General features: G+C 44.3%; 3 protein-coding genes and 1 non-coding gene across 5 annotated transcripts; 2 read left to right on the top strand and 2 right to left on the bottom strand.

Annotated features, from left to right (window-relative positions):
- The first annotated feature begins 28,184 nt into the window (after positions 1–28,184).
- LOC122040830 (NDR1/HIN1-like protein 6) lies at positions 28,185–45,078 on the top strand. 2 transcript variants are annotated; one of them, XM_042600278.1, is made up of 3 exons: positions 28,185–29,252; positions 31,018–31,092; positions 44,899–45,078. In XM_042600278.1, the coding sequence occupies exons 1-2, from the start codon at positions 28,492–28,494 to the stop codon at positions 31,043–31,045; spliced, it is 789 nt and encodes a 262-aa protein (XP_042456212.1). In that variant the 5' UTR covers positions 28,185–28,491; the 3' UTR covers positions 31,046–31,092; positions 44,899–45,078. The 2 variants fall into 2 exon arrangements, with proteins under 2 accessions (XP_042456212.1, XP_042456211.1); XM_042600277.1 differs by lacking the exon at positions 44,899–45,078 and having other exon boundaries at positions 31,018–31,252.
- A 511-nt stretch (positions 45,079–45,589) lies between these two features.
- On the bottom strand, positions 45,590–46,837 carry LOC122044424 (ethylene-responsive transcription factor CRF1-like). The gene has a single exon (XM_042604905.1). It carries the CDS (start codon positions 46,619–46,621, stop codon positions 45,650–45,652), a length of 972 nt encoding a protein of 323 aa, XP_042460839.1. The 5' UTR covers positions 46,622–46,837; the 3' UTR covers positions 45,590–45,649.
- Positions 46,838–48,810: 1,973 nt separating this feature from the next.
- LOC122044423 (hydroquinone glucosyltransferase-like) lies at positions 48,811–50,273 on the bottom strand. The gene has a single exon (XM_042604903.1). The coding sequence runs from the start codon at positions 50,239–50,241 to the stop codon at positions 48,811–48,813; it is 1,431 nt and encodes a 476-aa protein (XP_042460837.1). The 5' UTR covers positions 50,242–50,273.
- Positions 50,274–67,813: 17,540 nt separating this feature from the next.
- LOC122044703 lies at positions 67,814–67,921 on the top strand. The gene has a single exon (XR_006129723.1). It is a non-coding gene; the product is annotated as a small nucleolar RNA R71 (small nucleolar RNA).
- Positions 67,922–72,089: the final 4,168 nt, after the last annotated feature.

The following is a 72,089-nucleotide window of genomic DNA, read 5'->3' as shown; positions in this document are numbered from 1 at the left end:
CTTGTTAAGTCATTATACGGACTTAAGCAAGCGCCTAAACAATGGCACGAAAAATTTGACAAAGTAATGCTGTCAAACGAATTCAGAATAAATGAATGTGACAAATGCATTTATGTCAAAGACACACCCAAAGGCTATATAATCGTCTGTCTGTACGTAGACGACATGCTAATAATGGGCAAGAATCATGATGTAATCATGACTACAAAGAAAATGTTGACCAAAATTTCGATATGAAAGATATGGGTCAAGCAGATGTTATATTGGAATTAAAATTCTCAGGACATCGAAGGGATAGTTCTAACACAATCCCATTATGTAGAATCAAGATTGAAAAGATTCAATGCGCATAATCTTTCTACAGTAAAACACCTATGGATCTAAGTCAACACTTAGCGAAAAACCATGGTGAGACCATATCGCAGCTTGGAATACTCTCGATAATAGGCGCTTTGATGTATCTTACAAACCGCACACGTCCGGATATTGCCCACGGTCAACAAGTCGAGTCGCTTCACCAAGAATCCAAACGACGCCCATTGAAGGCATTGATGCGAGTTCTTAGATATTTGAAATAAACTATGAACTATGGATTACATTATGGAAAATATCCTACTGTGTTGAAGGGATATTGTGATGCTAATTGAATATCGATACAAAGACTCCAATCCACTAGTGGATATGTATTCACGATCGGTGGGGAGCAGTATCTTGGAAATCCACTAAGCAGACTTGCTCGGTCAACTATGGAATCCGAGTTTATAGCACTAGACAAAGCAACTGAGGAAGTTGAATGGTCGCGGAACTTCTTGGAAGATATTCCGAGCTGGGAAAAACCTGTACCTGCCAGACGATCCACTGTGATAGTCAATCGGCGATTGAAAGGGCACAGAGTAGTATGTATAATGGGAAGTCAAGACATATACGTCGTAGACATAATACCATTAGGCAGTTGATCTCGAATGGAGTGATTGCAATCGACTATGTTAAGTCCAAAGATAATTTGGCGATCCTCTTACGAAAGGGTTGAGTCGAGATCAAGTATACCGCTCATCAAGAGGAATGGGATTAAAAATCTACAACTGAAAACGATCAAGTGGAAAACCCAACCTTGTTGACTGGAGATCCCAAGACCTTGGTTCAATGGGACAACAAAGTTTCAGAAGTTGTGGTTCAGCACAGGAGATAGTTTATCTCTATCCCAATCCTAGGATGAATTTATGCTGTCCTACTTCATGTAGTGAGGTTAAGCTTATGCTTTTAGTGACTTCTATACCTTATAAGGTGGAGTATGGTAGGATACTCTTGATAGAAGTGTCACCTATGTGAGTGTGAAGACAGACCGCTTCAATGAAACACTCATGAATCCAAGATGGTGTCCATGGCCAAAACGGAACCAACCATGAGAACCTAAAGTAGGTGAGATAGGTCTTTGTGTGGGTGTTATTGTCTTAGTATACACAAACAGCTGAGCAGTTCAAGACATCACGTTCATTGCGCAGCCTAGTATACTCGATAGCATTCCACTACGGAAGGTTCAAAGCCACAAGCTACCTCTCCCGATGCAGTGACTTATCGATTGGACTCTTGTAAAGTGTCAGCATGCATACACGCATTACATTAATTTCCATTCATGTGGGGGATTGTTGGATATTGGGGCCTAAATGGACCAATATGATTTTGAGGAGGAAAAATCGGAAGCCATCAATTGTTGAAAGTCGTAATTGACTTCAAAATTGAAATCTACGTTTCGCGTAGATAGATTTAGACTATTAATTTGCTCAAAACAGATTAAGGGTGAATGAGAAATTAATGTTCAAAGTCGGCCCAAAATAACGTTGGTTATTCATTAAGGAAATGCAAGGGAGAATAGTCCCACATCGGAAATTTCCGATGTGCATTCCTTACTTATTAATGATGTTGAGTTATTGGAGTTAACTCAGAAAAGTACCAGGTACTCTCTGCTCAGGGGCGAGCAGGTGCTCGCACCTGTGAGCCCGCCACCCGCCACGTGCGCACGTGCGCAATGGGCGCTTTGTAGGCGCACTTTGCACTTCGCACTTCGCATCGTCGCGAGAAGCATTGAGGAGCTTAAATTTATGCTCCAGGTGACATGGCAGTGCCTATGTGGCATCCTCGTGGGCAAAGGGAGATGACTGGACAGTTGGTTGGGCGAACGGATGGAAGCCGTTGATCAACGTTGATCAAAGAAGTATGGTGGATCGCTTGTGATGCGATCTAGAGCGTTGGATCACAATGAGTCACGATCTGACGGCTTGGGATGAGACATGATCTGAAGCATCGGATCAATGGATCCAGATCCGATGGCTGATAGATCTGAGGGTCACAACTCTTAGATCTGATGGATGAGATTAAAGGGGCTATGTGAAGGGTTATAACTCTTCAGTCCGGACGGCCCAGATTAATCCACCCAAAGGTCACACCCCTCCCTAAAGCCTCTTCCTTCTGTATAAATAGAACCCTCCAGATTGGAATCAAATCACTCAACTTAATCTTCTCTTCCTCAAGTATTCACTCACTCATCTGTGCATTCAAGAGTCCAAGAAGCCTACGAGAAGGTTCGCTGGTCTCGGAAGTCGGAGTGCTACGATTCCGAGACGATTGTCGTCGTTGTATCTTGGGAACGAATTGCAACAATCCGTTAAGCACCGTAGCGGAGCAATATCGTTTACGGAGATAGTGTCGAACACTAGCCTCGACGATCAGTTTGCATACTCCGGAATTTACCGGGAACAACAAAGAACTGAGTCATGTTTAGCATGGTCAATTAGAAGAACATCTTCTACTATTAGTGCTTGAAGTTCAACCTAATGAACTTTTCTAGCTTTTCCTAATGATTGATTGAAATATTTTCAATCGAGACAGAAGGGGCCTTTATATGATGATTTTATTACACCTCAACAATCTATGTGGTTATCTTAACAGAACAATTATGTTTTAAGATTGTTGAAGAATCTTTGTTGGAGATATAGAAGCATTTGTTGAATTAAAATTACAACTTCAAACTTATCTGTTAAATGACCTAAACTGATAATTTTAGACTACAAGCTTTGCACTGCTTGGTTATCCGAGGTGAGCTACCAAGGGCCCACATCGTCAATTGCTCAATTTGTCGAGTGCTTGAGTTGGTTGAAGTGTCATAGCGCTCAATAGGATTGCCAAGTCGAGACGTCGAGTCGGGACGCCGAGTCAATGCGTTGCTTGACTACCAAGTTGGCCGAATGGAAATGCCAAGTCAGGAGAGAAATCGCCCAACTGTCAAGTGGATCGTCGAACATCGAGTCTGGAGAGAAATCGCCTAACTACCAATGTCAATCGAGCCTGAGTAGGTATCTACATCTAGCAAGGAAAGGAAAAGAAGATGTTGAGGCCTGCATTTGACGTAGTTTCCTTAAATAGATTTATCCCCTTCAGTGGTACTTAGAGGTCATCGCAAAAGTCTGTTTCCAAGATACAACAACAGACTACGATCACCACCAAGCACAAGTCGGTTATGGCTAACTAAGATTGTACCCGAACACTATCACAAATAGATCGTCAAGTGAAAAAACATGACAAAGAGAACTAAAGGAACGAAGGTGGAATAATTTCAATTCCATCTCTTTTACTCAAAGTCATGACCTCCTTATATATAAATTTGATGCCTGTTATACTGTAAATGACTAAATAAATGGCATTTATCGTCATTACACATTTAACTCGAAATGGCAGTCGTTGACCACCAATAGTCGACTTTTTCACTCAACCGGTTACAAATTCTTTATCAATCATCGATTAATACATTAACAAGCAAAAGAATAATTTGGTTGACAAAATATTGGTTGTTCCATTTTGTTGTATCACAACATCAATATTTGTGATACATTATAAATCAATCATAATATCTTGAAACTCCTAATGTAGATTAAAGTCTCATTCACAATAAAGTCTTCTTCTTCCTTTTTCATCTATTTTTCATATACATTTCCAACCGTTATAACCAATGAAGAGGTAGCGACCAGTAACCTCCGTCTTTGGCAAAAAGAAAAGTAAAAAAAACTTAAATCTTATTCACTGGTCACTAGACTTATGCTCTGTTTACTCTAAAGCGCGAATGAGGAAGAAAAAGAAATCTATAGTGAAGAATTATCCTCAGAGGAAGAGAAGATAAAGGGTAAAGAAATCTCTTCCTTTGCATACTTGTTTATCTGAATAAAAGAAGGTGGTTATATACAACGTAATTTTGTAAATAAAAAGGGTACATACGTCATTTTTTAAATACATGTGTAATTTTGTGAGTTAAAAAGGGTACGTGCGTCATTTTTTTGGTATACAGTGTAATTTTGTGAATGAAAATAATTACATGTGTTATTTTTTTTTCCATCCGTTGCTTTCCGTCTGATTTTGAGAGTATCAATTTTGGCTCCAAAATCATTCATTGATGGATTATGTTTTTCTTCTATCTAAAAATTTTAATGAAGTAAACGATGAAAATTTTTCACTATGAAAAGTTTTCTTTAATTTTGATTTCAACTCTCCCAAGTAAACTGACTATTAGGACCGGCTTAAGCACATACTATTAAGACCTATGCATAGGCCCAATAAAATTAAGGTCCATTAATTTTAACATTTAACCATTAATTTTAATTTCGCCATCCAATATAAATTAATGATGTTATATTTTTATGTGTGCCCACATCAATAAATGTCATGCAAGTTCGTATTTTGGTCGGTGCCAATTCTCAATTAAACACCTTCCACTTATCCCGTAATAAATGTCATGCTCCACTTCATTTCGTAATTGGTTTATTTATTTATTATTATTGCTATTTTTCTTTCCACTTATTTTGAAATTAGGCAACAATAACCCATTTAATTATATACTTATTTTATAAGACTTATAAACCCTAAACCTATTCAACTATTTCCTTTTCAATATCTCTCAAAACCCAAGTTGTAACCTTTCCCTATCTCATTAGTATTTCGTGCTCTTTTCCTTCCTCATCAATGATTCTCCCTCCTCATCAGTTAAAAAGTCTTTTTACTTAAAGAAAAAGAATTCATATCTAGTTGTGATTTCAACTAACAGAGAATGCAAATAAAATAAATATATAATTAAAATTTTATGAAAATGTGTAATTAGAAGAAACAAATAATTTAATAAGAATAAAATAAATGAGGTGAAAGTTTCACATAAAAATCTTTTAAAATTAATTACTTTAATTATACTATTTATTAGATTAGTTCTTCACTTTAAAAAAGGTTTGAACAATTTAAAATATAATAATTTTAATATTTTATATGACATAGAAAAGTTTAAATTGCCTGATAATGATTTTTTAAAAATAAAATATCTAAATTTTAAAAACTTTCTAATTAGGGTTATAAATGAATCAAACGTGATCCTGTCCGAATGCTGAATCAACGAACGCTGGGCACGTGGCGCTCTCCGATTACTGACGTGGGTCTTCGACTAGTTGCACGAACCTCCGGCGAGCCTGCACAGAAGTCAGGCCGGGAAGGGGTTCCCGGTGGCGACCCTCCGACGCTCAAGTCAGGCAAGCAAGCAGTGAAAAAAGTGGCTCCAAAGGTGTTGAACGCGTACCTCCGGCGAAGGATGAGGGTCTTTATATAGGGCAGCGGAGAAGCGAGTGTACACATACCGAGGTGTACACGTGTCCGTGGCCCATACCCCAGTAAGGGCTTGTCAGTGAGCTTACCTGACCCATACTGCTACAGTCCAAGCGTGTCCTCGATGGGACAGCGGAACCCCCTGTCATAAGATTTGGAGTATGGCCTACATGTGGAACATACCCGCTATCAGAAAAAGATGTCACTTGTCCTTTTGTCCTTACTACCTGGAGGGCGTCCGACCGGCCAGCTTCCACGACATCCGGTCGGACGTATACGGTGGTTTACTTGGGGAGATTCTCAATCACATGCTTTGTGGAGACTATTAGCAGTATGCTACCTTATGGCTTTGGCCGAGCGTGCAGTCCGCTCGGCCCTACGATCTTATCCTCTGAGCGTCGGAACCCTAACTTTCGACAGGGTGCCTTTAACCATCAACTAGACACTGGCCGGCCGCCCGGCCGGTCGAACGCATCCCTCTCCGGCCGGCCACCTGCCACTTTGACTTCCACGTGGCGCTGACTCCACCGGACGGGGGGCCTCTGTTCTTACAACCGGATCACTTGCCTCCCCTTCAAGTCTAGTCGAAGGAGGCGATTAGTCCGACTGACTGGACTGTTAGCCTAGCCGGGCGGCGCCTTCAGGCACACCTAATCCGCTCGGCTTTTCACAGGGATGGCCTTAAGGTTAGTCAACAACAACCTTCCTCGGATCTCCTCGTAACCTGTGCCAATCTTCGACATTAAGGCTGAGCATGCGCTCATTAAATGCATCGAATGACCGAACGCCACGTGGCGCACTGTCGTCATCGTACGGCGGCGGCGGCGTGGTGCTTTGATGGGATCGAGGCGGTTCGAAATGGACGGCGCGATGTGCACTTTGATTCCCGTGACCTGGATCCAACGGCGGAGGCCGCCCGGCCTCCGCTATATAAAATCTTCGCTTTCTCCTATTCCCCTCACTTGCCTTCGCGATTTCTACCTTTGTCTCCGGTGTTTCGGTGCTCCGGCGATTTCATTCCTGCTTTCCGACGCTCCCCGGCACCTCTTCCTTGATCCTTTTTCCTCGCAGTAAGGCTCTATACCTCTCCTTTCTTGTTTCCAGTGTTTACTCCGTATTTCTCTCCCCAGTTTCAATCCTTGAAAACCTCCTTTCGCTTGCTGTTGTTTTTCTCCTGCCTTTTCACCTTTTTGATTCCTTCCGATCGGCCCATGGCTAGCTCTTCCCATCCCGAAGACCAGTCCCTCGGCCCTTGGTACACTACCATGCAGTCACGATTTGATCAGCGTGACTTTGACATTCTAACCGATAATTTCAAAATCCCCGAAGATTTTGAACTTCTTTTAGCCGGTCCTTCCGCTCGGCCGCACAGGCCGCCGCGCGGAGCTTTCTGTGTCTTCCACGACCAGTTTACTGCCGGTCTGCGTTTCCCTGTACATCCTTTCATCATAGACATTTGTAATTTTTTTGGTGTTCCGCTCGGCAGTCTGGTACCCAACACCTTTCGTCTCCTCTGTGGTGTTGTTATTTTATTCAAGATTCACAACATCCCCCTCCGACCGGAGGTCTTTTTTTATTTTTATTACCCCAAGCAAGCCGAGCCGGGCACCTTCATGTTCCAAGCTCGGCCCGGCTTAGTCTTCTTCAACAAGCTACCTACTTCCAATAAACATTGGAAGGATTATTTTTTCTACATCCATATGCCCGATCAGGCCAACTTCCCAACCAAGTGGCAGGTCAACTTGCCCCCTACTCCCGAGCTGAAGAAATTCAAGACCCGACCGGACTACTTTATGCTGCAAATATGCTAGCCGGTCTGTGACTCGACATCAATAAGCTTCTTCACGAAGGAGTGATGTACATCTTCGGCCTAAGTCCCATACGGACTCCTCTTCCGACCGGCTTCGGTAAGAAATTTACTTGGACATTTGCTTTGATTGCTAACTGATTTCTTTTCTTTCCTTTGCAGCGAACATCGTCATGAATTCGGTAATGGCCGGCGTTTTGAAGAGAAAGGCGGCAGCGCTAGAAGCCGCGGCGGCCAAAGAAATGGAAGCGCTGGGTATCCAGCCGGTCGGATCCCATGAAGGAGAAAACGGGACTCAGGCTGAGTCAACCGCTCCGGCTTCTCAACAGAACGTGGCCAACGGAGCCACCCCCACTGGAGAACCAACTGCCCCCGAGGAAGGTTCCGCTCGGGAAGAGGAGCAACCACTACAAAAGAGGCGCCGAGTGGAGACTCCCCTGCGGTCGGCTACCTCCGCGGTCCAACCATCCGAGCGGGTCACTGCGACTGCTCGGGGCAAGGCGCCAGAGGCCTAAACCATTTCGTCCGACCGGACGCCTTCTGAATGGGACGAGCCGGCTGCTCCAATTGAGGCTACTCCGGTCAGCACCCTTCCGCCCGCTCGTCACTCAGTTCAACGCTCAACCATTCATTCCCACGACCCCCGGTCATGGCCGCACGATTCGGGTTACTCTTCATCTCCCAACTGAAGAGCTGTTGCCAGAGGCCGCCCGACCAACCGCGCCCGAGCACACCATTACCTTGAAAGGGCCCCTAGCTGAGATGTGGGACGATGCTCGGGCGCGCATCGCTCTGATCCCCCTCCGAAACTTGGCCAATAGCCACATGCAGGAGGCCACGGGGGTAAGTTCGCTTTCTCCGAAGTTTTATATGCATTCTTTCCTATCGGCCACTAATAACTCTAATTTTCTTTTGCCAGAGATGGGTGGAGGAGATTGCAGTCTCCAACCGCCTAGCCATGGTGGATGAGGAGTTAAGGCAACTGAAGGCGGCGTGCGGTCCGTCCGGCTCTCAAGGCCCGTCATACTCCGAGCTACAGAAGGAGCTTAAGAAGGCTCAAGATATGCTGGCGGCCGAACAGAAGAAAACAGCTGACCAGGCTCATCATCTGGCCGAGCTCGAGCGGCAAGTCAAGTCGCTCGACCAAAAAGTTACCCTGGCCACCACTCGGAAGAATACGGTCATTTCTGACTTGGAGAAAAAGAACGTGGAGGCCCGGGGTCTGGAGCTGAAGGTCAAGGAGTTGAGGGAGCAACTTGACCAAGAGAGAGCGAGCCGCTCGGCTGACGCAACCAAGCATAAGGACGAGCTGACCACTTTGCAGGAATCCCTCGCTGCAGCTCAATTGGCCTTCAAAGAGTACCAAGAGGCCGAGCCGAGTCGGGTTGCAGCTCTAAGACAGGGCTATATCCGCTCGCCCGAATTCTCGGAGAAAATCTGCGAGCGGATGTACACAGCCTTTGATTTGGCTATGACCGCCACCATGACATATCTGAAGTCTAAGGGCCTTCTTCCGGAGTCCACTAATATTCCGGCCGGCGATCAGGTGGCGCTTCTGGATAACATCCCCAAGACCCTTTATGATTACATTGAGTAGACGTCGGTAAATGTAGTCGGGCCGCTAGGCCGAAAAATGATCTTTTCTGTACTTAGGTCGCTCGGCCGAAAGTTTCAATTTTAATGCAATGTTTTTCTTTCCTGTACTCTGTCCTTTCGCTGGTGAATATGTGTGTTGCCCGCTCGCCTATTATCACCCCTCTGGTATTCGAAAGGGATTTTTCCGCCTGGCTTAATATGTAATATTTCGACTACTTAATATTTCGCTTTGATAGCAGAGATCGCTCGCTAGATATCGATGAAGTACCTTTGGGTGCTGGGCCGAGCGGAACGCAGAGAAGGTCTAACAATATTGAAGGCGAGTTTTTGGGGCCATGGCATCCTTTTTATAGGCATCCTCCGCTCGGAAGATTTATAGACGCCGGTTCGTCTCTCGATTTTTAACGTCGGAGATCGACGGTCTTCTGCTCGGAGGGTTTATAGACGTCAGCTCGTCTCTCGATTTTTAACGTCGGAGCTCGACGGTCTTCCGCTCTGAGGGTTTATAGACGTCGGCTCGCCTCTCGATTTTTAACGTCGAAGCTCGACGGTCTTCCGCTCGGAGGGTTTATAGACGCCGGCTCGTCTCTCGATTTTTAACGTTGGAGCTCGACGGTCTTCCGCTCGGAAGATTTATAGACGCCGGCTCGTCTCTCGATTTTTAACGTCGGAGCTCGACGGCCTTCCGCTCGGAGGGTTTATAGACGCCGGCTCATCCCTCGATTTTTAACGTCGGAGCTCGACGGTCTTCCGCTCTGAAGATTTATAGACATCGGCTCATCTCTCGATTTTTAACGTCGGAGCTCGACGGCCTTCCGCTCGGAGGGTTTATAGACACCGGCTCGTCTCTCGATTTTTAACGTCGGAGCTCGACGGTCTTCCGCTCGGAAGATTTATAGACGCCGGCTCGTCTCTCGATTTTTAACGTCAGAGATCGACGGTCTTCCGCTCGGAGGGTTTATAGACGTCGGTTCGTCTCTCGATTTTTAACGTCGGAGCTCGACGGTCTTCCACTCGGAGGGTTTATAGACGCCGGCTCGTCTCTCAATTTTTAACGTCGGAGCTCGACGGCCTTCCGCTCGGAAGATTTATAGACGCCGGCTCGTCTCTCGATTTTTAATGTCAGAGCTCAACGGCCTTCCGCTCGGAGGGTTTATAGGCGTCGGCTCGTCTCTCGATTTTTAACGTCGGAGCTCGACGGTCTTCCGCTCGGAGGGTTTATAGACGTCGGCTCGTCTCTCGATTTTTAACGTCGGAGCTCGACGGCCTTCCGCTCGGAGGGTTTATAGACACCCGCTCGTCTCTCGATTTTTAACGTCGGAGCTCGACGGTCTTCCGCTCGGAGGGTTTATAGACGCCGGCTCGTCTCTCGATTTTTAACGTCAGAGCTCGACGGTCTTCCGCTCGGAGGGTTTATAGACGTCGGCTCGTCTCTCGATTTTTAACGTCGGAGCTCGACAGTCTTCCACTCGGAAGATTTATAGACGCCGGCTCATCTCTCGATTTTTAACGTCGGAGCTCGACGGCCATAAAGGCTAATCTTTAACACAGCCGCTCGGCGGACACACTAGCCATCCTTTAATTCATTTCTACTTCCTGCATTACAAGGACATGGGCGACTAGAATATACACAAAAATGAGTTACATCAGTGCACCTTTCACCCAGCTCGATAAGGCTGGAGATGATTCGCGTTCCAAGGTCGGTCCAACTGTCGTCCGTCTTCATCCTCCAAATAGTAAGCGCCCGAGCGGAGCTTTTCGATGATTTTGAACGGGCCCGCCCACGGAGCTTCTAGCTTACCGACGTCGCCGACCGGCTTCACTTTCTTCCAGACAAGATTGCCGACCTAGAATGATCTTGGGATTACGCGCCGGTTGTAATTCTGCTTCATTCTCTGACGGTACGCCATCAGCCGAACGAATGCCTTGGCTCTCTCTTCTTCGACCAAATCTAGCTCCATGTTCCTCCGCTCGGCGTTGTTGTCATCATAATTTTGGATCCGAGCGGACTCGACGCCAACTTCGACAGGAATAACTACTTCGCCGCCATACACCAGATGGAAGGGCGTGACTCCAGTTCCTTCCTTCGGGGTCGTTCGGATGTCCCATAAGACGCCAGGCACCTCATCCACCCAGCTTCCTCCCATATGGTCGAGCCGAGCGCGCAAAATGCGAAGAATTTCCCGGTTGGCTACTTCGGCTTGACCATTGCTTTGGGGATATGCCACGGACGTGAAATGTTGCTCGATGCCATAGCTTTTGCACCAATCTTCGAGCAACTTTCCTGTGAATTGCCGCCCATTATCGGAGATAAGTCGACGGGGGATGCCGAACCGACAGATGATGTTCTGCCAAATAAATTTCTTGACCATCTGCTCTGTGATCTTGGCTAGCGGCTCGGCTTCCACCCACTTGGAAAAATAATCAACCGCTACCAATAAAAATTTTCGCTGTCCGGTCGCCATAGGAAACGGACCCACAATATCCATTCCCCATTGGTCGAACGGACAAGACACAGTAGCGGCCTTCATTTCTTCTACCGATCGGTGGGAGAAATTATGATACCTTTGACAAGAAAGGCATGTCGCGACGGTCCGAGCGGCGTCTACTTGTAAAGTTGGCTAGAAGTATCCGGCCAGCAGTATCTTTTTAGCTAGTGATCGCCCGCCCGGATGTCCTCCGCACGACCCTTGATGCACTTCTTGGAGGATGTATGCTGCATCTTCTGAACTCACGCATTTCAGAAGTGGGCGGGAGAAAGCCTTCTTGTATAGTTGATCTCCAATGAGCGTGAACCGACCGGCTCTCCTCCTTAGCAACTGAGATTCATCCCGATCGGACGGTGTAGCACCCGAGCGGAGAAACTCCATGATGGGTGTCCGCAAGTCGCTTGGAAACGAGAGGCCCTCCATACGGTCGACGTGCGCCACCAACAATACTTGTTCAATCGGCTGCTGAATGGCGACCGGCGTTATTGAGCTCGCGAGTTTGGCTAATTCATCAGCCGCTTGATTTTCCGCTCTGGGTATCTTCTGGATAATGACCTCTCTAAAATTGTCTTTAAGCTTCTCAAAGGCTTCAACGTAGAGCTTGAGCCAAGCGTTGTTAATTTCAAAGATGCCAGAGAGCTGCTGCGAGGCCAACTGCGAATCCGAATGCAGCGTTACCCGACCGGCGCCAACATGCCGAGCTGCCTGCAAGCCGGCTATGAGGGCTTCATACTCTGCTTCATTGTTTGTGGCTTTATAATCCAGCCGGACGGATAAGTGCATCTTTTCTTCTTGAGGGGAGAGCAACAGTATTCCAATCCCGCTTCCGAGCCGAGTGGATGATCCGTCCACAAATATTTTCCATATAGCTTTCGGTTCTGAATTCTGCACCTCAGTCACAAAATCTGCTAATGACTGTGCTTTGATTGCCGAGCGGGGCTGGTACTGGATGTCAAATTCACTTAACTCCGTCGTCCATTTGATGAGCCGCCCGGACGCTTCTGGATTTAGTAATACACGCCCGAGCGGGCTATTGGTTTTGACAATGATGGTATGCGCCAGGAAGTATGGACGAAGGCGCCGAGCGGCGAGGACCAGGGCAAAAGTCAGCTTCTCGAGCCCAGTGTAGCGAGATTCGGCATCTTTTAAAATATGACTAAGAAAATACACCGGCTCTTCTCCGCTCGCCCTCACTAGTGCCGAGCCGATTGCTTGCTCGGTTGAAGACAAGTAAATACAAAGTGGCTCACCCGCAGTCGGCTTGGCTAATACTGTTGGAGTGTATACTGAAAGCCTAAGCTTTGTAAACATTCATTATGAATAAAGAATCACATTTGGTCAAATTGTCTATATTTAGTTGTAGTTGTTCAATTAATTTATACTGTAGATAACATAGTATGTGGTGCCACATGCAGAAGATGATGTTATCAGTACCTTATAAATTATAAACAGTAGCTCACGACCAAAATGGAAAGGAACAAACCATTAGAAGGTCGTAGTGTAATTAGGTATCAGTTTATCTTGACTGTATAATTACACTAGTACACTTAGAGTGTATTGAGTAGGACCATTTGAGGTCGTTTCTTTTATACTGACTTTATAAAGAAACAAAGACCTCGGTTATTATGGAAGTGTGTGCTCTTAATCCTAATATAATAACAAGCACATATATTTGATATTTATTTCTTTAATTTATCAATTGGTGAGATTTAGTTCGATGAATCAATAAGCCCGATAAGTTGGGAAATGGTATCACTTATAGTGTGTGTTGTTGATTATAGAAGGAAACTGTGTCCTACAGATACTAGGTTGATAATGTCCCCAAGAGGAGCTCATAAGGATTGTCATGTTAAACCCTGCAGGTGGACTTAGTCCGACATGACGATAACGTTGAGTGGTACTACTCTTGGACTAAGATATTAATTAAATGAGTTGTCAGTAACTCACTTAATTAGTGGACATTCGATATCTTAAACACAGGGAGACTAACACACTCATAATAAGAAGGAGCCCAAAAATATAATTTGGGATTGGTGTGGTAGTTCAATAATAGTTCTCTAGTGGAATGAATTATTATTGATAAAATTAAGTTGTGTGTTCGGGGCAAACACGGGATGCTTAATTTTATCAGGAGACCAAAACCAATTCCTCCTCTCGGTCCCTATCGTAGCCTCTTATTATAGAGTACTATACCCACCTATACCCACCTTCTATACCCACCAATAGGGGGTCGGCCAAGCTAGCTTGGGAACCAAGCTAGGGTCAGCCTAGGTTTAAAATTGGGTGGCCGGCCCTAGCTTGAACCCAAGCTAGTGGGGGCCGGCCAAATTAAATTAAAAGGGATTTTAATTTTAATTTTTATTATGTGGAAGAAATAATTTATTAAAGAGAATTAAAATTAAAATATCTCTCTTGTAAAAGATCTACAAAAGATTAAAGAAAGAAATTAGATCTCTTTCCTTATTTGTAGATTGGTGAGATATTTTATTTTCTCTTTAAAATTATCCACATATTGATAGAATTAAAATTATAGAAATTTCTTTTTATCAACCATGAAGAGATTTTTAAAGAGAAATTTTATTTTTAAAATTTTCGGAAACAAATTAGGAAGTTTTAATTGTTGATTAAAACTTGTCTAATTTTTTCCTTCATTGATGTGGCCGACCATTAGAGTTTAATTGGGAAATTTTATTTTATTTTTCTCAATTAAATCATGTCAAGGAAATTGAGGAAATTTTATTGTAATTAAATTTCCTAATTTGCCTAGGCCAAGGAATATAAAAGAAGGGGTGAGGGTGCCTTCATGAGACAACCTTTATTATTTTCTCTCCCTCTTTTGTTCCTTGGTGTGGCCGGCCATCATCATCATCTCCCTCTCTTCCTCTTGTGGTGGCTGAACCTCTCTCAAAGGCTTGGAGCTCTTGTGGTGGCCGGATACTACTTGGAGAAGAAGAAGAAGAAGGAGAGGAAGCTAGCATCTCTTGGAGCTTGGTTGGTGTTTTTCTTCTTCCTTGGTGAAGCTTTATTTTTTGTGGCAAAACCTAGCTAGGAGGAGAACAAGGTGGTTGGTGGTTTCTCATCTCGGAAGATCGTTGCCCACGCAACGTCCGAGGTTAGAAGAGGAATACGGTAGAAGATCAAGAGGTTTTTCTACAAGGTATAACTAGTAATTTTTCTTTCCGCATCATACTAGTTATTTATGGAAATAATACCAAATACAAGAGGCTTACGATTCTAGAATTTCGAATATGTTTTTCGATGTTGTGTTCTTTTGTTTTTCTTTTCCTTGTGATTTGATTGTTCTTTTCGGTTAACCTAAAGTTATTTTAGGAAATTAAATATTAGATTTCTATAAAAGGTTTTGTCTAGTCGGTGGTGGTTGCTCCCATATCCAAGAAGGCCGTGTGCTTGGCCACGTCAGTACTGGGAACCAATTATGGAAATTAATATTTAATGGAATTAATAACTTAAGGTGATTTGGGTCGAACGTGTTAAGTTCCGCAGGAGATCCAAGTCAAAACCTAAAAGAACAAATAGATTAAGTTTTGGATCAAACGTGTTAAGTTCCGCAGGCGATCCAAAATTTAATTTAAAAGAACACATGGTAGCTAGGAAAAGGTTCAGACCTTTGTACAAATTTTTATACAGTGGAACCTCTAGGTTTTCCGAGTAGCAACCAACAATTGGTATCAGAGTTAGGGTTTTGCCTCTGTGTATTTGGTATTAGTTTAATTATGCACATATCATACATAATTTAGGCAGGTTAATAGTAGGATGTGCTAACTTTATGGATGCAGGATCCAACTATTATGGCTTTTAGTTATTATGTGTGTGATTGGACCCTTGGACATGTCAAGGGCATTTATATGTGTGTGCATGATTGTATTAAAATACAGCAGGAGCTGTATTTAGTTTTATTAGGATTTTATTTTTAATCTAGATACATGTACATTCCTTTTATGGAATATAGGATCAAAATTGTAAAATTCTATTTATGTCGCGGATCGAATCTTGCAAAGCGTGGAACCTTCTAAGGACCAGAGGCGCAGCGGAACTAGGAGCAAGATGGATGCGACAGCTAGACCCGGTGGCGGTGGCCAAATATGGCAGACTTGGGATGACAACACACGGAGGACAACTAGAGATAAAAGCCATAATAGTTGAAAATTAGATTTTCTATTTATTGCTTTTATATTGTGCTGTGTGTACATGTTAGTTTACAAGTTTAGTAGGCTAGCATAGTTAAAATTCCTCATTTATAAATAACTAAGTGGGAGAGGGATTTTTAAATAAATCCCATGGTCTCCATTACTGGTTTGTAAGTGATGCAAACAAGCTTGCGCGTTGGCTCTGAGTGCCTTCCTCCATAACGGATGAGCTTGTTTGTGGATCACTAGAACAGACTTCCATTTTTGGATGACTATAGGAAGTTAATTAAGAGCGTGTGATCTTCCCCAACGGAAGGGGCATAATCTTATTAATGAACTTAGTGTCAAGTAATGGTATACACTTAGACACATCTAATAGTATCCTCCCCATCGGAGTCACTGCTATTATTTGTGTGACCAAAAGACACCAACTATTAATTTTATTTGTCAAAAAGTTAGGTTGACAAGATAATAAAATTAATGGGATAAAACCCTCCTTTTACAAATGTTGAATTTGTATACGTCCACACTAACGTGGCATACAAAATTCACGGTGTTTTGAGGTGTTGGTTAATTTAAAATAGTATTGTTTGAGGAATCAATATTATTCTAAATTTAGAGTTCTGACCAAAAGTTATTTGTGATTCTTAGGATGACTTTCAACCCACTGTCCATCATACTTCAACAGAATAGACTTACTGGACCAAACTACATAGATTGGAAAAGAAACCTAGACATTGTTCTTACTGCTGAAAGCTATAAATTTGTACTGACTGAGCAATGCCCTGAAGCATCTACTGGTGAATCTACTCAAGAGGAGATTGAATATCATAGGAAATGGGTAAAAGTTGATGAGATAGCGCGGTGTTACATTTTGGCTTCAATGTCAAATGTATTACAACATCAGCATCAGGATTTACCAACAGCTTATGATATTATGAACAATCTCAAGGAACTCTTTGGTCATCAGGATAGGGCTTCTAGGCAAGAAGCCATGAGAAAGATAATGATAGCCACCATGCAAGAGGGTACTCCTGTGAGGGATCATATCCTAAAAATAATGGCTTATCTAAACGAGATACAGATCCTTGGAGGAGAAATTGATGGGGAAACCCAGATCGATATGATCCTCCAAACGCTACCCAGAAGTTTTGAGCAGTTTCGCCTGAACTATAATATGAATAAGAGGGTTTATTCATTAGCAGAACTACTGACAGAACTTCAAGCAGCAGAAGGATTATTTCATCACAATGCTCAAATTCACTATGCTGAAAATGGTTCTACTTCTAAAGGAAAGAAGAAGAAGAAGAAGAAACAAGATGGTTCAACAAAGAAAGTGAATAAATCTCTAGGTACTGGATTAAAAGCAGGAGTGCATCTGCAAGCAGGCAGGACATTGGAAGGCGGGCTGTCCTCGTAGGAACCAAAACAAAGGTATATCTCATACTCTAGTTGTTGAAACATGTTTAGCGGTGTTATCTACTAGCACTGGTGTGTAGATCTGGAGCCAGATCAGTCTGCAATTCCTTGCGGGGTTCGAGAAACCCGACTATCGAAGGAGAGATTCACATCTACATGGGCAATGCTACTAAGGTGGCGGCTATTGCATTGGGAGACGTCTACTTATCTTTTAGTAGAAATAGAAATTTGATTTTAAGAAATTGTCTTTATATACCCAGTTTAGAAAGAATTTAATTTCAGTTTCTAAACTTTTTTAGATGGATATTCAGCTTCTTTCAGTACGATGTAGTTATTAAAAGAAATAAAGTGATTATCTGTTATGGTGCATTAGTTGACAATTTGTATACTTTAAATCCAATTTCTTCCACAAAGCAAAATATGAAAATTTATAACTCATCTTCTAACTATAATAAGAGAAAAGAACCTTGAGAATCCAGCATATCTTTGGCATCTAAGGCTTGGTCATATTAACTTAAGTAGGATTCGGAGGCTTATAGCCAATGGACTTTGAGTTCATTTGAGTTGGAAAATTTTCCAACTTGTGAATCTTGCTTGGAAGGTAAAATGACCAAGAGGTCGTTCAAGGCCAAGGGGTATAGAGCCAAAGAAGTGTTAGAGTTGGTTCACTCGGATTTGTGTGGCTATGTCTGTCCGGGCAAGAGGAGGTTTTGAATATTTTGTCTCTTTCATAGGCGATTATTCAAGATATGGATACATTTACCTAATGCACCAAGTCCGAGTGCTTTGATAAGTTCAAAGAATACAAGGCGATGTGGAGAAATGACTAGGTAAAGTATCAAGACACTACTGATCGGATCGTGGTGGCGAATACCTCTTAGGAGAGTTTAGGAATTACTTATCGAAGGTCGGGATTCAATCCCAATTATCTGCACTGGAACACCCCAGCAGAATGGTGTAGCGAGCGAAGGAATAGGACTCTTATGGAGATGGTTAGATCGATGATGAGTTATTGAATTACCAAATTCGTTTTGGGATATGCTCTGGAAACAGTATGTTCCGAACTTAGTACCTTCTAAATCAGGTTTCTTCTACTCCCATAGAATTGTGGAATGGGCGAAAGCCGATCTAAGACATATTCGGTTGGGGTAGTCCAACACATGTGCTGAAACCGATCTTGATAAGTTAGAATCTCGCAGAAGTTCACGTGTTTGTAGGATATCCCAAAGGAGCGAAAGGTGGTTTATTTTATAGTCCTAAAGACCGGAAGGTCATTGTTAGCACCAATGCCCGATTTTTGAAGAAGACTATATAATGGATCACAAGCCCGATGTAAAGTTGTTTTAGAAGAACTTAGAGGACATGTCTACTTGATTACCAACGATACAAGATGAAGTACCACAAGAGACAACACGTGTCACACATGATACACAACCACAGACGGTGCCTCGTCGTAGTGGGAGGTTGTAAGCGACTGAAAGATTCATGTTTTGGGAGAGTCTTGGACTTGATCCGGGTAAACATGAACCTGATCCTGAACATCTGACGAAGCACTCCAAGATATAGATCGACATCTTGGCAAAAGGCAATGAATTCGAAATAGAGTCTATGTACTCTAATAAGGTATGGGAGCTTGTAGAACCACCGATGATGTAAAAGCCGTTGGATGCAAGTGGATCTACAAAGGAAAAGAGGGACAGACGGGAAGTAGAGACCTTCAAAGCTAGGCTTGTTGCGAAAGGGTACACTCGGAAAGAGAGAATCGATTATGAGGAGACCTTTTCACCGTAGTCATGCTTAAGTCTATCCGGATACTCTTATCCATTCTGCTCATATGGATTATGAGATTTGGCAAATGGATGTCAAGACTTCCTTAATGGAAGTCTTGAAGAGAACATCCATATGAAGCAACGGAAGGGTTCATTGAAAAGGCAAAGAGCATCTAGTGTGCAAGCTCAATCGGTCCATCTATGGATGAAGCAAGCTTCAGTCTTGGAACATCCGGTTTAATGAAGTAATCCGATCGTATGGATTTATTCAGGGTCCGGATGAGTCTTGTGTATACAAAAGTGTAGCGGAAACGTGGTGGTATTTCTTGTACTATCGTAGATGATATTTTGTTAATTGGCAACAATGTCAAGGTATTATCGGACGTAAGGGTATGGTTGTCAAACAATTTGATATGAAGGACTTAGGAGAGTGCACACATTCTTGGGATCAAAGTGATAAGGGATCGCAAGAAAAGAATGTTGTGTCTGAGCTTCATATATAGATACAATCCTTGCTCATTTTAGTATGCGGGTTTCGAAAGGTTTCTTACCTTTTAGGCATGGAATAGCTCTATCTAAAGAGATGTCTCGAAGACATCAAAGGAGATAGAAGACATGAAAGCGGTTCCTTATGCTTCGGTGTAGGAAGCCTTATGTATGCAATGTACGAGACACGATATTTGTTTTGCTGTAGGCATGGTCGTGAATATCGAGTAACCCTGGACAAGGACATTGGACTGCGGAAAAGCATATATTAAAGTACCTCAGAAGGACTAGAGATTATATGCTAATTTACCAAGTAGACGATTTGCTCCCTGTGGGTTATACGGATTCAGATTTCCAATCAGATAGGGACAATAGTAAGTCTACATCAGGCTATGTGTTTACTTTAGGAGGTGGAGCCATTTCATGGAGGAGTGTTAAGCAGAAATGCGTATCGGACTCAACCATAGAAGCTGAGTATGTAGCAGCCTCTGAGGCAGCTAAAGAAGCAATATGGCTCAGGAACTTTCTAATGGACTTAGATGTGATTCCTGGTTTGCCCAAAATTATCACAATTTATTGTGATAATAGCGGTTCAGTTGCAAACTCGAAGGAACCATGAGCTCATAAGGCAAGTAAACATATAGAGCGCTAGTACCACCTGATACGAGATATCGTGAAGCGAGGAGAAGTTGTCATCGCCAAGATTGCATCAGCGGATAACCTGGCAGATCTTTTCACTAAGGCCCTTCCTGCGAAAGCTTTTGATCGGCATGTGGAGGGAATGGGAATCAGATGTATGGTAGAAGATATGGCAGCTTAGTCATTAGTATAAATGGGAGATTGTTGGAGTGTATACTGAAAGCCTAAGCTTTGTAAACATTTATTATGAATAAAGAATCACATTTGGTCAAATTGTCTACATTTAGTTGTAGTTGTTCAATTAATTTATACTGTAGATAACATAGTATGTGGTGCCACATGCAGAAGATGATGTTATCAGTACCTTATAAATTATAAACAGTAGTTCACGACCAAAATGGAAAGGAACAAACCATTAGAAGGTCGTAGTGTAATTAGGTATCAGTTTATCTTGACTGTATAATTACACTAGTACACTTAGAGTCTATTGAGTAGGACCATTTGAGGTCGTTTCTTTTATACTGACTTTATAAAGAAACAAAGACCTCGGTTATTATGGAAGTGTGTGCTCTTAATCCTAATATAATAACAAGCATATATATTTGATATTTATTTCTTTAATTTATCAATGGGTGAGATTTAGTTCGATGAATCAATAAGCCCGATAAGTTGGGAAATGGTATCACTTATAGTGTGTGTTGTTGATTATAGAAGGAAACTGTGTCCTACAGATACTAGGTTGATAATGTCCCCAAGAGGAGCTCATAAGGATTGTCATGTTAAACCTTGCAGGTGGACTTAGTCCGACATGACGATAAGGTTGAGTGGTACTACTCTTGGACTAAGATATTAATTAAATGAGTTGTCAGTAACTCACTTAATTAGTGGACATTCGATATCTTAAACACAGGGAGACTAACACACTCATAATAAGAAGGAGCCCAAAAATGTAATTTGGGATTGGTGCGGTAGTTCAATAATAGTTCTCTAATGGAATGAATTATTATTGATAAAATTAAGTTGTGTGTTCGGGGCGAACACGGGTTAATTTTATCGGGAGACAAACCAATTCCTCCTCTCGGTCCCTATCGTAGTCTCTTATTTATAGAGTACTATACCCACCTTCTATACCCACCAATAGGGGCGAGCTAGCTTGGGAACCAAGCTAGGGCCGCCTAGGTATAAAAGGTGGTCGGCCTAGCTTGAACCCAAGCTAGTGGGGGCCGACCAAATTAAATAAAAGGGATTTTAATTTTAATTTTTATTATGTGAAAGAAATAATTTATTAAAGAGAATTAAAATTAAAATATCTCTCTTGTAAAAGATCTACAAAAGATTAAAGAAAGAGATTAGATCTCTTTCCTTATTTGTAGATTGGTGAGATATTTTATTTTCTCTTTAAAATTATCCACATGTTGATAAAATTAAAATTATAGAAATTTCCTTTTATCAACCATGAAGAGATTTTTAAAGAGAAATTTTATTTTTAAAATTTCCGGAAACAAATTAGGAAGTTTTAATTGTTGATTAAAACTTGTCTAATTGTTTCCTTCATTGATGTGGCCGACCATTAGAGTTTAATTGGGAAATTTTATTTTATTTTTCTCAATTAAATCATGTCAAGGAAATTGAGGAAATTTTATTGTAATTAAATTTCCTAATTTGCTTAGGCCAAGGAATATAAAAGAAGGGGTGAGGGTGTCTTCATGAGACAACCTTTATTATTTTCTCTCCCTCTTTTGTTCCTTGGTGTGGTCGGCCATCATCATCATCTCCCTCTCTTCCTCTTGTGGTGGCCGAACCTCTCTCAAAGGCTTGGAGCTCTTGTGGTGGCCGAATACTACTTGGAGAAGAAGAAGAAGAAGGAGAGGAAGCTAGCATCTCTTGGAGCTTGGTTGGTATTTTTCTTCTTCCTTGGTGAAGCTTTATTTTTTGTGGCCGAACCTAGCTAGGAGGAGAAGAAGGTGGTTGGTGGTTTCTCATCTCGGAAGATCGTTGCCCACACAATGTCCGAGGTTAGAAGAGGAATACGGTAGAAGATCAAGAGGTTTTTCTACAAGGTATAACTAGTAATTTTTCTTTCCGCATCATACTAGTTATTTATGAAAATAATACCAAATACAAGAGGCTTACGATTCTAGAATTTCAAATATGTTTTTCGATGTTGTGTTCTTTTGTTTTTTCTTTTCCTTGTGATTTGATTGTTCTTTTCGGTTAACCTAAAGTTATTTTAGGAAATTAAATATTAGATTTCTATAAAAGGTTTTGTCTAGTCGGTGGTGGTTGCTCCCATATCCAAGAAGGTCGTGTGCCTCACCACGTCAGTACTGGGAACCAATTATGGAAATTAATATTTAATGGAATTAATAACTTAAGGTGATTTGGGTCGAACGTGTTAAGTTCCGCAGGAGATCCAAGTCAAAACCTAAAAGAACAAATAGATTAAGTTTTGGATCAAACGTGTTAAGTTCCGCAGGCGATCCAAAATTTAATTTAAAAGAACACATGGTAGCTAGGAAAAGGTTCAGACCTTTGTACAAATTTTTGTACAGTGGAACCTCTAGGTTTTTCGAGTAGCAAATACCGGGAGAGAGTTCAGATATGCCTTCAAATCTTCGAACGCCCGATCACATTCTTCGTCCCAATGAAACTTAGTGGCCTTGCGCAAGATTTTGAAAAAAGGAAGGCTCCGGTCGGCGGTTTTGGAGATGAATCTAGATAGAGCAGTTATCCGACCGGTCAAACGTTGCACTTCCCTTGTATTTCTTGGAGGCGGCATGTCTTGTAGAGCTTTCACCTTGCCGGGATTTGCTTCGATGCCCTGCTCGGTCGCTATGTAACCTAAGAAACGCCCTCCCTTTGCTCCGAACAAGCACTTCTGGGGATTTAGCTTGACTCCATATTTCCGTAGCGTTCGGAAGGTTTCCTCCATGTCTTTGAAGAGATCGGTCGCTCGGACGGACTTGATAAGAATGTCGTCCACATAAACTTCCAGATTCCGTCCGATCTGCTCCTTGAACACTTTGTTCATCAAGCGTTGATAAGTGGCTCCCGCGTTCTTCAATCCGAACGGCATCACATTATAGCAGTAGGTGCCGTCGGCCATCACGAAGCTAACTTTTTCTTGATCTTCCCGGGCGAGCGGCACTTGATGATATCCCTGATAGGCGTCGAGCATGCATATCAACTCGCATCCGGCCGTAGAATCCACCAGTTGATCGATTCGGGGCAAGGGGTAAAAGTCCTTTGGGCACGCCTTGTTAAGGTCCCGGAAATCGATGCACACTCTCCACTTGTTGCCGGGTTTGGAAACTAGCACCACTTTCGCCAGCCAGCTCGGGAACTGGGCCTCGCGGATATGGCCGGCCTCCAAGGGCTTCTCCACCTCCGCTCGGATGATGGCATTCTGCTCGGTACTGAAGTCCCTTTTTCTTTGCTTTACTGGCCGAGCGTCGGGTCGGACGTGGAGCTCATGCTGCGCTATACTTGGTGAAATTCTGGGCAGCTCATGTGTCGACCAGACGAAGACATCATGGTTTCTCCGGAGGCATTGGATCACTTCTTCTTTCTGCTTCTCCTCCAGATCGGACGCGATGAATGTCATGGCTTCCGATCGGGTCGGGTGTATCTGCACTTCCTCTTTTTCTTCATAAACTAAAGAGGGAGGTTTTTCAGTTATAGCATTCACCTCGATCCGTGGCGACTTCCGAGCGGAATTTGCTTCTGCTCGGACCATTTTGACGTAGCATCGCCGAGTTGCCAGTTGATCTCCCCGTACTTCTCCCACTTTGTCTTCGACAGGGAACTTGATCTTCTGGTGGAAGGTGGAGACGGCCGCCCGGAACTCGCTGAGCGCCGGTCGTCCCAAAATGACGTTGTATGATGAGGGAGAGTCGACCACCACGAAGTTTGTTGTCCGCGTCCTCCTGAGCGGCTCTTCTCCCAGTGAGATAGCCATCCGGATTTGTCCGACCGGCAGGACTTCATTGCTCGTAAACCCGTAGAGGGGGGTTGTCATGGGCAGCAGCTCGGCTAGGTCAATTTGTAGTTGATCGAACGCCTTTTTGAATATGATGTTGACCGAGCTCCCTGTGTCAATAAAAACGCGGTGAATAGTGTAGTTGGCTATTACCGCTTTGATGAGCAGAGCGTCGTTGTGGGGCACTTCAACTCCTTCCAAGTCCCCGGGCCCAAAACTGATTTCGGGTCCACTCGCCCGCTCTCGGCTGCAGCCGACTGCATGGATCTAGAGCTGCCAGACGCTCGCCTTTCTTGCTCGGTTGGAGTCTCCTCCGGTCGGCCCACCAGCTATGATGTTGATCTCGCCTCGAGAAGTATTGCTTCTATTTTCTTCTTCCCGAGCGGACGGTCGGGGACGTTCCCTAGACATCCGGAGATTCTCCCTCCTCGGAGAGCGATGCCTCTCAGGAGTGTTGTTGCCGTCTGTCGGCTACCGTCCGATCGACTTCACGAGGCCTCTGCCGCCTGTCGGCTGATGGCGACCGACGACCACCGCCTCTGGGAATACGGTGGGCGATTAGAGGAAGACTGCGGCAATCCCTGGTGTTATGTGTGTCCGTCCGGTGGAAGGAGCAGAACATCGGGGTCCACCTCTTCTTTGTCCTAGGCCGCTCGGCTGCTACTTCTTGGACATGAGGTCTTGGATGAGCACGAATCGCTTCGGCCCTTGGTCCTCTGGGTGGCTAATGAGTAATGTGAAGCTTCCGTTCGGTAGGGGGAGCCCGCTCGACTGGAGTTTCTTTTTTCCGGGCCGCTTGCGCTTCCTTCATGTTGATGTATTCGTTGGCCCGGTGTAGTATTTGGTCGTAGTCTCGAGGCGGCTTCCGAATGAGCGATCGGAAGAAATCCCCATCCACAAGGCCTTGTGTGAAGGCATTCATCATGGTCTCCGAGGTGGCCGTTGGAATGTCCATGGCCACTCTGTTGAACCGCTGGATGTAAGCTCGGAGCGATTCGCGGGCTTCCTGTTTGATGGCAAACAGACTAACACTGGTTTTTTGATAGCGCCGACTGCTTGCGAAGTGATGGAGGAAGGCCATCCGGAAGTCCTTGAAGCTTGTGACGGATCCATCCGGCAGCCTCCGAAACCACCGTTGAGCCGATCCAGAGAGGGTGGTGAGGAAAACCCGACACTTCACCCCATCTGTGTATTGATGCAGGGTTGCCGTGTTATCAAACTTGCCCAAATGATCCTCCGGATCGGTGGTTCCATTGTATTCGCCGATCGTCGGAGGCACGTAGTGCTTGGGCAGAGGGTCTCGTAGAATAGCCTCTGAAAATTGGCGATTAATCCGCTCGGGCGATGAGTCCGCTCGGGGAGCTTTTCCTTTTCTGTCGCCTCGTCTAGGCATTTCATCCGAAGAAGATCCCCGATACCTATTAGTTGCTGCGGCTTCGGGGGTGCGGAATAGGGCCCGATGAAATGCAACGGTGGCCTGTGGTGCTTCCGCTCGGCCACCAGACGCTGACGTTGCTTGCTGCTCTGGCCGCTCGGCTGTTGCTTTCTGTTTTTGCTCCACAAGTTTGGCGGCCCTCAACTCGATCAGAGCGTCGAGTTCCTCCGTGGAAAGTGTCACCGTGTGTTGTCGTCCAGTCTCGTTCATTGTTTCCGTTCGGATGCAGGAGCGTTCCCACAGACGGCGCCAAATTGATCCTGTCCGAATGTTGAATCAACGAACGCTGGGCACGTGGCGCTCTCCGGTTGCTGACGTGGGTCTTCAACTGGTTGCACGAACCTCCGGCGAGCCTGCACAGAAGTCGGGCCGAGAAGGGGTTCCCGGCGGCGACCCTCCGACGCTCAAGTCAGTCAAGCAAGCAGTGAAAAAAGTGGCTCCAAAGGTGTTGAACGCGTACCTCCGGCGAAGGATGAGGGCCTTTATATAGAGCAGCGGAGAAGCGAGTGTACACATACCGAGGTGTACACGTGTCCGTGGCCCATACCCCAGTAAGGGCTTGTCAGTGAGCTTACTTGACCCATACTGCTACAGTCCAAGCGTGTCCTCGATGGGACAGCGGAACCCCTTATCATAAGATTTGGAGTATGGCCTACATGTGGAACATACCCGCTGTCAGAAAAAAATGTCACTTGTCCTTTTGTCCTTACTCCCTGGAGGGCATCCGGCCGGCCAGCTTCCGCGACATCCGGCCGGACGTATACAGTGGTTTACTTGGGGAGATTCTCAATCACATGCTTTGTGGAGACTATTAGCAGTATGCTACCTTATGGCTTTGGCCGAACGTGCAGTCCACTCGGCCCTACGATCTTATCCTCTGAGCGCCGGAACCCTGACTTTCGACAGGGTGCCTTTAACCATCAACTAGACACCGGCCGGCCGCCCGGCCGGTAGAATGCATCCCTCTCCGGCCGACCACCTGCCACTTTGACTTCCACGTGGCGCTGATTCCACCGGACGGGGGGCCTCTGTTCTTACAACCGGATCAAAACGTTTGTGAACAAACTTAATATTCGGATTGATAAGAACTTGTTTATGTTCATTCACTATACACAATATCAGTTATATAAACAAGTTTGAACAACTCGTTAAACTAAACAAAAAAATTTGAACACATATGTGTTCAGATCATTAATATTCATAAACAATATTCGTGAAAAATATTCTTGAACAATGTTCACTAACCATGTTCATTAATAAGACTCTTATCAATAAACTAAATAAATATAAATAAAACACTATGTTTGAATTATCGAGCTCAATAACCAATCAAATAAGTAAAAGTTTCAAACAAACAAACAAACTTGAATTGAGAACTTGATAACATCTAAATGAATTAAGCTTGAAACCAAACTCAATCAAGCTTGAATTGAGAGCTCGATAACATCTCAACAAACCAAGCTCAAACCAAGTTTCAAACACGATCAAACTTATAAAAATTAAATCAAGTCAAGTTTGAACAATCATTTCAAAGGCTTGATTCATTTTAAATTAGGCTTAACTTGGCTCGATTATTTTATCAAACAAACTTGAATACCCCAAAGTTTACCTCAATATAGCTTATTTACAGCTCTATTTCTAATACATGATATGTTATCTGATATTGTTTAGATTTATTTTTAGAATTAAAAATTTTAAAAGAAATATTAAATACCGAATTAAAATAACATTCGAAATATTGACCCTTAAAAAAAGGATAGCTCGGTGTATAAAGCTCCTGCTATACGGGGTCCTTGTATATACAGTCTTACCCTGTTTTTTTGTAAAAGACTGTTTCCAGGATTCAAACTCGTAACTTTTTGATCACAAAATAATAATTTTACCATTACGCCAAGATTCCCTTATAAAAAAAAACTAATTTCTTTGTTCAATACTTGTTTCTGTAGCTTGAATAAAGTTTTATTTATGTTGAATATTTTTTAAAAAATAAATAATTTAGTAATTTTATCAATTGAGAAAATTTTATTATTAAAATTTGAATATAAAAAATTAATTAATAATTTTATATCTCAAAAATTCAAAAAACTAAATTTATATAAAAATCTTTATTTTTTTTAAAAAATAATATTTTAATTATTTTATTTTTTTAAAAAAAAATAAACATCCCAACTTCCATGATGACGCTCGAGACACTTACAAGAGTAAATAATTTTGATCGGGAAACAATAAGAGTAAGAGTAAGGATTCGAATTCCATTAAGATATATTCAAGCCTAAAACAAAAACAAAAAAAAATGAGAAAAAAAATAATTTCAATATGCAGAAATATACAATTTCTCCAACGACTAGTTGGACTTAAGCTCAGACGAGAAAAAGAAACTACTATGTGCAAGCTACGTAGTAGATGTAGACATAAGATAGCTCAATTAAAAAAATAATCATAAAAATTCAATTTCTTTGTCTCAGTCGAATTATTATTCTTGACTTCGTAATAATAATAAATCAATTTTATTATTAGGCGTCCGTGTTTATATTAGTAATGATGACAAATTTCTAACAAACAAAGCATAAATCAGTTAATTACTTTTTCTTTTCTTTTTTTTTTTTTGTTATTTCTAAATAAATAAGATAAACGGAAATAAATGGAGGAAAGAATTTGATCGTCATCATTAAAAAGTTTGATTATAGTTAAATGGTACAGTAGAAATGGGCCCCACCCATCTGCCATGTTGACACGTCACCATTTCTCCGGAGCTGCGCGTGCGATTTAAGACCCACACTCTCGTCTGCGTTGTCCACCACCACACTCCTCTCCCTCTTATCTCACCTCGCTAGAACCGCCACCGATGGCCGACCTCCTTCCCCGTCCGATCTCTGCGATCCCGTGACTTCACGAATCTTGAGAGGGCCTTGTCTTCGTCCCCTTCTCTCCGGCGTCGCCCGCCGGCATCGCCGTTCCCCATCTCAATTCCGACGAGTCTTACTTCCTTGATTTGGCGCCTCCGAAATATCAGACACGAGCACGGATTTTTACCGATTATTCTTTTGATTCTTCGTTTGTTTGTTTGAGAATTTTTTTTGGAGATTCGAGTGAATGGCGGAAGCGAAGCCTACCTTGAAGCCGGTGATCCACAAGCCGCCGGGTTATCGCGATCCGGAGGCTCCGCCCCCGCCCGTTCCGAAGGCGCCTCCCAGGCGGCGACCGCTTCCGCCATCTTTCCGCCAGCCCGGGAAGCCGCTCCCCCGCCGCCACCGCTCTCGGCGCTCCTGCTGCTGCCGCCTCTGCTGCTGGGCCTCCGTAGTTGTTCTCGCCTTGGCCGCGCTCATCGCGGTCGCCGCCGGGCTCGCCTACCTCTGGTTCCAGCCGCGGCTCCCCTCCTTCCGTCTCGAGTCGCTAAACGCCACACGCCTCCGAGTCTCCTCTCGGCCCGACGGCACATTCCTCGACGTCTCCACTTCCGTCGGGATCCTCGTTTCCAACCCCAACGGGAAGATTGTGCTCGAGTACGGGGACTGGGAGGCGCGGGTGAGGGTGGCGGACGATGACGGCGACGTGGATGTGGGAGCGGCGGAGGTCGCAGGGTTCGAACAGGGTAGGAGAAATCGGACGGTGGTGCGCTTCAAGACGGCTGCCAAAGCAATGGCGGTGGACGAGGTTGCCGGCGGAAGGATCCAAGCGGGGTTCAGGAGGAAGGAGATGAAGCTCGGAGTGAATCTGAGATCTAGGGTGGGGCTTCGGGTGGGCGGTTCCAGCACCGGAAAGTTGCCGATCCGAGTGGGGTGCAGCCCGGTGAGCTTAAAGCAGGGGGTGAGCCATGGGACGCTCCCCTTGTGTCGCTTATACTTGTTTAGATGGTATGCTCTTCTCTCTCGGCTTCAAATTAATGTTTCTTTTAACTAAAAAAAGGAAAATTATTGTTACTTCTTTACTGCTATACTAATCATTATTTGCCAAATCCATGCCCCTTTTCTTTGAGAATATGATTGAGTTCAAGGCTTCAGATACTTCAATCCAATTCACTTATTCTACAACTATGTGGCTTTAATCTATTCTGGTGATTAACCACGTAGAACAACTCTGCCATATTTGAAACAACAAGTGTTTTTTTTTTTAATGGGAATTTGTTCTTAGATCACATAGCTGCCCTGTAGCACGTATTAATTGCAACTGTTTAATGATCAGATGTTAATTTGATAGGTGTGTATTGTTCACTAAAATAGGTTGCATCGAGGCTATTCGCTACCGCAATTAGCATAATTAAGTTTAAATACATGTCTTTCGCAGGATTAGGTGTCATGTCAAAGCAACCAGTAACCTTAGCTCTGATTCACATTATTGTTTCCAAATCCTTTTTCACACTGACTCGGGATGCATTTTAGACCTTTTCAAAGGTCATTTTTGTTTGTCTTCCAAGATAACAAGATTATTATAATGATAGTGGTAGTTTATATTGCATCTATCAGGTTAGCTGTGAATCAACTGGATAATTGATGTTACAACCCAAATAACTGCATAATTCAACTATTAAAGTAAATTGGTCTATGGTGACTTTCTGTTTGGTTAACTGAAACTTATGTGAATGAACTTATAACTTTTTTTTTCCCAAATGAACTTATGACATTTGGTGACATAAGTAAGTTTTTGAGCTAAAGGCTTCTTGTTTCCTGAATCTTTATTTATTTAATCTTTTACCATTGTTGAAGAAGTTTCATTGCAATCGAAAGTTAAAATCCTTGCTCAAGTGATGTCTCTACTGTTCAATATTGATTAAAAATAAACAGAACAGTATTTAGACGCCAGACTTGCTACCTAGAAACATGTTGAAAGAGAAATTGCTAATGAAATATATCTAATTCATTGTGCAGAAGGAGATTTGGTTAATGAGAGAAGTTGGAGCTTTGGTTGAGTCACATATTTTTAGGTATAATGTGGTAGTCTGTTCTTTTCCTTGGCCAGTAGGATCCACCTATTACAACTACGAAAGCTTAGAATGGACAAATGCATATGACCTTGCTGGAAGCTCGATAGTGAAGCATGATCCCACTGATGGCTTTGTTTGCTATAGGGCACCCAGATTTTCACATGCAAGTGTCTCCCATAATTAAGGGAAAACCACCTTCTTATTTCCTTAAGAAGTGTGCATATCCAGAAACTAATATTAGTAGTCAAACATTTGAACTTTGTCTGTCACACACACTAGCTCAAGCAACAGAAAACGAAACCGTAGGCCTAAAGTTTCATCAATTCTTTGAACAAATTCTTGCAGACATCAGAACTCTCTTTATTTCAAACAAACTAAACAATCTCAAAGACAACTCAAACAAGACTATTGTTCATCTTTGTAAAAAAAATGATGGTAGGTTCACCTAATCAAGTCCATTCTGCTAGTCAAATGTATGTCCTCAATTAATAGTAAATAGATTGTCATGTGATTAGTTTGACAATTATAGTTTTTTTTTTAAACTCGATTCCTATGGTTAACTTTGTTAATATATCAGTGGTCCTTATGTGTAGTATCCCATGTTTACTCCCAATATTCAAACTGTTCTTATAGTCTTTTGTGAGCTCAAGCTACTTGCTATCCAAGACTTTACTCTTCTCTTTGTGCAACAATTTCAGGATTAACCTGCAAAAGAAAGGCTCGTAGATGTTGCTGTATGCTGGGTTCCTATTATAGTCACTGGGAGAAGATTGGTAAGCTGAGTTGATCTTCAATTTCTCAATCACTGTGATTTTACACTGTATTTCTTTAAAAGTTTCTATTTATGCAAATAGTTATATATTTTCAAATAAACCAAATGATTATTTGGATAAACCTTTCCTCTATTTGCAAAATACATTGATATTTCTACTACTCGAATCAAGGAGATCAAGGAACTGGAATAGGGATAGTCTAAGGTGATCAGAAATGAGCTAAAGCACATTAGAAATAATCTTAATAATTCTCTTATGAATTGAAGTGTGATTTTGATCTTCAATTTGATGGTGAGGGTACACCATGAATGATTGAAAGTTTGAGTTGATTTAAATAACCTGATTTTATTTTATTTATCGACTTGATCTTTAATTTATCACCATCCCAGTGTTCTTAATATCTCAAAATCAAAGTGATGCTTCGTATAATCGACACAACTTCATTATAATATAATGGATCTATTCCGGGTCAATGGTATAGTGACAGTCATTTTCTTAATTTTTTAGGTATTTAAAGATCGAGTTTTAACTTTGATTAATTAATAGATGAATTTTTTTAATGGATGACTAATCTAGAATGATGGACCGTCCACTATGAACGCTTTTCAACTTATTCTAGTGATCAATGAAAAATTTAATGTAAGATTAAGTTAATCACATCTAGAATTAATTGATGTAAATTGGATATCTGGCATTAATTATAATAGACCTATTATCATTAACAATAATAATAGCTAATGTGAATTGGATCTATTATCATTAACACTAATAATAGCTAATGTGAATAACAAAAGCTTAGTTCAATGTGTTCAATATATAAGACAAGAGTGTCCTCGAGCTATGGTGCAAATTGCAACTGATCCTGTCCGAACGGCTGACTCAACGGACGCTGGGCACGTGGCGCTCTTCGGTTGCTGATGTGGGTCTCCGACTGGTCGTACGAATTTCCGACGATCCTGCACAGAAGTCGGGCCGGGAAGGGGTTCCCGGCGGCGATCCTCCGACGCTCAAGTCAGGTAAGCAGACAGTAAAAGGTGGCTCCAAAGCTTGTAGAATGCGTACCTCCGGCGAAGGAAGAGGCTCTTTATATAGAGCAGTGAAAGAACCAATGCACGTCCACCGAGGCGCAGACGTGTTCGCAGCCCATACCTCGGTATGTACCTGTCAGAGAGCTTACCTGACACCATACTGCTACAGTTCAATCATGTCTTCGATGGGACAACATAACACCTTGTTGTCAGACTTAGAGTATGACCTAGCCATAGGACTTGATGGCTGTCAGAAGATGTTCCTATCCTTCACCCACCGCCCGGCCGGGACGTCCGTCCGGTCGGCCGGTGCGTAATTCCCTGCGCCGGCCGGCCGGAGCGCCCATTATGTCCTGCCTTCTCTTAGGCCTTCCGCTAGGTCATTATTTACTATTTCATTGAGCGTCGGAACCCCAACCCCTGTCAGGGCGTCTTTCACTATCAGACGTTTACGGGCAGGCCGATCGGCCTGCCCTTTCTTCATGCGTCCGGTCGGCTCACCCTTCTTCGACGGACCACCTGACCCTCTGACCTCCACGTGGCATTGACCCCTCGTTAGGGGGTCTCGGGCTCTTACCACCGGATCACTTGCCTCCCCTTCGAGTCTAGTCGAAGGAGGCAAAGTCCGACTGACTGGACTGCCGATCTGACTGAGCATTGGGCCGCTCGGCCAGGCATAAGGATGCTCATCCGTTCGGCAACATCTTGCCCATGCCTTGTGTTTTCTTGGAATCCATGTCCGATGCTCTCCCCTACTACCCATCACGTGCGCTGCGCACGGTAAGGGGAGCTCATTAAATGCGGCCAATATTCTGCTGACATGTGGCGATCGTGCGTTTGTCAGCGTATGGCGGTGGCATCACTTCCGATGGGACAGCCGCCGTTTGAAATGAACGGCTGGATGATGACCTCGTTATCAACGACCTGGATCGGACGGTGGAGGTTGCTCCCGGGCGGCGATATAAAGCCCACGACTCCGTTTCCGTCGCATTGTTGCTTTCTCCTCCTCCGGCGCTCCTCTGCCCGTTTTTTTCTCCGGCGACCTTGCCCCTCAACTCTTCGGCAACCCCAGGCCCCTGTCGATCATCTTTCTTGCTCGTAAGACCCTCTTTCTCGTTCCTAACGTTCTCTTCTTGCTGTTAATCGTTTCCTTCAGTCGGTTTTCCTCCATTCCTTGCTTGAACCTTCCCCTTTTGTCCCGCATTGCTGTCTTTCGATCATGACTAGTACTTCGCAATCAATCGGCGGTGCTCCGGGTCTTTGGTATTCGACCATGGAAAGTCGTTTTGACGAGGAGGACGCGTTGCGTCTCGCTCGGACTTACGACATTCCTTCCGACCACCAAATAGTATTAGCCACATTAGCCGATCGGCCTCATGAACAGCCGATCGGCACAACTCTTTTTTTCCGAGACCAATTTCTGGCCAGACTACGCTTCCCACCCCCATGAATTTTTCCTGCAAGTCTGCAATTACTTCCGCATTCCGCTCGGCCAGGTAGTTCCTAACTCTATCAGGCTGCTGAGCGGAGTAATAGTTTTGTTCAAACTGAACGGCATCCCCTTAGACCCAAAAATTTTCCACTACTTCTATTATCCCAAGCAGGCCGAGTGGGGAACTTTTGTTTTTCAATTTAGGATAGGTTTCGTCCTCTTCGACGGCATGCCGAGCTCCAACAAACATTGGAAGGAGCACTTTTTCTATATACGTTTTCCCGAGCGACCATGCCAGCGCAGCCGGAGCTCGGCAAATTTAGAGGCGACGCGGCCTACCTTCATGCAGCCGAACGGCTGGTTGGTCAGCGTTATCATATTGACAAGCTGCTCCTTCCGGCAGTAATGCACATATTTGGCTTGTCCTCTACCCCAGCCTTGCAGTATGAGTAAGTTCCCTTATCTTCCCGTTTGTTTTGTTCTAACCGATTTATTTTTTGCTTCTGCAGTTGAAGTCATGTGGCGCGCCAAAGCTAAAAGCCGCTCAGATTGAGGCGGTGACGAACAAAGAGGTCGCCGCGGGGCCTTGGCCTAGCTGATCCGACCGGCGATGCAAGTGAGGGACTCAGAATGCCCTGAAGCCGTAGCGGCTATTACCTCCCACGAGGAGGCAGGCACAGAACCTCCTACCCAAGCCGAGGTGGAGGGTCGGTCGACGATGTTCCGCTAGTCACTCGGAGCGTCGCCGACCGGCGTCTGCCTCCACTCCACTTGATGAGCCACCGCCCGAGGGCGCGGATGCTCAATGTTGTCGGGACGATTTCCTCGAGTACTCAGACCCCACATGGCTCTCAGGTGCCGGCTCGAGGTGCCGCCATCCACCCTTCTAGAACTTTCGCCGTGTCGGCGTTTGGGCGACCTTCCTCCTCGTCCACCAAGAAGTGGTGATGCCTCTCGGGCGAGCGGCTGAATTTAATTAAGACCGTTCTCGCCTCCCTCGAGAGATACATGGGCTGGCGATCGGCGGTGGTCCCCGAGCAGATCACCTTGACGCCACCTTGCAAAAGCTTGGGAGGCGCTCGGCGTCGTATAAAGAGATGACTCTCAGGCGGCTCGGCGACAACCTCCAACGAGCCACGGGTATGCCCTTCTTCTTTATTCGTGTAGTTGAATTAAGTTTTTAACCTATTCACCTTTGCTCGTAGAACTGGGTGGAGCAGATTGCCATTAGCAATCGGTTGGCCGGGACGAACTGAGAAAACTTAAAGCAGCGGGGACAACCAACAATCTACGGCCGCTCTGGAGAAGGCCAAAAATCACTGGAAGCCGAACGGAAAAGGGCTTCCGATCCGGCGAGCGTCGTTCGGCTGAGGCGATGATCAAGCAACAAGATAAGGAGATCAAGGCGGCGACCACCGGAAACTCCAGCCATCGAGGATATGGACCGGATGAAGGTGGAGATCCGAGGGTGGAGCAACGCATCGATGGATGCTCTGGCGGCGAGAAGGAGAGCCGCTCGGCCGATCTCAAAGATTTGATGGAGACTTGCGGGATCTCCAAGCCGCCCGAGCCGCCTTCAAAGAATATCAAGAGGGGGAGTCGGCCCGTTCTGACGAAGTGAGGAAGGCGTATCTCCGCTCGGAAGATTTCGGAGAGAAGTTTACCGACAAGATATCCCTCACTTTCGAAGAAGCGATCAAGGCGGCGGTGGATTACCTGAAGACCAAGGGCCACCTGCCCGCTGAGCTGGTCATCCCCCCCGAGGACCTCGCGACCGTGATGGGCGCCATCCCCGACACTCTTTTTGACTTTGACGCGTGATAAGCGCTTTTTCTGTGTATGAACTTTTTTGTATTCCAGCCGTTCGGCCCAACTTTTTTTGGTTCACCCAGTGTATAATAGATAATCCTTTCTGTTCCGTCAACTTCTGTTTTGGCCAGAAATTTTTCTCTCGTCACGACTGAAGCGTTCTCTTTAACTCTTCCGCTCGGCACCACGCTCGGCACCAAGCACTTCCCGACAAGTCGATTGTTTTTAATGTCTTTTATCATGCGACTGAACAGCCGCTCGGCGTTCTATTGAAGCCGCTCGGCGTTTACACGCTAATATCTTTTAACTTCTACTGACCAACTTTGGCTCTGTGCCTTACCCCCAAAGGGGTTTTCCGTACACATTGGATAAGCGAGCCGCTCAGCCGTATGTTGGTCTTAACGACCAGGCTGTAGTTGATCGTGTCATGTGAATGGCTATCCGCTCGGACGTTTATAGACGCCGGCTCGTCTCTCGATATTTAACGTCAGAGCTCGACGGTCTTCCGCTCGGACGTTGTCTTCAAGGTTAATTTTGATGCTGCCAATCGACGAATCCATTGGCCATCCTTTGCATTAATTTTGCTTCCTGCATTATAAGGACATGAGCGACTAACATATAAAAAAATGATTTACATTCATGCACCTTTCACCCCGCTCGATAAGGCTGGAGATGATTCGCACTCCACGGTCGATCCAGCTGTCACCCGTCTTTATCCTCCAAATAATATGCTCCCGATCGGAGCTTCTCAATAACCTTGAAGGGCCCCGCCCAGGGAGCTTCTAACTTGCCGACATCGCCGACCGGCTTGACTTTCTTCCAGACAAGATCGCCGACCTGGAATGATCTGGGGATTACACGGCAGTTGTAATTTTGCTTCATCCGCTGCCGGTACGCCATCAGCCGAACGGACGCCTTGGCTCGCTCCTCGTCGACCAAATCCAGTTCCATGTTTCTCCGTTCGGCGTTGCCATCATCATAACTCTGAATCCGGACGGACTTGACGCCGACTTCAACCGGAATGACTGCCTCGCCACCATACACCAAATGGAATGGTGTGACGCCCGTCCCTTCCTTCGGAGTCGTCCGGATGGTCCACAAGACGCCCGGCACTTCATCCGGCCAACTTCCTCCCAAATGGTCGAACTTCCCGATTGGCTACTTCGGCTTGACCGTTGCTTTGGGGATAAGCCACGGACGTGAAGTGTTGCTCGATGTCGTAGCTCTTGCACCAATCCTCCAGCACCTTCCCTGTGAATTGCCGTCCGTTGTCGGAAATCAGTCGGCGAGGGATGCCGAACCGACAAATGATGTGTTGCCATATGAACTTTTTGACCATTTGTTCGGTGATCCTGGCTAGCGGCTCGGCCTCCACCCATTTGGAGAAATAATCTACCGCCACTAGTAGAAATTTCCGCTGTCCGGTCGCCATAGGAAATGGACCAACGATATCCATTCCCCACTGGTCGAACAGACACGAGACTGTAGATGCCTTCATTTCCTCTGCCGGTCGGTGGTTGAAGTTATGGTACTTTTGACATGAAAGACACGTTGATACGGTCCGAGCGGCGTCTGCTTGTAAAGTCAGCCAAAAGTACCCGGCCAGGAGGATCTTCTTGGCCAACGATCGTCTGCCCGGATGCCCTCCGCACGACCCTTGATGTACTTCTTGTAGGATGTAAGCCGCGTCCTCCAAGCTCACGCATTTCAACAACGGGCGAGAGAAAGCCTTTTTGTAAAGCTGATCGCCGATGAGTGTGAACCGACCGGCCCTCCTTCTTAACAGCTGGGCTTCGTTCCGGTCGGACGGTGCGGCTCCCGAGCGGAGGAACTCTATGATGGGTGTCCTCCAGTCGCTTGGAAATGTGAGGCCTTCCATCCGGTCGATGTACGCCACCAACAGTACTTTTTCAATTGATTGCTGAATGGCGACCGACGTTATTGAGCTCGCGAGTTTGGCTAACTCATCGACTGCTTGATTTTCTGCTCTGGGTATCTTCTGGACAATAACTTCTCTAAAATCAGCTTTGAGCTTCTCGAAGGCTTCAGCGTAGAGCTTGAGCCGAGCACTATTGATTTCGAAGGTACCAGAGAGCTGCTGAGCTGCCAACTGCGAATCCGAGTGTAGTGTTACCCGACCGGCTCCCACATGCCTAGCTGCCTGCAAACCGGCTATGAGGGCCTCATACTCTGCTTCATTGTTGGTAACTTTATAATCCAGCCAGACGGATAAGTGCATCTTCTCTTCTTGAGGGGAGAGTAACAATATTCCAATTCCGCTTCCGAGCCGAGTGGACGACCCATCCACATATATTCTCCACATAGCTTCCGGCTCTGGCCTTTGCACCTCAGTCACAAAATCGGTCAAGGATTGCGTTTTGATCGCCGAGCGGGGCTGGTATTGGATATCAAATTCACTTAACTCCGTCGTCCATTTGATGAGCCGTCCGGATGCCTCTGGATTTAGTAGAACACGTCCGAGCGGGCTATTGGTTTTGACAATGATCGTATGCGCCAGGAAATATGGACGAAGGCGCCGAGCGGCGAGGACCAGAGCGAAGGCTAGCTTTTCGAGCCCAGTGTAGCGAGATTCAGCATCTTTTAAAATGTGACTGAGGAAATACACAGGTTCTTCTCCACTCGCCCTCACTAAAGCCGAGCCGATTGCATGCTCGGTTGAAGACAAGTACATGTACAGTGGCTCGCCCGCATTCTGCTTGGCCAATACCGGGAGAGAGTTCAGGTATGCCTTTAAATCTTCGAACGCCCGGTCGCATTCTTCGTCCCAGTGAAATTTTGTAGCCTTGTGCAAGATCTTGAAAAACGGGAGGCTCCGGTCGGCGGTTTTGGAGATGAACCTGGACAGAACGGTGATCCGACCGGTCAAACGCTGCACTTCCCTTGTATTTCTTGGAGGCGGCATATCTTGTAGAGCTTTCACCTTGCTGGGATTTGCTTCGATTCCCCGCTCGGTCACTATGTACCCCAGAAAGCGCCCTCCTTTTGCTCCGAACAGACACTTCTGAGGATTTTGCTTGACTCCATATTTGCGCAGCGTTCGGAAGGTTTCCTCCATGTCTTTGAAGAGATCGGCCGCTCGGACGGACTTTATGAGAATGTCATCCACATAAACTTCTAGATTTCGTCCGATCTGCTCTCTGAATACTTTATTCATCAGGCGCTGATATGTGGCCCCCGCATTCTTCAATCCGAACGGCATCACATTATAGCAATAAGTGTCGTCGGCCGTCACGAAGCTGACTTTTTCTTGATCTTCACGGGCGAGCGGCACTTGGTGATAGCCCTGGTAGGCCTAGAGCATACAGATTAATTCGCAGCCGGCCGTAGAGTCCACCAGCTGATCTATCCGGGGCAGAGGATAAAAATCTTTCGGGCAAACTTTGTTGAGATCCCGAAAGTCTATGCACACTCTCCACTTGTTGCCTGGCTTGGAGACTAATACTACGTTAGCCAACCAGCTCGGGAACTACACCTCGCGTATATGGCCGGCCTCCAGAAGTTTTTCCACCTCCGCTCGGATGATGGAATTCTGCTCGGTGCTGAAGTCCCTTTTTCTTTGCTTTACCGGCCGAGCGTCCGGTCGGACATGCAACTCGTGCTGCGCTATGCTCGGCAAAATTCCGGGCAGCTCATGTGTCGACCAAACGAAGACATCATGATTTCTTCGGAGGCATTGGATCAGTTCTTCTTTCTGTTTCTCCTCCAGATCGGACGCTATAAAGGTTGTGGCCTCCGATCGGGTTGGGTGAATCTGCACTTCCTCTTTTTCTTCATAAATTAAAGAGGGTGGCTTTTCGCTGATGGCGTTTACCTCGATCCGGGGCGCCTTCCGAGCGGAATTGGCCTCTGCTCGGACCATCTCGATGTAGCATCGCCGAGCTGCTAGTTGATCTCCCCGTACTTCTCCCACTTTTTCCTCCACGGGGAACTTGATCTTCTGGTGGAAGGTTGAGACGACCGCTCGGAATTCGCTGAGAGCCGGTCGTCCCAAAATAACATTGTAGGAAGAGGGAGAGTCGACCACCATGAAGTTTGTTGTCCTTGTCCTCCTGAGCGGCTCTTCTCCCAGCGAGGTAGCCAACCGGATCTGTCCGACCGGCTGAACTTCGTTACCCGTAAACCCGTAGAGCGGGTTTGTCATGGGCAATAGCTCGGCTCGATCAATTTGCAGCTGATCGAACGCCTTCTTGAATATGATGTTGACTGAGCTCCCGGTGTCAACAAATACGCGGTGAATAGTGTAATTGGCTATTACCGCTTTGATGAGCAGAGCATCGTCGTGAGGTACTTCAACTCCTTCCAAGTCCTTGGGCCCGAAACTAATTTCGAGTCCTTCTGCTCGTTCTCGGCTACAGCCGACCGCATGAATCTGGAGCTGTCGGACGCCCGCCTTTCTGGCTTGATTGGAGTCTCCTCCGGTCGGCCCGCCAGCAATAACGTTGATCTCGCCTCGGGAAGTATTGCTTCTATTTTCCTCTTCCCGAGCGGACGATCGAGACCGTTCTCTGGATGCCCGGCGATTCTCCTGCCTTGGAGAACGATGCCGATCGGGAGTTTGTGGTTGTCGCCTATCAGCTCGCGTCCGATAGGCTTCATTAGTTCTCTGTCGCCTGTCGACTGAGGGAGACCGTCGTCCGGCATTCCGGGGTACGGGATGAGCCACGAAGGGAAGACTTCGGCAATCCCTTGTGTTGTGCGTATCCGTCCGGTGGAAGGAGCAGAACATCGGGGTCCATTTCTTCTTTGGCTTGGGCCGGGCGGCAGCTACCTCTTGCACATGAGACCTGGCGTGGGGGGGATCGGATTGCTTCGGCCCTTGGTCCTCTAGGCGGCTGATGAGCGGCGTGCTGTTTCCGCTCGGCTGGAGTTTCCTTTTTTTCCTTGCCGCTTATGCTTCTTCCACGTTGATGTATTCGTTCGCCCGGTGTAGCATGTGATCATAGTCTCGGGGCGGCTTTCGGATGAGCGATCGGAAGAAATCTCCATCCACTAGGCCTTGTGTGAAGGCATTCATCATGGTTTCCGAGGTGGCCGTTGGAATGTCCATCGTCACTTGGTTGAACCGCTGGATGTAAGCTCGAAGGGATTCACGGGCTTCTTGCTTGATGGCGAACAGGCTCACGCTCGTTTTTTGATAGCGCCGACTGCTTGCAAAATGATGGAGGAAGGCCGTTCGGAAGTCCTTGAAGCTTGTAATGGATCCGTCCGGCAACCTCCGGAACCACCGTTGAGCCGATCCCGAGAGAGTGGTGAGAAAACTCGGCACTTTACTCCATCTGTGTATTGATGGAGAGTAGCTGTGTTATCGAACTTACCCAGATGATCATCCGGGTCGGTTGTCCCATTGTACTCGCCGATCGTCGGAGGCACGTAGTGCTTGGGCAGAGGGTCTTGTAGAATGACCTCCGAAAATTGGCGATTGATCCGCTCGGGAGATGCGTTTGCTCGGGGGGCTTTCCCTTTTCTGTTGTCTCGTCTTGGTATTTCATCCGAAGATGATCCCCGCTCTCGATTAGTTGCTACAGCTTCAGGAGTGCGGAAGAGAGCCCGATGGAATGGTACTGTCGCTGGTGGTGCTTCCGCTCGGCCACCAGACGCTGATGTTGCTTGTTGCTCCGGCCGCTCGGCTGTGGCTTTCTGTTTTTGCTCCACGAGCTTGGCGGCCCTCATCTCGATCAGAGCGTCGAGTTCCTCGTTCGAAAGCGTCACCATGTGTTGTCGTCCAGCCTCGTCCATTGTTCCCGTTCGGATGCAGGAGCGTTCCCACAGACGGCGCCAAATTGATCCTGTCCGAACGGCTGACTCAACGGACGCTGGGCACGTGGCGCTCTCCGGTTGCTGATGTGGGTCTCCGACTGGTCGTACGAATCTCCGGCGATCCTGCACAGAAGTCGAGCTGGGAAGGGGTTCCCGGCGGCGACCCTTCGACGCTCAAGTCAGGTAAGCAGACAGCAAAAGGTGGCTCCAAAGCTTGTAGAATGCGTACCTCCGGCGAAGGAAGAGGCTCTTTATATAGAGCGGTGAAAGAACCAATGCACGTCCACCGAGACGCAGACGTGTCCGCAGCCCATACCTCGGTATGTACCTATCAGAGAGCTTACCTGACACCATACTGCTACAGTTCAATCATGTCTTCGATGGGACAACAGAACACCTTGTTGTCAGACTTAGAGTATGGCCTAGCCATAGGACTTGACGGCTGTCAGAAGATGTTCCTATCCTTCACCCACCGCCCGGCCGGGACGTCCGTCCGGCCGACCGGCGCGAAGAGCGTCGTCCGGACGGCTTTAATTCCCTGCGCCGGCCGGCCGGAGCGCCCATTATGTCCTGCCTTCTCTTAGGCCTTCCGCTAGGTCATTATTTACTATTTCATTGAGCGTCGAAACCCCAACCCCTGTCAGGGCGTCTTTCACTATCAGACGTTTACGGGCAGGCCGATCGGCCTGCCCTTTCTTCATGCGTCCGATCGGCTCACCCTTCTTCGACGGACCACCTGACCCTCTGACCTCCACGTGGCATTGATCCCTCGTTAGGGGGTCTCGGGCTTTTACCACCGGATCAGCAACGATAAAGAGCTTCTCCAGTTGGAAGATAACCTTAGGACGTTGGTTGCGAAGCAATGCGTAATTAGCATTTTTGGATTTATTTTATTAGTCAGTGAAACAAGCAATGCGTAATTCGCATTTTTGGATTTATTTTATTAGTCAGTGAAAAAGTTTCTATCGGATTACTCACCTCTAGGAGTCAGTTATATATTATAATAGAATTTGATATGTTGCACGGCTAATATATATGTTTTTTTTTTAACTTAAAGTTTAGGGTATAATATTTAGCTTTTAAAAAGTGAAAAAAAAAATACACTAGGGTGTCAGTGAGCATCTAGTATTTTTTTTAAATTTTCACTGTCCTTATTCTAAATATTATATCTTAAATCTTAAAAAAAAAATTAACAGTAGTTGTTCATGGGGTGCCCACGTATAGGTGTGTAATATAACATTTTCGTGTGTATATATACTCTTGTTATGTTGCACACAACTTTAGATGTGTACATGGATATGCATCGAGGGGTCCCCTCGGGGCGGTGCGATGGTTAAGGCATGGGGTGTTGTCACATGAAATTTTGGGGTCAAAATTCGGCGTGACCGAGCATAACCTCTCCCATGTTTTGGCCATTTGCACTAATGGCTAGTAGTCATCCGTGATTTACCTCCTCCGTGTTGGCCTAGGGACGGGTTGGCGGGGGCGCTGGGGGCGAGCGAATCGTCTTTTGCCACATGAATATGCATCGAGGGGCGTGCAATATAACTATGCTAGAGAGAGAGAGAGAGTAGTGTTATGTTGCATCCCAGTCGTGCACATCAGGCGTGCATGATTGAGGGGGAGGGAACCACGTGGGACGGGCTCATGTAAGCAGTTGCACCTTTAGTCACACACCTTGTTTTCACGCGTGCACTGCACAACTGTGTAAGTTGGGGTGTTTGAATCATTTCTGGATGTCCCGACTCTCAGTCGTGTAGAGAGGTACGCATGGGACAGTGTACAGTATATCAAAATTATATACACACACTTGTGGGTGATTGAGTGGGATTCCAGACGCCTCGAGTGCTCGAAATTGACTTGGGGTGCCCAGATCATGGAGCTCCATGCCCACAAACATGTATTATGTGTGTTGATTTGATATGTTGTGCGACTCCTGTTGTGCAATTATGCTCAATTTTCATTGTAGCAGTATTTTTAAATTATTTTTCTTCTGTAGCAATGATGAAAGTTAAATCTGTATTATAGCAACTATAGAACCGTAGATGATACTGTTGGAATCCCAAAGTTGTTTTAGTGTGATCAACAAGTTAAGTCAGGTCCTGTGTGTTTCTAACCTTGTGTCTAAGTGTGCAGGAGCTTAGGAGCACATGTACTCGAGCAGAAAACGCAGCTAGCGAGAAGGACGGCATGCGGTGCGTCCGAGGGACGAGGTGCTGCGGAAGAGTACCCTGGTGGACGAGAAGGAAGCGTGCGGTGGTTCCGAAGGACGAAAGCCGGAGCGGAAGATTGTTCGGGGAGCAAGAGACGCAGCTAGCAAGAAGGTTGGCACGGGGTGCGACCGAGGGACGAAGACTGCGGATGAGTACGCTGGTGGACGAGAAGGAAACACGCGGCGATTCCGAGGGACGAGAAGCCGGAGCGGAAGGCTGCTCGAGAAGATCGGAACTTGGGTTCGGGTGAGCCCTTTTCCGGATGGCAGAGATCACCCAAGCGAGCGGATTCGGAGGAGAAGAACCGGACTGAGGCGGGACTGAACCAGAGAAGAGGTCCCGGGCGAAAAAGTCAACATCTATTGACTTTGGGCTCCAGGGGCGCCCGGAGCAGTCCGGGGCGCCCGGAACCCTTCCGAGCGTCCGGACCAGACTTTTGACCAGGATCGAGATTTGACTCGATCTGATCGTTGGGGGATAAAGTTTATCTCCCCAGGTCGCCCGGAACCCCTTCGGGGCGCCCCGACCAAGGCTATAAATATAGCCTTGGTCCAGAAGTTTTTCAACGAACTCAGAACTGTAAATCCAACGCTTGTGCGCTTTAGAGTTTTAGTTGAGCTTCTTTCTTTTTTACGTCAACGCTGTAAGAGGCTTCTCCGCCTGAAGGAGATTGATATTGGGTTTAATCTTCCTTGGATTAACAACCACATCGGTTGTAACCAAGTAAACACTCGTGCCTCTTATTTTATGTTTTTAATTTACTGTTTAATCTATTTATGCAAGTGTTAGCTTAAAGAATTCGAGGAAGGGTTGTTTCTTTTATTTTGCAGGACTAACCAACAACCCCTCTTCCAGCCGGCCGCAACGGTCCTACAAATACAACATGGTCGGATTTGCTTAATCACGTTGTAGCAGTATCGGCTACTACACAAACTTAACATTATAGTAGGTACGAACTCGTAGCTGATACAACGTAATTGAACAAATCATGGCTACGTTATAGTAACCGCGGTTCTGTAGCTATTGCAATGCGGAGTTAACGTTGTAGCAACTACGAACTCTTAGCTATTACAACGTGATTCAACAAAATCATAACCACGTTGCTATAACTATGAGTCTATAGTTGATACGACACAAATTTAATATTGTAGCAGCTACATACTCATAGTTATTATAATATGATTAAATAAATCATAATTTTATTGTAACAGTTACGGAATCGTAATTGTTACAATATAGATTTAACGTTCGGTATTACTACAATAAAAAAAATAATAAAAAAAAATGTTATATTGAAAATTATGCATAATTGTGTAGCGAAAGTCACTCAGCATATCATGTACATGCAGATCAGATGCATTTCGATGCAAGCGCACATTAGATATTTATATATACCGACTTGTTATATTGGGTGCTCAACGTGGTTATCGGTGATTTTTTGAAGTTTTTTTAAATTTTTGGTTATGTCAATAATATTTTATCGGTTTAGAGATTAAGTTATCGAATTACATTAAAAAACATTAATAAGAGCTTATGGGATGTGCAGGTTATAATGGGCTGGATAATATATAACGTTCGTCGTTGTCGGTGGGATTCAACCAATACCGGCTTTGTTTTGTAAGTTTATCTGATTTGTCGGTGCCTAATGTGGGACGGCATTGATTTACATGTCAAATCAAATTGTATGTTTGCAGTGGTTTTGGTTTTCGTTCTTAATATTGGATTAATAATTGCATGAACTATTAAATTTATTTATTAATTTTGAAATTTTATTTATTTATAAATTTAATAAGAATTCTATTAATGAATATGATTTATAAAATGTATTCATGGATATTATTTATAGATATTGTTTATAGTTTAAAAGCCCTCTTCACAAATATTAATACATTCTATCAAGTCCATCTAGTTTAAGAAATTATTTAAATTGATTTATTTAATTAATGTTGTACATATTGAAAAAAAAATTCCATCAAATTGAATGTTAAATTTGCTCACTTATATTTGATTATCTATTAAGATGAATTATTGAGATTAATCGAGGTATAATATATTATATTCTTCGTACAGTTTCGAAAGTTTTGAATTTCTATCACTTGACCCAGCGTTCCCGCACACATTCTGTTTAACAGTTAGCACCACTAAATTTATGAATATTAATATGCAAAATTTTAGGCGGCACTATTTTTTTAAAAATAATAATACAAAATCGATAGAAGTGAAAAAAAATGCCTCATTTCGTTTTTTGTTCCCGTCGCTACAAAATCGGCCGACAAATCGGTGCCCGGATAACGGCCTCAAATGGCAGTGAGCGTTTCGATCGGGAATAAATCGCCGATGTCCTCAAAACAGTCGTCCCCACCCTGCCACGTAGGCGAGCGGAGCTCCAAGCCAGAGCCGAGGAAACCGTGGCTCATCACGTCAGATGCGAAGTGCATACGAGCCGAGTCGTCGTCGAGCAGGCTCGGCTCCGCTGCGGCGAAGCCGAGGAAATCGTCTTGTAGCGTAGCCTCCTCCGTGGGCAAAAAGCCACTGAACTGCCACGGCAAGAAGGCATCGGCGTTATCCATGGATGCCGCCGCGGTGGGGGAAGTGACGCCGCGGAGGACGGATATGGGGGAGGAGAGGATTTGCGGCTCGTCCCCAGAGTCGTAGCCGCCTCCGGACATGGAGGTGAGGTTGATGGTGGTCGTGGAGAGACACCTCTTTGGAGAGGGGGGCGGAGGGGGATGGGAAGGCAGCAGCGCGGGGACGGCGACCAGCGTCTGCGAGAAGTTGGTGGTGGCGTCAGGCCCGCGGAGTCGTATGGCGGCCGAGTCGTACACCTTCGCCGCCTCCTCGGCGGTGTCGAACGTGCCGAGCCACACCCGAACGCGCCGCAGAGGGTCGCGGATCTCGGCCGCGTACCTGCCCCATGGCCGCCGCCGGACACCCCGGAACCTGCGCGCACTGCCATCGTCGCCTCCGCCAGCGGCCACGGAACCAACCGAATCCACCGCCTTCTTCCTCTTCCCAGCGGGCGGCGCGTTCTTTCCGGCAGCCTCGGGGCGGTGCTCGAAATGAATCTCCTGGACATATCGGCGGACGCGTCGGCCCTCACCCTCGTCGTCGGAATCAGTGGCCTCGCAGTCGTCGCAGAAGATTCTGATGGTGCGCGGCCCAGCGGCCTCGCATTGCCGGCGCCGACAGCGCGACGGGAAGGACATGGAGGTTACCTCGACGTGCTCAGTGCGCTTAACAGGCACCATCGACGACAGCGCTGCATCCATTTCTTAGCTTCTTCTACCTTCAAATTCTATTCGCATCTATTTGCTCAATTCCTCCCTGCAAATCAAACTCAAACCAATCAAAACATCAACAAACTCAGCCATACGAATCAAACGTAAAGTGGCAAAAGAACTTGACCAAAAAAAGCAAAAGCAAAGCGTAAGAAAGGAGCGAGAATGTTCCGGCGAAGGGGTGGCTCTCGAAGCACAAATCCAATATCCGCTTTGCAAATAAAGAGAAACGACGAAAGATTAGCTGAAAAGCTAAGAAAAAAAAAGACGAGAGCAGAGGAAGGACTGGAGGAGGAAGCAGAAGCACATGGGGTTGATTGATTACCTCAAGAGGGAAGAACGCGACCTGCGAGAGAGCAGGATTAACTGGTTGTCAGTGGGGAGGAGGAGGTGGTGGTGGAGGAGGAGTGGAGGCGGCAGGAGCACAGACTTCAAGCAAACAGAGGAACAGAGTGGGAGAAGAAGAAGATAAAGCGCAGCAGAAGAACGAGAGAGAGAGAGAGAGAGAGAGAGAGAGCCTTGGGGTCTGCTGATGGGTATCAAATTGGGTGCTTTCAGTTTTCGCTGGCGCTCTGTCGAATTCAGTATCTTCGTTGCGTTGTAGGAAGAGAAATTACTTATTTCTGGATTAAAAGGAAAAAGAAATTACTTATTTACATTCGCCGGTTTTACCACTCACGGAAATAATTAAATATATAGGCAAGTTTGTTTTAATAAATAAGAAAGAGACAAAAGAGAATCCGACAGATAACGAGCCGCCGCATCCAAGGGGCCCCACTCTGGCAGTGACACGTCCGTTAATAAGTTTAGGGCCCATGGCCCATGGGCCGGTAGCCTACTCCAGTTTTTAATATATAATTTAATTAAATTTCCTGATATGAGATTATGGGAGTGCTTTATATTTAAGCAACTGGTTGAGTGTACAAGTTGACTCGGGTTCGGTTGATTCCATAAGTCGTTGTCATTTAGATGTTGTCAATTAGAGGTGGCAATCGAGTTAGGAGTCATGGGGTAATCTAACCGATCTTATCAGACGCAACCTAATAAGATTTGGATCATGTTGTGCTAGGTTAGCATAATCATAGGTCGGGCTAGGCTAGGCATGACCGCAAGCATAACTATAACTATATATATAATTGTCATGAGTCCTTAAATTTTAGGTATTCTACCTCATAGATTTTTTTAAATTCTCCATTACAATCCTACTCCAAACATAAATTGCACCCTTATTTACCACAATATATTGTTCATACCTATAGCTTACATATATTGAATAAGCGAATATATATTTTTTAACATGTTATTTTTAATAAATCTCTTTTTCCTTGACTTATTAATCTAGTCATTAATATTAAAACGGTTAAACTACTATTTTTTATATATATTAATAGACTAATGTGACATATAGACATTTTTAATGTCTTTCTTCATAATCATCACTGAAAACTATTTTACCGAGCAACCAAATAAGTTTATTCATTCATAATTTTCAACAAAATGTGTGGCAAAGTAAGAAATTCATTTATAACATTCAATAAGGCCGCTGGGTGATGCAAAACGCTCTTGTCTGTATGGTTCCTTCATCTATATAATTGATTATACATTAAGATTTTATAATTTAAATATTGATTCTTTTATTTTTTTATAAGTGTAATATTGACTCTTGTCTTATTTCTTTAGATAATATTCTAATAAATAATAATGATAAATAAGACATCACCACACAATTCTCAATTCTGTTTTGTTTTGTTTTGTTTTGTTTTTTATGTCGGTCTGCTTTTTATGCATTTGGAAGGATCTCTCCTCTTTCATAGAAAATCTAATTCTAAACTTCTTAAATAGGCCGAATATTAATTGTAGTGACTTCCTTGCATCCGTACCTTTCATCGTTACTACTTTTCTCAAACCTTTTAAAACATTGCTGAAGTCCTTACGATATATTATTATTAATATTGTTTGAGATCTCAAACGGTTTAGTGTCTATAATAAAATACAGAAAGATAATGATAGAAGATATTTTATTTTACCATAATAGTCTTTTTTATTGGGATATCAAACACCTTAAAAAAGTATTTTATACGAGCAATTTGATATTGTCTGTGATTATATGCTACAATTGTTATTATTATATTTATGATATTGTAATATAATAAGGTTTTTATTTCTTTTAATTATTTGATTTAATTGGTGGGCTTCCACCTTCCCGCCACCTCATCCAGCGCCTGGACGGCTGCGCCGCCATCCTCAAGACCCCTCAACGCCGCCTCCTGCAGCTCCAACACCCGCCGCCGCGCAGCCTTCCCTTCCTCCCCCTCCATCAGTTCTTTCACAACCCGTGCCACTTCTTCGCGCGACACCAGTCCGCCTTCCGCCGCCTGCGGCCGCAGCGCGATCCTCGCCCCTTCCGCCAGCATCACCGCGTTCTGCCTCTGCTCCGCGAAGAGCGGCCACGCCAGTATGGCTACTCCAGCCATGACGCTCTCCATCGTCGAGTTCCAACCGCAGTGGCTCAGGAAGCCGCCGGTGGCGGAGTGGCCCAGCACCGCTACCTGAGGGGCCCACGACGGGACCAGCATGCCCACCTCGCTGGTCCGCTCCACGAACCCGGCGGGCAGGAAGCGGAAGGGATCCGCCTTGCTCTGGGCCGTGAAGTAGGCCTCGCACACGTCGCCGTCGTCGTTGGGGCTCCGGACCACCCACAGGAACCGCTCCCTGCTCATCTCTAGACCCAGAGCTAGCTCCGCCATCTGCGCCGTCGACAGGGTCCCGGCGCTGCCAAAGGACACGAACAGCACAGACCCGGCCGGCTGCCGATCCAACCACCGCAAGCACTCGGCGTCCTTTTCGCCCACCGCCGGCAGGGTCCGCGTCAGCGGCCCGACAAGATAGACTGGCGGCCGGCCCGGCTCGTTCTGCCTCAGGACCTTGGCGGCGTCCGGCTCCAACGCCTCGAACGTGTTCACGATTATTCCCTCGGCGTCCCGGTATTGGCGCCCGTGGTGGAGCATCCACCGGTAGGCCTCGTTGGACCGATCCTGAATCGGTTCGACCAGTTCCGGTCCAGGGACCGGTACGCAACCAGGGAGGCGGAGCGGCTCCGGGAGATCCCGGTACTCGCAGGCGACGGAGGCGTCGAGCTCGGGGAGATGGAGGAAGATCGAGAGACAGAGGAGATTGGAGGGGAAGAACAAGTACGGCGGGACGCCGAGGCCGCGGGCGACAGCAAAGGCGTCGGTAGTGAAGATGTCGCCGACGATGGCGACGAGGTTAGAGGAGGCCTGGAGGCGGGACAACTCGGTGCGGAGGAAGTGGGCGGAGCGGGAGGCGGCGACGGCCAAGATGGTCACAAGGTGGGCGTCGGCGGGGAGGTCATCGAGCGGGACGGCTGGGAGGGCGAGGGAGGCGATGGCCGGAGGGAGGGAGGAGAGGACTGCGTCCTGGGCCTTGGAGGCGGAGGCAGCTAAGGTGATGATGGTGACGGAGAAGCCGTGGCGGGAGACGAGGATCTTAGCAAGCTCCCCAAAAGGAATAAGATGTCCGGTGCCCGGCATGGGAAGCAGCCCCACGTGAGGAGCGGCGGCGCCGCCGTTGCCGAAGCTTTTCGCCTCCATGTCCAGAACCGCGCGTATTAATACCCACCAAGTGTTCGAGCTTTTGCCTCGGAGAGGTCAATGACTACGATTCGAGTCCGTGGATTAGGCTATATATAGAGTCAGAAACTATGTGTACAAAGAACAACTTGCCATTTTACAAGTTATTTTTCTTTTTTGTTAATGCAAATTATCTATTCTTAATTTTCTACCTACTATCAAAATAAATTAAGAATTATCTTTTAAATACCTAATTAATTATGAAAATAGTTTAGGGTTAAACCGTAATCCAGACAAGTTAAACTCCTCCTTAATCACAATACAAAGTAATTGGATGTGAATAAAGGGCAATCCAAGTATCATATTTATTTTTCATCAACAAAATAAAAGATATTTAACTTTTATTATTTTTATTTTAAAAAATGTGAATACAAGGACACTTATTTTGCCACGTTAGAGTGGGCACACATTTGGTTCTGGGTGAAAGTGACTTGACACAAGATGGCCAAATTGTTCCACAATGCATTTGCATAATAAATTAAGAAGAAGAAGCTTACTATTCTATGCCCCGTTGCAATTTGCAATTATGGGTTCTCGTAATAATAACAGGAAAGTTATTCTATGTTTAATGACTTCTCTCCTCATGTCTCATGGATATTTATTTTAATAGATTAAATCAATTAACAAATATAAAATGTCTCTCTCCTTTAAGATCATGATGATGAATCTCATATTGACCTTGGGACGAATTGACGGGAGCGCTGAGGACAAACGTATTTATCTTTTTTTGTCACAATGATGACGAATTTCATGGATATTTATTTTAATAGATAAGGTCAATTAACAAATATAAAATGTCTCGTTCAATAATCTTCCCTATGCAAAGATCAATTATGCTATGATAAAATGCCCTAGTGGTTTATTGTGTGTGTATATATACTTATGCAAGGATGTCAAAAGGGAGACCCCACTTCATAGGGATATTTATTATAATATTCAAAAATGTCTTGAAAGATGGGATGACATCAAGAGACATCGGTCATATCTTCTTCAAGAATGCAAGCAGTGATCTTTGATAAAACGACAGTAGATAAAGTCTTATTGGCAGATAGGTACCCAACTTCCATCAGCTGCTTAAGAGCATCATCCACTCCATACTGCATCATTCGAGCAAGATGAGTGTCGACCACACCGTAAAATTTCTCGAAGTGAAGGAATTCTTTCTTTTTGGCAACCAAACGCACATCTTCCCCTGCATGGTACTCCTGGAGCTCGGTCATCTTGCCTTCTAGCTAGTTTCTCTAAGTTTCGAGCACCGCCAATAGTTCGATCTTAGAGACTCTTAATGCCTCAACTTCAGCTTTGGTTGCCCCTACTTCCATGCGAATAATGTCCAATTCGCAAAGTTGGGCCTCTTCTAATGCCTTTGCAGATTCAACCTCCTTACAATAAGTCTCCAGTGTAGCCCGAAGCCTACTCTTGACTTCAGCAAGAGTGCCTCCGCTTTGCTATGAATGGACTCCAACTCCTACAACTGGTTCTCCGCTAGGGCTTTGCTAGATTCGGTCTCCTCCCAAGTGGCCCCCAACTCCACCTCCATGAGCCTAAGTCTTTTATGGTCGGCATCCACTTCAACCTTATCAATCTCCACCCTGTTTTAGTTGCCCCTAGCTTCATCTCCTGTGCTTTCATCGTGGCTCTCAACTTCTTAATTCCTTCCCTTGCTTTTTCTTCCCCAACTCTAACCTCTTACTTTGAGCTTCTAGGAAATCAACCTCCTTCTTTACCTGATCTACCTCATACTTCGCTTGGAAACTAATCGACTTTCTCTCAAATATGATTTTCCTCAACTAAAAGATTTCCAACTGATCTGTAGTAGGGTCGTCCCTTAGGTTCTTTAGTTGTGTTAGCTCCACTTAGGCCAGGGAAGCTTTCATTTTTAGAGAGTCTAGCTGGTCCTCCAACTCAATTATGCATACTCACATCTCACGGCGACCCTACCACACTTCAGGGAATCACTGGGTGAAGACCATTAGTTTCAACATATGTTCAGCGTCGTCCCCATAAGCTCTTCCACTAAACCCCTGAGGGAGACACCCTCCGCGATTGCTTCACAATCCTTCCACCTCGCTACCACTAGGTTGAGAAGGGTAAGTCCTCTCTTAGAACATCCTACCCCTGGGGGTTCCCACACCAATTGGGATGGTGTCGTGATCCAGGGCAGGGTGAATGGGCCCAGCTGTTGTGTACTCTTGATGAACTAGAAGACCAGAGTCCAAGAGGATGCGATGAGCTAGCCCTTGGATCTTTCTGTAGGCTGAACGAAGTTAGAGTTCTTGCCTCAATGGGAATTGGATCAAATGGATGCAAGGAACTGGCCTCTGCTAGATCATCCTCTATCTCAATAGGAGATGTCAAGGGCTAGACGAGCAAATACGAAGGGATGCTGGCTGACACAACTCTCGCACAAGAGTTCTATGAGTTGGGGAGGGGGCAGGCCCGGCCCTGGAGGAGGGTCATCCTGGGCGATGGCCCTGGGCCTAGATTTTTGAGGGGCCCAATTTTTTTTTTAAAATATTATGTTTAAGTTTAATAGGTGTAGTGCAGGAAATCAGTAATTAAAATCAGATTTAGGGCTTTCCGTTTTGCTTCTGCCGCCGCTTGAGCGAAGAAAAGCTTGCTGCGGCCGTGCGGCGCCGCCTGCTGCCTGAGAAAGCCAAGGTCTTCCGCCTCTTCGGCAGGGAGAAGTCCGTTCACCACATCCTCGGCGGTGGCCAAGGTACCTTACTACCTTTCGATCCAACTCATTTTGGTATCCTCAAGAAGATCTTAGCCGGAATACTCGTTGGTGCCACTGCTATTTGGATTCTGTTCGAGTTCGTCTGCTACCATCTACTTCCTTTAATTTCCCATGGCCTCATCATCTCTTTGCTCACGCTCTTCCTATGGTCGAAGGCCTTGACGTTTATTAACAAGTAGAAGAACTCTTTTGCTGCACTTGGAGCTCTCCTCTGGTCTCAGTTCACCAGCGAACTGTTTGCTTATTATTATTATTTTTTTTATTTTCAGATCTCCACCGCACATTCCAGAGGTGGGAACTCTCTAAAATATTACAGAATTTTCTTAGCGACCTGTTTTTTTTTATTTTCAGATCTTAGCGAACTGTGTTTTTTTTGTTTTCTTTAATTTTTTTTTCAAGGTGTAGATTGTTATTCAAATATAGTAATTGTTTATAGAATTTTGTTAACTATGCCTGTTATAGTAGCATCGTTTGAAAGAAATTTCGCCCAGGGCCTCCTGAGTCGAAGGACCGGGGCTGGGAGGGGGGATCAAGCCTCGAGCCCATGACAGAGATGGGCTACAACCAACTCTTGGTGACCGTCACCTTTTTCTTGTTACCCAAAAGGAGGTCCCAAATTCCCCCAAGGGTGTGGGCTCTGCTTCTACTTGAGGGAAAACTAGGGGCACTTTTGACTTCCCCGAGGTTGAGGCGATAACTCGGGGTGTCACCACCATCAAAGTTGGTGCTAGATCAAGTAGAGCCCCTTCATTAACCATCACCTCTTGGGCTTGGTCAATGATTTTAGCGCCACAAGCCTCAAACTCAACATCCGTTAGCCTCATCACCTAGTCCAAGGCGACCTTCAACATGGTGACAACTACTAATGTCGCACCGCAAGTACACGATTATTGTCAAGTAATAAAAATATTGATCCTACGAAGACTGTTAATTAAACATTAGTTGACTTCATACAGCGAGTTATCTATACAATCGAAAGTTAGTTCACGAGCACTTGAGAAAAAGAGAGTTGTTAAGAGAAGAGAAAGAGAGGAGGAAAGAGAGAGTAGAGAGAGTGAGAAAAAGTGAAGTTGAGTTTGGGGGTGAGAGATTCTAAGATTTCGATTTCGCTATGATACTAGCAATATCCCTATGTATTTTGTAGGACTTCTAACTAAAGTCCAACACAATCTTGAGAAGACCGCACCAGAGAGTTTACACAAGTTCTAACGTTATTAAGTAAAAAAGTAACTCTAGAAAATTTGGTTAAAGGGATATCCTAAGGTCCCGGTCATGCAATCGCTAGAGTTATTTGATTTGCTTCCTAACAGTAGATTAATGAAATTAAGTAGAAAATGTAAGCTAGAAAGTCCGGTTAAAGGGATATCCTTTATCACTAAGGCTTTCTAGTTATACAATTGCTAGATTATCCAAATCACTTCATAATATTAATATGGAGAAAACTCACAAACTCTAATTAGCTTCCCTTGTAGGGAATTATTCTCCGTTTCAAGAGAATGCCATAGAAAGTAAGGATACCCTTTGTTATAGGGTTCCTCGGTCATACAATTCAAATCACCTCTTCTACACAATGAACAAAACTCTACATCTACATAAGTTGACCTCACACATATTTTGTCAAATATATACAATGCACAACACACATAGAACATGCCAGTAAACATATCATGGTACAAGAAAATATCCAAATACATAATTCATACATCACATCACATCATGATTACTCCTTACACCTAAAATTTGGAGGTTTACTCCATTGCGAAGGATTTACAAACTAAATACACAATATATAACATTCTTACAATCAAAACGTGAGATAGAGAAGAAGAAATGTTTATCGAGGAGATTGTCGGTGTTTTTAGGGTGTTTCCTTACTCTAGAAGAGGACGGATCAAGTGGATCGATGTAGAGGAAGCCTCTAGGGTTTTCCCTAAAGGGAAAAATCCTTTCTCAAGGAAAGGGATGAAGTCTCAAACCGTAAATGCCTTTCCAAATGAGGAGAGCCCCTTTAATAGTATAGAGAGTTGGATGCCCGACACGCCTGGTGCAGTTGGGCACAGGCGCCTGTGTCGGGTGTAGGAGCTTCAGATCTAGCAGGGCACAGATAACCATGGTGAGCAAGCCAAGCTATGCACGACCCGTGCCACTGGGCATGTGCATCCGTGGCAAGGAGGCTGAGTCGGGCATTGGTAACTATGGTCGGCTATGGTGTCTTCACATCTTGATCGCCTTCTTCCAATTTCACTCCAATTCGCGTCCCTGTTAATAAAAATAAGCAAAGAGAAGTTCTCTGAACTAAAAATTATAAGAATCCCATGGTAGTTTTGATGTAATCAATCAAGTCAAGTTAGACCATATTGGTATTTAACCTCTGTGTCTAAGTGTACAGGAACTTAGAAGCACTGAAAATCGAGCGAAATGCGTAGCTAGCGAGAATGACAACATGGGAGAGAGTCAATGGGCTCGGTGCGTCCGAGAGACGACGTGCTGTCGAAGAGTACGCAGATAGACAAGAAGGGAGTTGTCGTGTTTCTTAGGGACGAGAAGTCAGAGCGAAAGATTGCTCAGGGAGACGAGCAAAAGACGCAGCTAGCGAGAAGGATGGCACGGGAGAGAGCCGACAGACTTAGTGTGTCTGAGGGACGAGGCATTGTGGAAGAGTATGCTGACAGACGAGAAGGAAGCACACAACAATTCCGAGGGACGAGAAACCAGAGTGAAAGACTGCTCTAAGGTCAGAAAATGGGTTCGGGTGAGCCCTATTCCGAATGACTGAAATTACCCAAGCGAGATAAGCCAGAGTGGAAGACTCGAATCAATGTGAGTGGAACCGGAGCGGAAGACCCGGACGAAAAGACATTCCGAATCCGAGCGCCCGGACTCCGGGTGCCCACAACAGAGTTTTATCCGGAATACGACGTGGCGCGTTCTGTTGTGACGGGAATAAAAGTTTATCCCCCCCGGCACCTGGAACCGTTCCAAGCACCCCGACCAGGGTTATAAATACAACTTTGGTTCGAGAAACTTAGATGAACACTTGTAATCAATCCTGATTCAGTCTAGCTTCGTAATTGAATGCTTCAACTGCTATAAGAGACTTCTCAGCCTATGACGAAAGGAAAATTTGATTAGTGGTTCAGAGTCTTGGATTAACAACCTTCTCTGTTGCAACCAAGTAAAAAACATAGCATCTTTCTTTCTTTAATTAGTCTATTATTTTTATGCAAGTGTTAGATTTATTAAAGTTGTAAAAGTTCGAGGAAGATTTGGTTATTTTTTATTGTGCAGACTATTCACCCCCTCTTGCCAGTTGCCAAGGGACCAACAAGTGATATCAGTGCAAGTTTCACTTCAGGAGGACTAACCGCCGAATGAAGCACACGAGATCGCCGGATCAAGCATCTACCCGCTAACGTTTGAGAGAGAGTTCTCATTCTGGAAACGAAAAATGGAGGCATTTTTTTTAACTGATTTTGATATAATGCTTTCTATGAAATTTGATTTTGATGTCCCCAAAAGGAAAGATGGAAAAGAACTCGAGAAGCATCTTTGGACTCAGACGTAACACGACAAATTCATAGCAAATAGTAAGGCCGAGTTCCACCTACTGAGTGTTCTTCCTGCTCAAGAACTCGATAAAATCGGCAACTACCAATGCGCAAAAGAACTTTGGAAAAAGTTCTTGGAGCTCTACGAAAAACCAAAAGAAGTCGAATTCAACTCCTCGATGGACACCGAGTCATCGACGAAAGAATCCGAGACCGAGGAATCTGCCAGAACAACACTCAAAGCCGAATATCTACCAGAAGATAACGAAAGTACCTTGGAAATGAGCATCGATGAAGGGAGAGCCACTACAGAAGAAAGCTACAATGAAGGAGAAGCGTCTACCGACAAATATATAGTAAGTCAGGTAAGTAAACTTCCTCGATAGCAATTATTTAAAATTATTCAAATGCTAAGTAAATCATTATATAAAAAGAGAACAAAGTATATAAAATCAAAGAAAGAATACGTATGCTTAAAAGAAGAATTTCATAAATTAATAGATGAAAATGTAAAATTAAAAGATAAAATAGAAATGTTAGAAAAGGAAAACTCACATTCAAATTTTTCACATGATCCAGAAAGAAATTACAAACATCATTTAAGGTTTAACTGGTATTTTAAGGGCAAAATTAGGAAAATATCACAGAAATATATTCCTATTAAATTTTTTATTAATCATGTAGGAAGAAACCTATTTTGGGTTCCAAAATCATATTTAGATTAATTTTTTTTTATTTCAGATAGAAAGTTAAATATTTAATTTCTTTAAAAGACTTTGTCTAGAAAGTGATTGTTTCTCTAATATCCAAGAAGACCTAGTGCCTCACCACAGCCTGGAAGCCAATTATTGAAATAAGTATTTAATTGACTAACTGTTAAGCAATTAGTTGTTATAAAAATACTTTAAATTATTTGTCAAAAATTTGGTTAGAAATTAATTAGAAGTTAATTTTTCTGATCTTATTTTTGGCTTAACGATAATTTTAACTTTATATGAAATTTTTTATTTGCCTTATATAGGTTAAATATTTTTTAAAAAATATTTAACACTTCATTGATAAATTTAGATTTTTTGAAGCTTAAACTTTAATAATTTTTTAGAATTTTCCCTTAGACTTTTGTTTTAGATTTTCCAAGTAACATTTTTAATGTACCCCACTTTTAATGTGTTCAAAAGGGAGAGTAGTAAAGATTAAGTTTAAGGAAAGAGTAGTATATTTTTTTTTTTAATTTCGGGACTTGCAAAAATTTTATAATTGTTATTTTTATGGTTTACCCTAACTTAACTTAGGTTTGCTCACATCAAAAAATGAGAGATTGTAAGTACCCCGTGGTAGTTTTGATGTAATCAACCAAGTCAAATTAAGCCCTGTTGGCATTTAACCCTGTGTCTAAGTGTGCAGGAACTTAGGAGCACCAAAAATCGAGTGAAAGACGCAACTAGCGAGAAGGACAACACAAGAGAGAGCCGACGGGCTCAGTGCGTCCAAGAGGCGAGGTGCTACAGAAGAGTATGCGAGCGTACGAGAAGGGAGCGTGTAGTGTTTCTGAGGCACAAGAAGTTGGAGCGGAAGATTGTTTGGGGAGATGAGTAAAAGACACAGCTAACGAGAAGGACGACACGTTCCAGATAGCCGAAATCACCCAAGCAAGTGGAGCCAGAGCGGAAGACCTGAATCAATGTGAGCGGAACCAAAGTGAAAGACTGGATGGAAAGTCAACATAATATTGACTTTTCAAATCAAGGCGCTCGGAACCCCTTCGAGTGCCCGGAGCAGAGTTTTATCCGGAACATGATGTGGCGTGTTCCATTCCGACGGAGATAAAAGTTTATCCCCTCCAGACGCCTGGAACCCTTCCATGCACCCTGACCAGGGCTATGAATACAACCCTGGTCCTAGAAGCTTAAATGAACATTTGTAATCAATCTTGATTCAGTCTAGCTTTGTAATTGAGTGTTTCAACTACTGTAATAGGCTTATCCGCCTACAACGAAAGGAGAATTTGATTAGTGCTTTAGAGTCTTGGATTAACAACCTTTCTAGTTGTAACCAAGTAAAAAATCATAGCATCTTTCTTTCTTTAATTAGTCTCTTATTTTTATACAAGTGTTAGATTTATTAAAGCTGTAAAAGTTTGAGGAAGGTTTGACTATTTTTTTTATTATGCAGACTATTCACCCCCATCTAGACGGTCGCCAAGGGACCAACAAAAATATCAAAATAAAACACACCAAGATGAAAACATGAAATATATGCATATAAAATGGGGCAGGATGCATGTCAAACTATGATTAAAACCTCTACGAAATGCACATATCAAAATCCCCCATATTTAATCTTTGATTGTCCTTAAGCAAACATCAATATCAAGATGTATGTGAATTCATATCTCTCAAATTTCAATATGTTCATTTAATCCTATCAAGTAGTTTTATCTTTAAGCGAAAGCATTCGATTAGTTTCATCAAGACTAATGGGCTAGTTTAAGTGCACAGTGGATAGTTTCTTCCTAAGGTTTCAAGTTTCTCCCTAAGTCAAGTTGGCATTCCATTGTGTTCTCAAAGTTTCCAGTGTTAGACACTTACCTGTCATACACGAGGCTCGTCCCCTTTCTCTGTTAGTGTGTGCACTTATGTGCCAAGACACTCCTTATGTATTTTGTGGATAATTATTTAATAAAGGCAAGAATTTATCATTAATTATTTACTTTTCTGTACGTACATGATTAATGATAAAGTCCCACAGATTAATGGGTATATTAATCTGAAAACAGTCCTTGATCGGATAGATATCTAGAGGGGACATGGATATCTAGATCAACACTGAGTATGACTAGGTCGAGATAGACCGGAGGGATGGATATCCAAGTTGTACTTGGCGGTGCCTTGAGTTTAGAGGTACACTGGACACGATCCGCTCAAGAGGAGACCACATATTAAGCATCATTGGTTATTCCTCTTATGAACGAGTGTAACTGATCTTTTGACTTGAGACCTTCATTTATTCTATGCGTGGAGTTATGTGCTTTGATGCCGTTAAAAGCAGTCTTTAATCGGATTGTGATTAATACGGTAGTTGGGTGTATGACAAAGCGTAGAGAGAATAGTGTTGAGTCAATAGAGGATTCATCGCTCTCTTGGATTAGGAGTTAACATCCTGGCCGCTTGATATAGATATTAGTGACTCAAAATCCATGGCCATGGGAGGAATGATTTATCATTCAAGAGGAGTCTATTATATCTTGGAAATCAAATAAAACAATTAATTTGGTAATGATGCATAATGTATCAAATTAATTGGGATGTAGGCTTAGATGAAGAGATTGAATTACACAGTAATCGGTTCATAGTGGTTTACAGTTTATGACTGATATTAATTTTATCACGTTGGGTGGCTAAAAACTGTTGCTAGATGGTTACCTTAGTCTGTGTATGGATTTACACTGCCTTCGTGTATAAAACCTAGAGGGTCGCACGCATAGCACGTAGACATGAACAAGAGTATCGGAAGCGAGTTGAGATCAAGATCAAATATGGATTTATTTGATACAAAGAAGAGAGAATTCGAATAGCCAAAATCATGATGATTAATGGAGAATTCGAAGAGTTATCATAATGATAATTAATGAAGAATTTGAAGAGTTATCATAATGAAGGTCATAAATGAAGAATTTATGGAGCCTATAACTCTTCATCTTCCTTATTAATGAAGATCATAAATGATGAATTAATTGAAGGCTTAACTCTTCATATTCCTTGGAAGCTATAAATAGCCAACCTCGGAAAGATTCAAAGTAAGGATTTCATTCTCTCCATTTCTCCTTCGTCAACTTCGTTTTCCACTGGAAGAGATCGGTAGTGCTTCCAAGACTTTGTCGATCCAAGTGGCTAGCACCTAACGGATCGTATCAAGTTCGTGATCTAGTGCGCGTGGATACCACTAGAGGAGTCACACGTGGGGCTCTTATCTGTCTATCTGTCTGTGATATCATTCATACCTATCGAGGACTCGAGGTATGTTTTATATTGTTTTTTGTGTAAAACTATATGTACCACGAAAGATCCATGATTCAATATATGTCTTCCGCTGCGCTTCGAACCCAACAGTGGTATCAGAGCCATTCGTGGTTGGATCATATAGTACGAAGTAGATTCTTCAAAATTTATTTGAGGAATCAGTGTTTCGAGAGATTTCAAAGAAATCTTAATTTCTTTATTTCAAGTTATATGCCGTAGCATTTCATGATAGAAATTAATTTTATCTAAAAGCATGTGAAGTAATTCATGTTGTAATTTAGATATAAATTCCTTGTGGCATAAGTAGATTAACATGCTAAAAATCTCCAAGACCTATTTGTCTTAAAAGACTATAAGGATTAATGGAGATAAATCCCGTAATGAGATTGTGCAAATGCACAAGTAGTTAATTATGGTGAGATATTTTAATAATTACAAAAATCCCTTAAATATATTAAAGTCAATATTTGTTAAATGCCCTCCACTAATAATTATGATGATAGTTAGAGTTTTTACATAAGTCGGTACAGCTCAGCTGTGGGCTTGTGTCAAAACATCTATAATTTATCATAATTATTAGTGGGTCGACTTAACTCAAATTCGTTGACTTGTTTAGCTCAGCTAAGGTTAACTGATTTGAGGGGCGAGAGTTGAGAATATAAGGCTTGACAAGAATATACCGAAAGTCACATAGATTTGTGATTGGCAAGTTAAGGCCTACTTGATGAATGTAGCATGTAGGTATAGCTCAGCTGTGTACATTCTATATGATTCAGGGTTTCGGTCCTATTAGGAATTATTACCAACTAATTCCCGATTCTGACAGTGAGGGCTGTTGGACTTGAATAAAATAATAGGAGTTATAAAAGACCTTTATTAAATAATTTCACAAATACTAAAACTCTGCTTTAAATTCGAGATGGCAAACACAAGTACCTTATCGCTGCGAAGCATTCTCGAGAAAGAGAATATCCTCCTCGGTTCCAACTACCTAGATTGGTATAGGAAACTAAAAATCGTCTTAAGACATGAGAGAAAAATTTATGTGCTTGAAGACGAACCACTGAAAGAGCCTACACCCGATGCTTCAGAGGAAGATCAGTCATATTATTCACAGTATATGGAAGATGCACTGGATGTGCAATGCATTATGCTGTCTTCTATGTCTCCCGAGTTGCAGAGACAACATGAGAACATGAGTGCTAGGGAGATTGATCAGCACTTGCGTAAGCTCTTCCAAGAGAGTGCGAGAGTAGAGAGGTATGAAACCTCTCGAGCACTATTTCGTACCATGCTGGAGGAAGGAAACCAAGATGGGTCTCATGTACTCAAGATGATCGGGTACATAGAGAGGCTCGAGAGCTTAGGTTCCAAGTTGGACCAAGACTTGGCTGTTGACCTAATCTTGTCGTCACTACCTCCATCATTTTCTCAGTTTGTGTTGAACTTCAACATGAATAACATGGACAAGAGTTTGACTGATCTGATGGTAATGTTGAAAACCGCTGAGAAGGATATGAAGGTAAATCCTTCACTGCATGCAATGATGGTCAGAAAGACCAACAAGCGCCCTGGCACCGAGAAGTTTAATCCTAAGGCTAATGCAGTGAAGAATCCTAAATATCAAGCTCAAAAGAAGCTTAAGAAAGGGATGCAGGTACCCCAATCTGATGAGACGGAGGCCATGTGCTTCCATTATGGCAAGAAAGGTCACTGGAAGAAAAACTGCTCTATTTTTATGAAGAAGAATGCCAGTGGAGCGGATGCTTCAGGTATCTTTATGATAGAGTGCAATCTTTCTGTTTCTTCATCATGGGTCATAGATTCTGGAAGTAGTTCTCACATTTGTGCGAACATGCAGGGTTTAAGTGACTGCAGACGGTTGTCCAAGGGCGAAATGAACCTACGAGTAGCTAATGGAGCGAGAGTTACTGCATTAGCTATAGGAACCTATTCAATAAATTTGCCTAGCGAACTTGTTTTGAATTTATAAAACTGTTATTTTGTTCCTAGTTTCTCAAAGAATATCATTTCGGTGTCAGGTTTAGACACCAAGGGATTTGTATTTCAATTCAAGGACAAGTTATATTCCTTTTATTTGAATAATGTATTCTATGGGAATGGTTCACTGAATAATGGTCTTTATGTTCTTAACTTAGATGAACCGATCTATTGTATTGAAAGTAAGAAACAGAAATTACATGACTCAAACTTAACATATCTCTGGCACTGTAGACTTGGTCATATAACCCAGAAACGCATCGCTAGATTACTCAATAATGGGTATTTGGACTCTTTTGAATTAGAGCCTATAGATACATGCGAAGCATGTTTACAAGGAAAAATGACCAAGAAGCCTTTCACCAAGATAGGTGAACGGGCAAAGGAACCACTAGAACTCATACATAGTGATGTTTGTGGGCCATTGCAAGTTCAGGCTAGAGGAGCGTATACCTACTACGTGACTTTTACTGACGATTTTAGTAGATATGGATATGTCTACTTAATGAGACATAAGTCTGAAACTCTAGATAAGTTTAAGGAGTTCAAGAATGAAGTAGAAAATCAACGTGGCAAGAAGATTAAGGCCCTTCGGAGTGATCGAGGTGGCGAGTATCTAAGTCAAAAGTTCATTGATTACCTAAAAGAGTGTGGGATAATTTCCCAACTTACACCTCCTAGAACACCGGAGTGGAATGGTGTTTCGGAAAGGAGAAATCACACACTCATGGATATGGTTAGATCAATGATGAGTCATGCAAGTCTTCCAATGTCATTTTGGGGCTATGCCTTAGAAACAGCAGCATACACACTTAACCGAGTTCCAACCAAGACAGTAGATAAGACTCCTTATGAATTATGGTTTGGAAAGAAACCAAATTTATCTTATCTTAAGATATGGGGCTGTGATGCTTACGTGAAGAATGAAAATTCTAATAAGCTTGTAGCAAGATCCATAAAATGTACGTTTGTAGGTTATCCCAAAGCTACAATGGGATATTATTTTTATCTCCCAAGTGAGCACAAAGTTATTGTTGCTCGATATGCTACTTTCTTGGAAAAGGAATTTATTTCTAAAGAAAATAGTGGGAGTAAAGTAAGTCTTGAAGAAATTATAGACTTTACAAACAGGTTGGAAGATGAATAGTTGGACAATGAGACAGTGCCACAAGCACAAGTGTCTCCTTCATCCGGGACTGCTCAAGAAACGCGAGATCAATGTAAGTCTACAAGAATACATCGAGAGCCAAACAGATATGGTTGGCTGGTAACCCAAGATGAGGAAGTGCTACTCATCGAAGATGATGAACCGCCGACTTACGAGGAAGCAGTTGCTTCAAATGATTCTGAGAAATGGCTGGAAGCCATGAAATCTGAAATGGACTCCATGTACACCAACCAAGTTTGGGAGTTGGTTGATGTGCCAGTTGGGGTAAAACCCATAGGGTGCAAATGGATCTTCAAGAAAAAGATTGACATGGATGGGAACATAAGTACCTATAAAGCTAGGCTTGTGGCAAAGAGTTTCAATCAACGTCTTGGAATTGACTATGATGAAACATTTTCGCCTGTTGCAATGCTTAAGTCCATTAGAATTTTGCTAGCTATAGCAGCTTACAAGGATTACGAGATTTGGCAAATGGATGTTAAAACTGCTTTCCTAACTGGAAAGTTACAAGAGGAAGTATATATGGTACAACCTCCCGATTTTATAAAATCCGAGAACGCCAATAAAACATGTAAGCTCAAGAAGTCCATTTATGGACTAAAGCAAGCATCTCGGAGTTAGAATCTGCGATTTGACGAAGCCATTAAAGATTTTTCTTTTGTCAAGAATTCAGAAGAACCTTGCGTTTACAAGAAGGTTAGTGGGAGCAAGATTACGTTCCTAGTGTTGTATGTTGATGACATACTTCTTATAGGCAATGACATCCCTAGCCTAGAATCTACCAAGACTTGGTTGGGAGAGTGTTTCTCAATGAAAGATCTTGGGGATGCAACATATGTCTTAGGTATTAAAATATACCGAGATAGATAAAGCAGGTTACTAGGATTGAGTTAAGGTGTATACATTGATAAAATGCTGAATAGATTTAGTATGCAGGACTCTAAGAGAGGATATTTACCAGTGTCACATGGTGTGCATCTTTCCAAAGCTATGTGTCCAGGAACACAAGAGGAAAGAAGTAGAATGGACAAGATACCTTATGCTTCGGTTATAGGGTCCATAATGTATGCTATGATATGCACACGACCAGATATATCGTATGCATTAAGCATGACAAGTAGATATCAGTCAGATCCTGGAGAGGGTCATTGGACTGCGTTAAAGACTATCCTCAAATATCTTAGAAGAACAAAGAACATGTTCTTAGTTTTCAGAGGAGATGAGGAATTAGTCGTCAGAGGATATACTGACGTAAGTTTTCAGACAGATCAGGATGATCTGAAATCGCAGCAAGGATATGTGTTTTGTCTGAATGGTGCAGCTGTTTGCTGGAGGAATTCCAAGCAGGAGACAGTTGCAGATTCAACAGCTGAGTCCGAGTACATAGCATCTTCAGAGGCAGCAAAGGAAGCTTTGTGAATCAAGAACTTCATAGCGGAGCTTGAAGTGGTTCCTAGCATTGTTGATCCTGTTGTGTTATACTGTGACAATACTGCGGCCATAGCACAGGCAAAGGAGCCAAGGTCTCACCAACGATCCAAGCATGTACTAAGGAAGTTATCACCTCCTTAGGGAGATTGTTCAGAGGGGTGATGTGTTGGTGAGCAGAGTAGATACCAGCGAGAATATCGCAGACCCACTCACAAAGGCCTTACCTCTACAGAAACATGAGACCCATGTGAGGAGCCTAGGACTGAGAGTCCATAGTGTTTGGCAATAGTGCAAGTGAGAGATTGTTAGTGTGTGCACTTATGTGCCAAGACACTCCATATGTATTTTGTGGATAATTATTTAATAAAGGCAAGAATTTATCATTAATTATTTACTTTTCTGTACGTATATGATTAATGATAAAGTCCCACAGATTAATGAGTATATTAATATGAAAACAGTCCTTGATCGGATAGATATCTAGAGAGGACATGGATATCTAGATCAACGCTGAGTATGACTAGGTCGAGATAGACCGGAGGGATGGATATCCAAATTGTACTTGAGGGTGCCTTGAGTTTAGAGGTACACTGGACACGATCCGCTCAAGAGGAGACCACATATTAAGCATCATTGGTTATTCCTCTTATGAACAAGTGTAACTGATCTTTTGACTTGAGACCTTCATTTATTCTATGCGTGGAGTTATGTGCTTTGATGCCGTTAAAAGTAGTCTTTAATCGGATTATGATTAATACGGTAGTTCGGTGTATGACAAAGCGTAAAGAGAATAGTGTTGAGTCAATAGAGGATTCATCGCTCTCTTGGATTAGGAGTTAACATCCTGGCCGCTTGATAGAGATATTAGTGACTCAAAATCCATGGCCATGGGAGGAATGATTTATCATTCAAGAGGAGTCTATTATATCTTGGAAATCAAGTAAAATAATTAATTTGGTAATGATGCATAATGTATCAAATTAATTGGGATGTAGGCTTAGATGAAGAGATTGAATTACATAGTAATCGGTTCATAGTGGTTTATAGTTTATGACTGATATTAATTTTATCACGTTGGGTGGCTAAAACCTGTTGCTAGACGGTTACCTTAGTCTGTGTATGGATTTACACTGCCTTCGTGTATAAAACCTAGAGGGTCGCACGCATAGCACGTAGACATGAACAAGAGTATCGGAAGCGAGTCGAGATTAAGATCAAATATGGATTTATTTGATACAAAGAAGAGAGAATTCGAATAGCCAAAATCATGATGATTAATGGAGAATTCGTAGAGTCATCATAATGATAATTAATGAAGAATTTGAAGAGTTATCATAATGAAGGTCATAAATGAAGAATTTATAGAGCCTATAACTCTTCATCTTCCTTATTAATGAAGATCATAAATGATGAATTAATTGAAGGCTTAACTCTTCATATTCCTTGGAAGCTATAAATAGCCATCCTTGAAAAGATTCAAAGTAAGGATTTCATTCTCTCCATTTCTCCTTCGTCAACTTCGTCTTCTACCGGAAGAGATCGGTAGTGCTTCCAAGACTTTGTCGATCCAAGTGGCTAGCACCTAACGGATCGTATCAAGTTCGTGATCTAGTGCGCGTGGATACCGCTAGAGGAGTCACACGTGAGGCTCTTATTTGTCTATCTGTCTGTGATATCATTCACACATATCGAGGACTCGAGGTATGTTTTATATTATTTTTTGTGTAAAACTATATGTACCACGAAAGATCCATGATTCAATATATGTCTTCCGCTGCGCTCCGAACCCAATATTCTCAGCACAAAGTCTCAAAAGTATGCTCGGTATTAAGAGAAATGGATAAATATTTCACTAGTAACCTTACTCAGTCTCAAATGGATATATCATCCTTTCCACCTATGATAACTATTTTTTATCTCATTATTACCATTTTTTTCATTCATTTTTTTCACTCAAATTTTTTATTACATCTCAAATTTTTTTCTTTTCTTTTTCTCTCACTTGAGATTTTGATTTTTCCTGAGCATGATATAACAACTAAAATATTGGGAAAGGATCACCTATAGTCACTATGATACTAGTTTAACACCATCATCATAATCATCATCGAAAAATTCTAGAACATTATAACCACCTGTAACCTTAGTAGCTACATTCAGAAAATTGCATGTCACCATATCATTATTACAGAATTTGCTAAATTCTTCATATTTCTTGTCTTTTACTAACCTTTGTGAAAAAGGGATCGGTGGTACATAGGTTCTCGATGGATGCATTGGGCTAAGATCATCATCATAGTTAGCTTGAGATACATGAACCAATTGTTGAGGAAACAATGCTAGTGGCTTATAAACCCTAGATGGAGTGGTGGGTGGGATGAGAATTTATTGTTCACTTTTGACATTTTCATTTGTTTTTATGCCTCACACTTCTTGGATTCTTAGTGAGGATGCTTTCAAATTTTCATTTGACCACTCTTAGAGGTTCAGTATCACTTGATCTATTAAGGTGCATGCTTCATCCAAACTCTTATTCATCAAAGAACCTCCAACAGATGAATCCAATAGTGACTTATCAGAGAAGAAAATCCCCATATAGAATATGTGCACTGTCAGCCATCTTTCTAAACCATGGTGGGGAAACTGTCTTAGCAAACTCTAGAATCTGTCTCATGCTTCAAATAGTAATTCTCCATCTACCTGAGTAAAATTTGTAATGCAATTCCTCATGTACAATGTTCTTGTAGTATTTTGGGAGGAAAAAAATGATTTAGAAATTGTTACTCCAATTATTCCCAACTTGTAATGCTTTGAGGAAGGAGAGAATAAAATAAAGTCTTTACTCTATTTGTGATGCTGAAAGGATATTGATCCTGTCCGAATGCTGAATCAGCGAACGCTGGGCACGGGGCGCTTTCCGACTGCTGACGTGGATCTTCGTCTGGTGGCACGAAGCTCCGGCGAACCTGCAAAGAAGTCGGGCCGGGAAGGGGTTCCCGGCGGCGACCCTCTGACGCTCAAGTCAGGCAAGCAAGCAGTGGCAAGTGGCTCTCCAAAAATCAGTATGCGTACCTCCGGTGAAGGATGGAGGCCTTTATATAGGGTAGCGGAGAAGCAAGTGCACACACACCAAGGTGTACACGTGTCCGTGGCCCATACCCCAGTAAGGGCTTGTCAGTGAGCTTACCTGACCCATACTGCTACAGTCCCAGCATGTCCTCGATGGGACAGCGGAACCCCCTGTCGCATGATTTGGAGTATAACCATATCACGAAGCATGCCAGTTGTCAGAAGATGTTCCTTGTCTGTTTCCCCGAACTCCTGCCGGGAACCCGACCGGCCCACGTCCGACTTCCGTCCGACCGACCAAATATGATGGTCCACTTGGGAAGTTTTTGGTAATGTGTTTTGTGACGACCGTTAGTAGTATGTTTCATGCCTTTGGCCGAGCGTGCCGTCCACTCAGCCTACGATCTTGTTCATTGAGCGCCGGAACCCCGACTTCCATAGGGGTGCCTTTTGCCCTCGGCTAAACACCGGGCGGCCGCCCGGTCGGTCAGCCCCCTTTCTCCGGTCGGCCTAGCTGGTCCGACCTTCTCCGATGGGCCGCCCGACTCTTTGACTTCCACGTGGCGTTGACCCCTTACAACGAGGGTCCCCTGTTCTTATCGCCGGATCACTTGCCTCCCCTTCAAGTCTAGTCGAAGGAGGCGATTAGTCCGACTGACTGGACTGCGAGTCTAGCCGGGCGGCTCATTTGTGCTAGTATCCTCCGATCGGCCTACCGCAGAGATGGCCTTGAGTGAATCAACAGTGGCCTTCATCGGATCTCCTCGTAATATGCGCCAATCTTCGACATTAAGGCTGAGCATGCGTTCATTAAATGCCTCGAATGGTCGAATGCCACGTGGCGCAATGTCATCATCGTACGGCGGCGGTGGCATGGTGCTTTGATGTGATCGAAGCGATTCGAAATGGACGGCCTGATGCATGCTTTGATTTCCGTGACCTGGATCCGACGGTGGAGACCGCCCGACCTCCACCCTATAAATCCTTCGTTTCCTTCTCTCTCGCATCTTCCTTTGCAATTTCGATCCCCCTGCCCCCAGCGCTTTGGAGCTCCGGCGATTCCGCTTCTGCTTTCCGACGACCTTCGGCGCCTTCTTTCTGCTCCTTCTCATCGTAAGGCCATCTTTCCTTGTTTCCGGTGCTTTCCTTACATTCCTTTTCCATATTTTCATCCTCGGGATATCTTTTCGTTCGCTGTCTTCCTCCTTTTGCCTTTTCGATTCCTTCCGATCGGACCATGGCTAGTTCTTCTCATCCGGAAGACTAGTCCCTTGGGCCATGGTACACCACCATGCAGTCACGCTTCGACCGGCGTGACTTTGATATCCTGACTGATAATTTTGATATTCCCGACGATTTTGAACTTCTTTTAGCCGGTCCTTCCGCTCGGCCGACCAATTTACCGCTGGTCTGCGGTTCCCTGTACATCCTTTCATCGTAGATGTTTGTAATTTTTTTGGTGTGCCGCTCGGCAGTCCAGTACCCAACACCTTTCGTCTCCTCTGCGGTGTTGTTGTTTTGTTCAAGATTCACAACATCCCCCTCCGACCGGAGGTCTTCTTCTATTTCTACTACCCTAAGCAAGCCGAGCCGGACACCTTCATGTTCCAAGCTCGACCCGGCTTAGTCTTCTTCAACAAGCTACCTACTTCCAATAAACATTGGAAGGATTATTTTTTCTACATCCGTATGCCCGATCGGGCTAACTTCCCGACCCAGTGGCAGGTCAGCCTACCCCCCACTCCCGAGTTGAAGAAGTTCAAGACCCGACCGGACTATCTCCACGCTGCAAATATACTAGTCGGTCTGCGACTTGACATCAACAAGCTTCTGCACGAAGGAGTGATGTACATCTTCGGCCTGAGTCCCATACGGACTACTCTTCCGACCGGCTTCGGTAAGAACTTTGCTTGGGCATTTGCTTTAATTGCTAACTGATTTCCTTTCTTTCCCTTGCAGTGGATATCGTTATGGATTCGGTGATGGCCGGCGTTTTGAAGAGAAAGGCGGCAGCTCTGGAAGCCCCGGCGACCAGAGAAATGGAAGCGTTGGGTATCCAGCCGGTCGGATCACACGAAGGAGAGAGCGGGACTCAAGCTGAGTCGGCCGCTCCCGCTTCCCAGCAAAACGTGGCCAGCGGAGCCACCCCTCCTGGAGAACCAACTGCCCCCGAGGAAGGTTCCGCTCGGGAGAAGGAGCAGCCTTTACAAAAGAGGCGCTGAGTGGAGACTCCCCTGCGGTCGGCAACCTCCGCGGTCCAACCATCCGAGCGGGTCACTGCAACTGCTCGGGGCAAGGCGCCAGAGACCAAAACCATTTCGTCCGACCGGACGCCTTCTGACTGGGACGAGCCAGCTGCTCCAGTGGAGGCTACTCCAATCAGCACCCTTCCGCCCACTCGCCACTCAGTCCAGCGCTTGACCATTCATTCCCAATTTTCTGCACCGGCTTCTGATCCCCTTCCAACCGCCGGTCGGACGACCCCCGGTCATGGCCGCACGATTCGGGTCACTCTTCATCTACCGACTGAAGAGCTGCTGCCAGAGGCCGACCGTCCATCTGCGCCCGAGCACACCATCACCTTGAAAGGTCCCCTAGCTGAGATGTGGGCCGATGCTCGGGCACGCACTGCGCTGATACCCCTCCGAAACTTGGCCAATAGCCACATGCGGGAGGCCACGGGGGTAAATTCGTTCTCTACGAAGTTTTGTATGCATTCTTTCCGATCGGCATTTAACAACTATAATTTTCTTTTGCCAGAGATGGGTGGAGGAAATTGCGGTTTCCAACCGCTTGGCCTTGGTGGATGAAGAGCTGCGACAACTGAAAGCAACAGTTGGTCCGTCCGGCCCTCAGGGCCCTTCATACTCTGAGCTGCAAAAGGAGCTGCAGAAAACTCAAAATCTGCTGGCGGCCGAGCAGATGAAGACAGCCGATCAGGCCCACGCCTTGGCCGAGTCCGAGCGACAAGTCAAGTCGCTCGACACAAAAATAACCCTGGCCACCACTCGGAAAAATACAGCTATCTCCGATCTGGAGAAAAAGAACGTGGAGGCTCGGGGCCTGGAGCTGAAGATAAAGGAGTTGACAGAGCAGCTCGACAGGGAGAAGGCGGGCCGCTCGGCCGACGCGGACAAGCTCCAGACTCTGAATGGGGCCCTTACTAGCTCGCAGGCGACCTTCAAAGAATATCAAGATGCCGAGCTGAGTCGAATTGCTGCCTTAAGACAGAGCTACATCCGCTCGCCTGAATTCTCGGAGAAAATATGCGAGCGGATGTACACAGCTTTCGACTTGGCTATGACCGCCACCACTACTTATCTGAAGTCTAAAGGTCTTCTTCCGGAGTCTACTACTATTCCGGCCGGCGATCAAGTGGAGCTTCTGAATAACATTCCCAGGGACCTCTATGATTATATTGAGTAGTTTTATGTAATTCGGCCACCCGCCTGGATAACATCCTTTTTGTAATTGGGTCACTCGGCTTAAAGCTTTACCTTTAATGCAATGTTTTCCTTGTATTTGCTGTCTCCTTTCATAACCAAGATGTGTGTTTATCCGCTCGCCCATAATTATTTCTCGTGCTCCCCCTTAAGGGATCTTAACAAAGTAATCGCCGTGATCTCCCCGCTCGGCGAAATATACCGTGTTCTCTGATGGTAGAGCCCGTTTACCCAATGCCAAGTACTTTTGGATACTAGGCCAATCGGAGTGTAGAGACTATCGAACGGTATCGAAGTCGCGTGTCTCGGGACATTAGATGCTTTAATCTGCTTGGATTATTTAGAGACGCCAGCTCGTCTCTCGATTTTTAACGTCGGAGCTCGACGGTC

Source organism: Zingiber officinale, chromosome 2A (genome assembly GCF_018446385.1).
Source record: "Zingiber officinale cultivar Zhangliang chromosome 2A, Zo_v1.1, whole genome shotgun sequence".
Classification (NCBI taxonomy): domain Eukaryota; kingdom Viridiplantae; phylum Streptophyta; class Magnoliopsida; order Zingiberales; family Zingiberaceae; genus Zingiber; species Zingiber officinale.
Note: the sequence above shows the minus strand (reverse complement) of the source record. Positions and strands in the feature narration are given on the sequence as shown.

Coding starts and splice junctions, on each gene's coding strand:
- LOC122044423 (XM_042604903.1), bottom strand. CDS start 50,241: ATGGAGGCGAAAAGCTTCGGCAACGGCGGCGCCGCCGCTCCTCACGTG.
- LOC122044424 (XM_042604905.1), bottom strand. CDS start 46,621: ATGGATGCAGCGCTGTCGTCGATGGTGCCTGTTAAGCGCACTGAGCAC.
- LOC122040830 (XM_042600278.1), top strand. CDS start 28,492: ATGGCGGAAGCGAAGCCTACCTTGAAGCCGGTGATCCACAAGCCGCCG. Junction 29,253..31,017: donor CGCTTATACTTGTTTAGATG/GTATGCTCTTCT, acceptor CAACAATTTCAG/GATTAACCTGCAAAAGAAAG.